This window comes from Aulostomus chinensis, chromosome 24 (genome assembly GCF_037954235.1).
Source record: "Aulostomus chinensis isolate RoL2024-O1b breed Wild chromosome 24, RoL_Achi_v1.0, whole genome shotgun sequence".
NCBI lineage: Eukaryota > Metazoa > Chordata > Actinopteri > Syngnathiformes > Aulostomidae > Aulostomus > Aulostomus chinensis.
Genome location: NC_141343.1, coordinates 2,373,015 through 2,444,065, shown reverse-complemented (window position 1 = coordinate 2,444,065; position 71,051 = coordinate 2,373,015). Strand labels below are relative to the sequence as shown.

General features: G+C 45.4%; 3 protein-coding genes and 1 long non-coding RNA gene across 4 annotated transcripts; 1 reads left to right on the top strand and 3 right to left on the bottom strand.

Annotated features, from left to right (window-relative positions):
• Positions 1 to 7,020: 7,020 nt before the first annotated feature.
• On the bottom strand, positions 7,021 to 10,536 carry LOC147238374 (homeodomain-interacting protein kinase 2-like). The gene is made up of 9 exons (XM_086197332.1): positions 10,059 to 10,536; positions 9,735 to 9,923; positions 9,448 to 9,629; positions 9,054 to 9,177; positions 8,785 to 8,895; positions 8,611 to 8,697; positions 8,335 to 8,522; positions 7,918 to 8,213; positions 7,021 to 7,813 (listed from the first exon to the last, which is right to left on the bottom strand). Exons 1-9 carry the CDS (start codon positions 10,248 to 10,250, stop codon positions 7,392 to 7,394), a joined length of 1,791 nt encoding a protein of 596 aa, XP_086053458.1. The 5' UTR covers positions 10,251 to 10,536; the 3' UTR covers positions 7,021 to 7,391.
• A 14,233-nt stretch (positions 10,537 to 24,769) lies between these two features.
• On the bottom strand, positions 24,770 to 26,901 carry LOC147238373 (uncharacterized). Its single transcript, XR_015111837.1, has 4 exons — positions 26,629 to 26,901; positions 26,252 to 26,359; positions 25,629 to 26,141; positions 24,770 to 25,518 (listed from the first exon to the last, which is right to left on the bottom strand). It is a non-coding gene; the product is annotated as an uncharacterized LOC147238373 (long non-coding RNA).
• An 11,534-nt stretch (positions 26,902 to 38,435) lies between these two features.
• LOC147238372 (uncharacterized) lies at positions 38,436 to 39,668 on the top strand. The gene is made up of 5 exons (XM_086198237.1): positions 38,436 to 38,546; positions 38,636 to 38,908; positions 39,050 to 39,143; positions 39,392 to 39,459; positions 39,594 to 39,668. Exons 1-5 carry the CDS (start codon positions 38,436 to 38,438, stop codon positions 39,666 to 39,668), a joined length of 621 nt encoding a protein of 206 aa, XP_086054363.1.
• A 3,437-nt stretch (positions 39,669 to 43,105) lies between these two features.
• LOC147238371 (homeodomain-interacting protein kinase 2-like) lies at positions 43,106 to 46,741 on the bottom strand. Its single transcript, XM_086197672.1, has 9 exons — positions 46,381 to 46,741; positions 46,057 to 46,245; positions 45,769 to 45,950; positions 45,375 to 45,498; positions 45,106 to 45,216; positions 44,932 to 45,018; positions 44,656 to 44,843; positions 44,239 to 44,534; positions 43,106 to 44,134 (listed from the first exon to the last, which is right to left on the bottom strand). The coding sequence occupies exons 1-9, from the start codon at positions 46,570 to 46,572 to the stop codon at positions 43,713 to 43,715; spliced, it is 1,791 nt and encodes a 596-aa protein (XP_086053798.1). The 5' UTR covers positions 46,573 to 46,741; the 3' UTR covers positions 43,106 to 43,712.
• Positions 46,742 to 71,051: the final 24,310 nt, after the last annotated feature.

The window sequence follows — 71,051 nt, the reverse complement described above, 5'->3', positions numbered from 1 at the left end:
TGTTTTGGAGAATGAAACCTTAGTCACTGACAGAGGGATTAAAAGGATTTTGAAATACATGTCCCAGTGTCTAGATTTTAAAATTAATGCAGAATATTTAATTTATTAATTCTACAGTCTTTGCTTCTGCAATGGTTCTCATTCGTCCATTTACTGTGCTTTGTTATTCTATAAAAAGCAGTGCAATGAGGAATAAATGATATTGAATAATTAACTCGAAATTCCGTAAAAAAACTCTATAAAATATTTGTTTATATATTTTTTTGTTTGTGTAAACTTCTGACTTGGGGAGAAACAGAATTTTCATTTCATTTCCAGATATTTGTTTAAACGTATACTTCCTGCCATATTTCTGGCCCCGCCCCCTGGAGGTAAGCCCCGCCCAAACCACCGGATGCTGCCGGGGATTCTTGATACCGATTGGCTATGACATTAGTTGTTTGTCTATGAACTCAGCTGCTACATATAAGCTGGGGAAGTGTCCTACTTCTTTGCTTCAACCTTGGTTGAACAGGATTGAGAGAGACAGAGACATTCTTTGCTATTTCTTCCTGTCCTCACCACCAAACTCTTTCTGAACAAGGTAAGTGGCTAACAAATTGACAAGCTTGTGCGAATCTTGGATCTCGTCCAATGTGTAGAGCTCCCTAAATGTTTGTGTGAAGAATTATTAGCATAGTGAAGCCATTCAAAGTATTTTTGAAGAGAAATATATATTTATTCTCTCTCCTACCAGCAAACAAGGAGACATATACCCAGAGACACCTGCTAAAGTCTCTTAGCTGTCGGTTAGCTTAGCACTGTGAATGCCAGTGCTGTTGTCGCGCCTTCAACAACAGTGGAAAAACAGCTTCTTCTCAAACGATTTTTTCTTCCATTTATTAGGATTCCATTTTAGTGTCGTGTTCATGCATTTTATCATCAGACACAATGAGAGCTGTTTTACTGTGTGATTGGCCGAGCACCTTCAAACTAAAAAAGCGCCCAGGAAAGCAAAACTTTGATCCTTTTCAAGAGGCTGAAAAGATTTAAGAAATGTAGGTATTGGAACTCTCTCCAACAACAGAGGCACCGACTGGTTTTGGAACAACTTCCATTGTGCTAACTCCAGCGCTAACGCTAACCTGCGCTAAGCTAACTAGCTAGTCTCTGCAGTTCCAGCTTCCTAAAGCGCTCACGGAGGGAGAAGCGCTTCTCTCTTGTTGGCTGGCAGCGGGAGGACAGATGCGAACTTCTGTAGAGTCCAATAATGGACAACACTGCTTGACTTCGTCTATCAACGGAGTCAATAACAGAGAAGAATGTATCGAGAACGCAAATATTAATGCAAGTTCATGCTGCTTGGGGTTCGTTCTGACTTTGGTGAGTGTGTTTGCTCTCCAATGTACCCCAGTGTTTGACGGTGTTCATATTATTGAATGAATACAAAGGGAATTCACCAAAATGGACAAGCATGTTGTGCCAGCAGGATGTTCTTTTTAAGCCTTCTAAATGCTATCAAACCCTACTTGGTCTCAGTAGATTACCAGGCCTACATTGCGCTGCCTTTGCGATGATGAGCCTCTTTTTTGCCGTTGGTTTGCTGGTGTGTGGCTCCCGGTGAAGCTCTGCAGGTTTCTTTAAATCAACCGTCTGTAATCGGGGATATTTTTTGCACAGACATGCAGGAGTGAGACTTGTTGATAGCATGTAGTCATTTGTGAATGAAGCAGCACTACAAGGTGATGATGAAGAATTTCAGAAGGAATGATATTAAAATGCAGGTTCATGAACATTGATTTGATTGAGGCGATTGTAACGTAGCTTCTTGTGGCTACTTGGTTTGGATCGAGTATGTGAACGCATCAACAAGTTTTTTATGATTGCTTGAGTTATTTCATGCCTGGGCTTCTTTTTCTAGATGCCTCGTGGCCGTGGCCATCGCTCTCGGGCTACAACCTGGTCAACTGTGACCTGGGAGCCACAGGAGCCCCGCTTCCACCATGATGCACGTATGTACCAGCGACTCCATGTAACATTGCTTTTATTGAAGGTGCCTCTTATACTCCCTGTTTGTAGAAGGCCTGGTTTACCAAGAATGTCTACTAGTTAAATCTGTGTGTTTCCACTGGTTCATGATAGGCTACGGTACTGGCTTCCGGCACGCTGTCCAGAAATGGCCAGTTTCAGAGCTGACTGGGAAAAGCCACAAGCTGATCCTTCCAGTGGAGTCTCCACACCAGAAGGTAGCAGTGATGTGGAATTGAACTGAAATTCGTCCAAGTCAACATGATTTTGTATTTATTCTTCCAAGCAACTGGTTGTTTTGTTTCAGTTTGGACTGATCGTTGGAGACTCCCACCTGCGAGGAGTCGTGGACGGTTTCGTTAGGATGCCTGAGGGAAGACTGGCCTTCGGTGTGATGTCAACACCAGGGGCCAGCGCCGCTGAGCTGAGGACTGAGGTCCTCCACGCTGTGGTGCCCCGTTCACCCGAGGTCGTCTGCCTCCTGGCTCCTAGCAACAACTTGACGAGGAGCAGGACCATCAGCCTGGCAGGAGCAGACTTCGGCTTGCTCCTGACCTCCGTCTGCAGGCGCTGGAGGAATGTACGTAGATGGTTTTAACGTTTGTTTGTTTGTAGTCATTTCTTCTAGGGTGAAATGTGCTCGGTTGTACACTTTCAGACATACATAGAAAATATTTAAATGTGTATGATGAGCGGTTTGATTTCATCTGTTGTTTTGTAGGTCTTTGTTCTTGACTTCCCTCCACGTCTCAACACTGACGTGGCTCACCAGGAAGCTCTGCGCCAGGAGTTTCAGCACGTGGCTGCACGAATGGGTGAGTACGTTTGTAACAGTTGATGTGTTTATCCAAAAACACCTGCACGTTTCTAGAAAATCCGATTTACTGGTAGTTGATAGTTCACCGCCTTTTGCTGGTTACAGTTTGTGAAAGTTACATTTACACAGTTGCATTGTTTTTTGAAGCATCTAACAAAAACACGTGATCAGCTTTTGCAGAACCAAAAGTGTCTCTAGGATCTGTCCAGGCATTTTAATAATTCATGATTGTGATGTTTATTTAAGGTGTGAAGTACGTGCCTGTTGCTGAGCACTTCCCCCTGCAACGCCGTGAGCTGTGGTGCAGAGATGGCGTAAGTAAACCCCATGTGGTGGCGGCAGCAGGAAATGTGTGACATGCATCTCTTTGTAGTAGAAAGGAAAAGTTGATGTATTCAAAGTCCAGTGTTGATTTTGTGCATCAACGTTGAATGTGTTGTTTGTGAAGGTTCACCTGAGTGACAGCGATGGAATGAAGATCCTGATGAAGCTGCTGGTCTCAGCTGCTCACCGGCAGCTGTAGACATCAAGCCAGCAGGATCCAGTCCCTCACAGACCCAGAGGTGATGGGTACAGCCCACCTCTGGGTGGAGAGAGGAGCACAGGAGGAGGCAGACTGGGACGGGACACGGAGAGTCCACGACCTCGGAGACCCAGAGGTCACTGGTGTTGGTGTGGCTGATGACGGGGACAGAGGAAGTCGGGACAGAGGACCTCCAGGTAGGAACTCCTAACTGAAGTGTGGATTTGATCGATGGACCGAGTGTCGGTTGTTTCCAATGATGTTTTTAATGAGATGAGGATGCTGGATGATGAGGGAATAAACTCAACCCTGTGTTGTCTTTCTCCTCCCTCGTCAAGCGTGAGAGCCCCCCACCTCCTCATCCCTCTCTTCTCCTCGGGTGGCAGCAAGATCTTGCGCGGGGGTGTGGTCAGGCAACGCCAGGGTCCTTCTGCCGATCCTCAACCCTTTTCACTCATGAGACCGATGCAAGGAGACCAAGGTAGACCAGCCTTTATATCTGGGTGTAGCCTTGGTGGAGCAGGTCTCTTCAGGTAAGTAATGTTTAGCATGTTACTATGGCAACAAGCTAAACACACACATTCATATCACATGGTGACATTTTAGAAAATACACTTTATGGCCCTTCATCAAAAGAGCAGGACAAGAAGACAGACACATTTGTGTTCTGCATGAGAGACCAGCTCACTGCTAGTTAGCTTAGCACAATCAGGAGCAGATGCTGATAAATAGAACCTTTGACTTTTATTTCATCTTTTTACATGAAACCAGAAATGTTTCAACCACATTAAACCTTCAATAACTTAGTCCTCTAAAATCTTGTCCTTTAGCACTCCAGGGGTTCTTTTTTCCTTCATTGCAACAGCATATTTACATCCATGTTAATGACATTCAACAACAACACACACACCGTTCTAGGTAGCTTGAACACACTTGGGAGTTCCTCCTGTACCACAGTAGACATTTGCATATAAACACCAAATGCTGTTGCTAATGAAGGTTTTCTTTCCCCAAATGTCATAAAAAAGCAAAAGACACTGGTAGAGGTGCTTCCATACAAGTGGAATGGGGTTCAACTCCCTGCGGTGTCCATGCTTACAAACATGGCATTATTTCCTCCATGCAGTAGTAAGATTTGTAACAAGCATTCATGTAGTTTTCATGTAACTTTAGAAATATGCCCATCTTATATAATTCGATGCTGCAAATACCTCCTGAAGCTTGGATTGCTTGGGTCTATTGGGTTCATACCTTTTATTTCTAGTCATCAACAAATGCTTTGTTTGGGATTTTTCTGGTACCAAATCACCGCCCAGTCAAGGAAGCAGTTTCAGCTCAGTGCCTGATTGGGAAGTTGAAATATTTCAGAGTTAGGACCCGAACACTGGGCAGTGTGGGGGCCCTACTGAAATCCAGGAAAGTATTCCTTTTTTCTTCAAAACAAATCTGATTTTTGGGGGCTTCAACAAAATAAAAAAACTCATGAAATGTTGCGCCTCCAGGTGGTCTGGCAGTTACTTTACTAACTTTATACTTTAAAAGTCTTTCCCAGGGGCTTCATCCAATTCTCCTTCACTTTATTTGATCTTTATTTTAATTTCCTCTTCTATATAGTCATGCCATATTCAGATTTGAAGAGGTTTTATGTCACGAGACCTTGAGACTGCAATTCAATTCTAGATATCATCACTAAATAAGTCGACGACCAACCTCTTCTTTCACAATTTCATTATCCCTTTATTTTAAAGGAAATTTGAATGCTAAATAAATTGATTTCCCAAGTAGCTCCCATGTCGTGTGACCGACTGACTCTGAATCAGCACATCCATACACACACACTCACACATATAGATATATATGGATATATATAAAAAGGAGGAGAAGGGAGCTGTCAAAATCCCATATTAAATAAAGAAAACAACATCTGAAGGTGGTTTCACTCTGAACGTGTGGGAGGAAGGTATTCTCCCTGTTCCTGTGTGGGTTCTCTCTGGTACTCCAGCTTCCTCCCTCAGTCCAAAGACATCAAGAGGGGACGAGGCTGATTGATTCTCTAAATTGACCGTCGGTGTGACTGTGGGGCTATGGGGGCTGCAGTTGTGTGGGGAATAGTGACCTGAAAACTTTAATAAAAATCACCCAAAACCAATTCAAAACTATAACAACCACCTTGGCTGATTTGCAACAAATGCTGGTTGAAGAATGGGATGCCGTCCTGGAGCAGTGTGTGAGCAGGCTGGCGACCAGCATGGGGAGGAGGTGCCAGGCTGTTGTGGTTGTGTTTGGTTCTTCCACACGCGACCGAGGCTCCTGTTCATGAAATGGATAAATTGTTCAAGTGCCAGTGCGTCTTGTTTCTTCAAACTTCAATCATCCAATCCACCAAACACCAAACAAGAGTCAGTGGCAAAATCAGCTGTTTGGCATCGGCACAATAGATTTGGTAACATTTTCATGAGGTGCAACCCACATCCTCAGCTCTGCTGCTCATCCCACAAATGCACGCTCCTTACAAATGTGGCACCATTTAAAATGGAAATAAACAGGCTTTCCAACGGTAAAGGACCGATTGCCAAGAAGCACTGTTACAACAAGGAAATAATCTACCAAACACAAATTTCCTTACTTTTTTGTGCTTAGTTGATTCAGTTTGAACCTAACAATGGCTAACAGCTCATGTCGTCCCATCACTGACCCACGGTAACAGGAACTAATAAATCAATAATAGATATTAAATAAGGAGAAAAAAGGAGAATAAATGAAATGACTGAAATATTCTTTAATAAGGCAGACTCCATGACAGACTTTATATTGAAAAATAAAAACCATAGAAAAAAATAAAGGCAAAAGACGACCTCAAAACCTGTTTTCTTATATATTTTTAAAGAATAAAAGAGAAAAAGTTCTGTCAGTCAATAGGACCAAATTTTGGAGCTACATGGAGAAAAATGAATCGTGTTGAATGAGATATCTGCTCCAAAAACTATTTGTTATGGAATAATCTTTGCATCGTGTCAAGACCAGGTTGGACACAGGACACGTGTGCAGGGTTCAGATGTATCCGCACCTGCTATCAGGGGGCTGGCTAGCTCTAGCGGCTAATTGTTTAGATCCATGGGTGTGGAGCTGCCGCAGGTCCAGTTCAACCTCGCTAAGCCTCACCTCCAGCGCTACAAAAAACTACATTTAACGCACTTATCAGTATCACGAAGGAGGCAGAGGAGTAACTAAACATGTCGCAAACTGAACAGGAGAAAGGAGAGGGAGAGGGAGTAGCCATCGTTAGCTTAGCATTCAGTATATCAGTTTTAAGTGAACATTTAATATCCAGGAATTCATTTTCCAGACACAAAGACACATTTTCAAACCCTGATCGTCACAGTCCAGACAGATTTCAAGTTCACATTGATTTAATTTGAGATACACAAAAATCCCAAACGCCCTCCTTCAAAGTTCCAGCGCAGAGTAATGAGTGCTCCTGGAGTGGGAGGTGGAGGCCGCTTCTGTTATGACCCATGGGCGGGTCTGCTTCTCTCATTCTCCCCCTGTAGGTGTGGTGGAGTGAGTGATTCATTACAGGTGCGGCGTCGGTTGCTGATTGGTCCGGTGGCTCTTGATGAGGAGGAAGATCTGGGCCAGCCGCGTCTCCTCTTCTCCGTTCCAAACTCCCCGTGCATTTGCGTTCTGTGTTAAGTTCGACACGCAGCAGTAGGGGTGGGCTGCCATTTTCTTGATCACTGTTCCTCCTGTTTTGTCCCTAGGGAGGTAGGAGAGTTTCCTGTGTTTTGGTTTCCCTTTTTCTTTTGCAGGTCAATTCCCTTCCAGCTGAGTTGAGGTTTTGTTTATTATTTTGGCCTGGGCCCACCCCGAAGTCCATGTGGTTTTCTGGGTTAATTTGTGTCCATTCATTATTTTTAAATAAACCTTGTTGTTCATGGTAGAGCCGTATCCTTCAGTTTGTCAGGCTTGGGAATGGAGGAAGGTGTCCATTCATGTTGTGTTCTCCGTTCCCCCTTGACAGGATGTAACACTTCCAGTCGATGTCTATCTCTGAGCTGGTTCTGGGAGGGCGGCAGAGGGTGGAAGAGGTGGGGCAGCAATGGCGTTGACGGGGCGAGGCATTAAGTGATGAGGGGGACAAATAAATTGGACGTTTCCTCGAGGTGCCATAAGGTGTTGAAGGGCAGGTTGTTGTGGTGGATACCCAAAGTGGGGATTGTTAGGAGGGGGCACAACATTAAAATATGGGGCCCAGTGTGGAGGATGGATGTAGCCGAAGTTGGCTACATATAGAGGGTGAACCTGAGGAGGTGGTGGTGGAACACGATGAAGAGGAGGGTTGATGGGAGGAAGGGCGGTGGAGAATAAGGGCAGGGACTCGTTGACGGGGTGACCCTGGTTAAACGCGGGGGTCCTTGCCTCGGGTGGCGTCCCTGGTGTGTCCCTGGTGTTCGCCTGAGGAGGCCCTGGAAGTCAACAGTCACATATTAGACACAAGCACGTCTCTGTGCAGTTAAAGAGAAATACTGTCTGTGGAATTCATGTCTAGACACAGGACACGTCCACTCACCTGTCCTCTCTCCGTCAGCTTCTTTATGAGCTGCCATCTTCTTCTTCTTGGCAGCTTTTCCTGAACCCACATCACCATTGGGCCTTTTCCTCTTGTGCCCACGTTTAGGCTCAGCCTCAGTCTGGGTGCAGGATGTAGGTGGGCGGGAAGTTGTTGTCCTCTTCCTCTTCTGACCCTTTCCTTCCAGCACATCCTCACATGGCCTCTTCCTCTTTCGTGTAGATTGAGGCTGAACCTCAGAGGTGCAGCCTGTCGGGACCCCGAACCCAGACATCAATCGAAGGGATGTCATTGGACTGCAAGACAGGCAAAGACTGAGTCAGTTGCATGGTTATAACATACAAACAGTAACTTCAGATGAGTGAGAGAACATGGACGAATGAGACGTTAAAGAATAAAATCCAGGTCTTGACTTACTAAACACTGATGTAATTATAGGGCTCCAGGTGGCACATAGAAATGAAAGGGTGCTCCAGCACCTCCCGTGGAGTGATCCTTGAGGCGGGGTTCTGCTGGAGCATCCGCTTCAGAAGATCGAAGAACATCAGGCGATCAGCCGTTTCTGCAGCCTGATCGCCAGGACGCTGGAACCTGATAGGGTTGAGCTGGAAGAAAAAACAATCAAGGTCAGGTGTGTCCTCAACCACCTCCAGAATCTTTGAGCCGCACCTCAGAAATACACTCAATACTTACAAAGCGCAGTTGATCGAGGGAGCTGAGCCGGTACATCCTGGTCTCCAGCGGTTGAGTCCCTGTGTCTGCCTGGTACATATATGGTTCCTGAGGAGAAAATTAACACACAAATGCTTAGCAACTCTTTTTACCTCACAAAGTAGCTCAGTTAGATATCTGCTGTCAAAGTCCTACCTTTAATTTCCAGATCCCGTCACAGTCTTTGAAAAAGAAGTAGTGTGTAAGCAGGCCAGACTCCAGCATATCTTGGGGGAAAGGACCCTGCATGTCCATCATGTACCTGAGCTGAAGGTGCAACACAAGGTGAAGTCACAATGACAGTTCACACGGAGGACTTTAAACCCAATCCCTAACGACAGTTTCTCCATGAACCAAATATTTCTACTTGAAACTACAGGCAACAAAAAGAGTACCCACACTAGTAGAACTTAGGTGGAACCTACCAAGTCATAGGGATTCGTTGCTGGGTACAGCAGGTCCTTGCTGAATAAAGCAGCAGCGATGCAGCCCACGGCCCACATATCGATGGCTTCGTTACAAGGAAGCCCCAGCAGCATCTCAGGTGAACTGACGGAGGATGAAAATGGAAGGTCACTTTAGCCAAGAAACTACCTGCATGATTGGGTTATGATCATTTCCTGTTACAATGAAGTCTTGGTAAAACAGATTATTCATCCTGACCCCAGTGAGCCACCACCTGGGCTCTGGGCTCAAATGTTTTCTGTTCTGTTGAGCATTGTCGTTCCAGTTGTTGCTTTATTTGTTCCAGTTCTGATGGATAAGACTGAGACCACCATTATGAGCCACTCAGACATGGATATGGTTGCAGTTACTCACTAGTACGGGAGGGTCCCAAACATGGAGCCCAGCTCCACAGCGGCGACTTTTTTGGCCAGACCAAAGTCAATGATCTTAAGCTTAAATGGCTGCTGCTGGTGGTTGACCAGCATGACATTTTCCAATTTAAGGTCGGCGTGTACGATCCCCGCCGCCTTCAGATGCAGCAGTCCAGTAGCAAGCTGCAAGGGTCACAACCAAAAAAACATTAGTTTGATGACAATGTCAACGGTAGTCCTTTGGTGCCCATTTTCTATGAGTGCAGACAGGAACGAGGTAGAACGTACCTGTTTGATGATGGGCCTGATCTCTAGGAGACTGAGAGGTCGGCCTCTCGTCTCCTCCAAGAGGTCAAACAGGGTTTTCTCCAAGAACTCAAACTCAAGACAGAAATGTCCTCTGTGAGTAAAGGACTGCTCCCAGTGGACAAAGAGGTCGGTATTGGCCAGCTTCTTCATCTTCTTTAGCAAGGCCACCTGGAGAAAGAGGAAAGTAAGATTTTATTGTCTTGAGATTGTCACAGTGGATTTTGTAAATTGAGACAGTAGAATGTGCAGCAGTACTATCACAATGGAAGTACCACTCAAATAACGCAGTATCAACTATCCTACCTCCACCTTGCCATCCTCTTTTTTCATGGTTTTGACAGCCACGACTCTCTCGTTACCGCTCTTGTCAGTCCTCTTACATTTGAGGACTTTCCCGAAGCCACCCTCACCAAGGACGGACAGCACCTCATAGTTTGTGGATTTGGAAACAAAACTGCTTCCAGGGAGGAAAGATTTGGCTTTCCTGGTGGCCATTTATCTCACCTATTTACCACACAATTAGGCTCTTTATTTGGAATCAAGTGTGAATGTGTTGAGGGTCACGGTGCCCAATTGAATTCACTGATTGTTTCAGTGTCTTTCAAAAGTCCTGAGGTTGTCCTTGTGATGAGGGGTTTGGCTAAAGCTCAGCAAGGGTGTCTTTAAACATTTGATGGACTTCATGTGTCATTCTGACATCATCGTATTGGATCACACTGAGATGGCAGGACTGGAAGATCACTGTCAGGGTTTGAAGATCACAGTCAAGATTTCAAGATGACTGCCAGGACTGGAAGATCACTGTCAGGGTTTGAAGATCACAGTCAAGATTTCAAGATGACTGCCAGGACTGGAAGATCACTGTCAGGACAGGAAGATCACAGTCAAGATTTCAAGATGACTGCCAGGACTGGAAGATCACAGTCAGGACAGGAAGATCACAGTCAGGATTCAGAGGTGACAGCCAGATGAGTTTTAGATTTATTTTGTAGAGCAACAGCTTTTGTGAGATTAATGAGAGACAAAAGAACAAATGGGTTTCTTCACATTTTGTGTGCACATCTCCATAAAGACAATGGCCCCCGCTCCCTAAACGCAGAACATGAGCTGTGTAGGGCCTCATCTTCCATGGGGGGACCCATGCGCTACAGTGAGGCACACGTACAGCACCAAATCACCCCGAGGAAGGAGAGAAGAGACCTGTAATGTGACCCCGCATGCGTCAATGCAATGATTGACAGCACTCAGCATCTGACCAGTCAGAGAGGTGGGCACTTCCAGAGCTGCAGGTAGCAGATGAGGAGTGGTAGCCTTTCGAGGTGTCCAAAAGACATCATGAGTTAGGAGCAAGCCAGAGGAAGGAAAAGACAAAACAAGAGGAAGCTCTTGCTTCACTTGAAGGTGGGTTTGTTGTTGAAATAAAACTTTGTGGCACAAACACCTGAGCTGCTGCTCATGAGGTGGGAGGCCCCGTCTCCAGTCTCTGTCTAGACAGGAGAATTATTTTTTTCCAGCGGCCCTGTTTCATTTTTATTGAATGTCTTGTAACGCCCTATGCATTCACCTCTGACAAAAAAGAGTAGTAAAACGACCTTTTGGAGGTTGTATATTGAGAGGCTATCAACTTTAGCCAAGTCTATAGCCTATCAGCATCAGTTTTGGACTTTTATATGGGGGTACATTGTCAAATAAACGTGGTGTTCTTCAGTTGAAAATGATGGCTGGAGCCACAGACGGCTGTTTAGCGGTGCATTTATTTACAGGGGACAGGACAAATATAACAATAACGATAAAGAGGGAAAAAACCCTGTTTAAACTGCACTTCCACTCTGTGCAGATGCATGCAAGCATTACTCTCTCTTACTCCCTCGAGAGTGGAGTTGGTTGGGGCCTTATATAGCTGACGCTCCTCCCCAGCTCAACCAACTACCAGTTAACACATAAACTGACCTTAATTCTCAATACATATTTTTGTAAAAGGCCCCACAAAACAAATACATTGAATTAAATAAAATCCCCCATCAAACACTTCACAATCAATGATAACCACACAGAAATACTCAGCAATGTCAACCCCCAATGGCACGACCCTGCCCAACCAGAAGCTGCCGCCACTATAAAAGACGACCCACTTCAGCTGCGCTGGTTTGCCCTCGGAGCAGAGAGGGAGAGAACCACAAACCTAACCAAACATGGGTAAACTGAATAAACATTCTTGCTGACTAGTGATGGGTAGATGAGGCGTCATGAAGCGTCTCCACACATTGGCAAACTCTGCTGATACTGTGTTGATCCTGTGTCACTGAATACTGACACCTGCTGGACCTTAAAAATCCCTACAGGCAACCAAGCTGACAGACTCAACTGACACTGATTTGATGACCTCGTATATTCAATAATATAATTTAAGTCATTGTATTTTATATTGTCTTATTTCATGTCTTCATTCAAATATCTTTGATATTTTTAGATACGGTCAATAAATCATGTGAATATGTATCATAACGTGAAAATCTCAGTCAACGTGTTGTGAATGAGGATGCTTGTGGACTGGGATTTTTTTTTTTTTACAAATTTTATGAAAAAAATAAACTTTTTCCAAAATTTTGAAATTGAGTCTGTTAGGCTTTTTTGATCCAACCTCTCCAGCTGTAGAAAACACCTGCTCACACGGCACAGATGAGGCTGGAGGGCAGAGAAATTGTCAGGAAAGCTGGTAGAGGTTTGGATAGATTGTCTTTTGGTTGTCCCAGAATCTCAGGATCCTGGGACCTGGCAATATCGCCCTCTGCCAGGTATCTCTGCACCTCCTGGATGGCATCAGCTGCGGCACTTTTGGTCTGCCTGCCCACTTCGATGACCCAATGTTGCCAAAGGTTATCTAAAAAACAAGTTGGCATTTTAGTACAAGATTTCCAAACAACAACAAACAAATAATGCTCAATAACATGCCTGAAGTGGGTGCAGACAGCTGTTGTGAAGACAGTCCCGGCTGGGGCTCATTTGTGCGTCCGATTAGACGCACATTCTGACCGCAGTCTCCTGACGGCCTCATTGCACTTGGAGGAACTGAGGAACCTGAGTGATTTAAATCTGGGGTCTAGAAGTGTTGCTAGGGGCAACACTCTTAATGACTCCAGACTGGAAGCAGTGGCTGTGACTCCACGCTTCAGGTGTTCATGAAGGTGTGTGGCTGCCTGTGTGTGCAAGGTTGAAGCATTACGCTCTAGTGCAGGATAGAGCATTTTCATCATCGGGATGACCTTTGACCCCGACACTCTCCTCTCTTCAGACAACTCCACTGTAGCTTGATGGAAAGGAGCAAGCACAAGAAGTGTTTCTCCCATGATGGTACACTCATCAGCTGTAAGTGGAGTCCAGTCTGTTTGTAGAGAGGCCACAGACACCCCCACTGGTTCCCTCTCATCATGCAGCCTTGACAGCATTTCATACGTGCTGTTCCAGCGTGTTGGCACCTCATTGATGAGTTTCAGGGTCGGTCGTCCCATCTGTTGCTGCACTTGAGCGAGCTCGTCCTTGGCTGTAGTGCTTGATCTGGAGGAGGTGACAATGTGCCTCGCTTTGTGTCTGATGGATGCAAGTGTGGGGATGTTACGCACCAGTCTAGGGGTTTGGTGAGTGTAACATAAATGAGCCGACAACCGGTTTAGATGCAGGCAAAAGGTGAGTTTTGTTTATTATTATTCACCTCACAATAATACACAAGCACAGATTTAAAACAGCAGGACTTCAGGGTGAACCCAGGCCAACACAACAAACTCTCTCCCCAAAAGAAATCTAACTAAAACCTAAGCGAACAAAAAGAAACAGAAATGCAATCAACTAAACCCAACCCTCTACTAAAAGGGAAAAAAAAAAAAACAGACCACAAATGGCAGTTCACCCCTACGCGTCGCTGTAACGTGCTGTGTAAAGTGAAGTGGTAGGCTAATATGTACAAGTGCTTGTTCACGTGACAAAGTGAAAGGCCGTCGGCCACCGATCAAAGACCAAACCGCACCAGTGGCTGCCGATCACACCACACGAAGCCTCACAACCATGTCAGACACCAAAGGCTCACCACTCTCCAACCTGAAACAAATGAAAAGGCAGGGATACAGAGCGCACAGGCAGGTCAGGCGACGGAGCGATGGGACACGTCTGCTGTCAAAAAGAGTCCCTGACAGACTGACAGTTCCAGGTTTAAAAGAAGACCACACCCCGCAGCAGCCAATCCGCCTCGACCACTCAGGAAACCACCAATGAGCGGAGAGCAGCACCTGACAAAGATTCTCAGAGAGAGGTCGTACTCTCACATAAGAAAAAAACAGTACAGTTTAAGAGAAGCTCCCAATATATACAGATTACGGCCGCAGCCGTAACAGGGGATCTGATCACATGATTTTCCAACAATAAATGGAGACTATGTGCAATACAAATTGAGAGCTGAATTTGGAGCTGTCTAGTGGATGCAATCAGGTTTGGTGCTGCTTCAGTCACAAGACACTTTACTTGATTGGTTATGGCCCAGTCCTCCATCATGCCCCTTTTGACTTGGGCCAAATTGTCAGCAGTGTGACTTTGTGGAAAGTATTGCACTCCCAACACAGATGTACACAACTGCTAATTCTCATTGACGCAGTGACAGGTCAGAGCCCAGGAAGCCTCCATGTTCACGGATGTCCACATGTCAGCTGTTATACTCACTGCCACAGATTGCTGGACTTCCATTTTCACTCCTTCCCGTTCCTCCTCATCCTTTTTGGCCACCATTTGTTTGACGGTCTGAAAATTACACCAAGTCAAACCAAAAGCAAATCAATATATTTAAAATTAAAGATTAAATCAACAGGATATATCAACTGCTACTTTCCACAGAAAACCTTTCTGGTTGGCAAAACATGAGGGCTCAGGGACCTGAAGCAGTTCCCTGAACCCTTCACTCTCAACAGTGCTGAGGGGCTGGCAGTCCTTCAGGATGAAATTCAGCAGAGCCTCATCCAGCATCTGCTTCCTGGAAGCTTGATGGTTGAAAATGAAGAATCAATTCATAGGAATTAATTATCAATAAAGCCACTGTGAGTGAGTTGTAGAGTGGCTGTAGACCTGAGTTGATCCTGGGTGGATCTGGGCCTTCATTCTCATGCCTGGCCCTATCATGCCGCAGCATTGAAGAGGTGCTCCTGTTTAAATAGGAGAGTTCTGTCGAACAAATGCGACACTGAACCTGGAGAAAACAACATGAACAGTAAACTAAGAGTCCATTTGAATATAGATCAAGTGGAAACTCTGAGAGGAACAGGATGAAACAACAAGGATATTAAAACAAACACCTTATTTTTTGATGTGAGATCAAAATGGTCCCACACGGCGGAAACCTCTCTCTTGGCTTGAGGCTGCGCCATCATTCTTGGTGAATTGAACGATGATCAGATCAGAGATTCTTTTGGCCGATACATCCCATTGACAGATGCGCTTCCTTATAAACAGTTTGGTGCCTCAGTATCAGTTCCAAACAGTGCCAGCATCGGTCACGTGACTTTCTTAAAGCGATACGCGCACCGACACGTGGTTTTGCTCTATGAGCTCAACGCATGCGCCGACGCATCGGTGTTTCCGGTCCCATCACTATTGCTGACTCATGTGTGTGTGTGTTATATTATTGTAGGGAAAGGATATGAAATATGTAGAAATGTCCAGCGGGGTGCGAGCACTCACCACGTAAGTGGAGGGGAAGCATGTATTTGTGAGTGAACCGCTTCAATGTGACCAGGCCTTTGTCACATAAATGTCGCCATCCGCTGGTGAATTTAATTCATAACAGTCAGTTCTTGAGGAGATGGAGAAATACTGAGGAAGTCTATGACATGCTTTTGTTTGTGTTGAAAGTTTCAAATATCAGTCTGTTCCATCCTGAAAGGAGTGTGTTTTCTTCGGACTGTAGACCCGACATCATGACAAGTTTGGATTGAGTTTACTTTGTTTGGCCAAAGCCAAAATACCGCATCTACAGGAGGCCGACATTTGTTTTTGCCAGTAAAGGTCAAGTTAAATGACATGTATGGTCATTTTGTACCTATAATAAATTTAGATGGGGAGAAGGGTGTGTGTGTGTGTGTGTGTGTTGGGGGGGGGGGGGCAGTCTTCCAAATAAAATTTCACGTTTGGCCCCAATTTGGTCCGGGGCGGCCCTGACGTTGACAAATCAAAGATTCCATGTCATGATTATAGATTAATATGCATCACTCATTACATCATCACTGCCCTGAGTTGCCTCATCAAGTTGTGATGACGGCTGCCAGGACGTGATGTTCATGTGTTGTTGAGCTCCATTCCTATCAAAGTCCATTGAGGAATCTGGTTCATAATAAACTCTCGAGTCCACCTGGTCACTGAGAACATAAACATCCTGACAGTGCGCTCTGCAGCGGGGCGTCAGGGCCTCCACCAGCAAGGTGTCCTGAGTCCCTTGTGGAAGGTGGAGCCCAGGTGTTGGAGGATGACTGCGAGATGATCAAGAGGAAGAGTGGCACTTTTGAATGTGAGGAGATGGGACAGAAGGGCAGCTGGCAAGCAGTGGTTGGATGAATGAGACGCACTGGGAGGCCAAAGGACAGAAAAGAGGCCTGACTGAAGGGAGGGACTGTGATTGGACCGGCTCAGTCTCAACGTTGAACTACAGGAAACTTCAGTTCCTCAATCGTTTTTACATCTGTGAAATGACATTGACTGGTGATAAGATCAGATCTGATGCCAGGAGTTTTTGAATGGAGTCAGAACAATCAGAGCTGGTGTGGCACCATTTGAAAAGGGAAATAAACAGGCTTTCCAACAGTATTGGACTTGTTGCCAAGAAGCACTGTTACAACAAGGAAATAATCTACCAAACACAAATGTCCATACTTCTTTGTGCTGAGTTGATTTAGTTTGAAGCTAACAATGGCTAACAGCTCATGTCGTCCCATCACTGACCCACGGTAACAGGGTGATTTCCAGATAGGGACAGGGTCAGGGGAATAGTTTGGTGAGTTCCTCAGGTTAATGGCTCACCATCAAGGGCGAACACATCCTTCGGCTCAGACCGTTCTATGACAGGAATGTTAGCTTGTGTCACAACATTGGCGTCAATAAAATTGTCCTCGGCCCCGCAGTCAATAAGAACTTGGAGAGGTAGAGTGTCATGTGACCATTGTAGCATACCTTGAATCTGGATGCATTTGAAAGGATCTGGAGGATTGGAAGTCTGGCTCACCAGCGCCCTCCTGTCAGCTGATGAGCCTGTCCTTTTGGCAAGGCAGGACACTTGGCGAGAAAATGGCCCTCCTGGTCACAATAGATGCACAACCCCAGTCTGAGACAACTTTGACACTCCGCAGCAGTAAGCTTCATTCGTCCTATCTGCATGGGCTCCCCCTGGTTTGAGGACAAAGGTGGAGAGGAAACAGCTGTACGGTCGCCAGTGGGATCCAGAAGAGACGAGTGGCGAGCCATGATTGTTCTCTGGTGGAGGGAAAAGGAATTTGGGCTCTCTGCCTACCGACTCTCTCCCTCTGCCTTCCCCGTAACGGTTATCCAGGCGAACAGCTCAGCCAATCAACTCCTCTGAACAGGTAGTTTTGTCTCTGGCTGCTACTTCATCCTTAATCTCGTCAGATAACCCTTTCAAAAATACTCCCTGCAAGGCCACTTGATCCCAGCCATACAGCGGCTAAAATGAGAGTTCTTTCCCTGAAGGAGAGAGAAGAGCTGGCTACTGGCCTCTTTACCTCAGACTGGGGGTCAAAAACCTTGTACATTTGAGGAGGAACAAGCCTGAAAATCTGAACACAGAGGGATTATTTACAGAGACAACTAAAGCCCAGGTGGAAGCTTCTCTCTCATCAAACTCATGACAAATGCTGCTTTAGCTTGATCAGTAGCATACGTGTGAGACTGCTGTCTAAACACCAATGAACACTGGTGTAAAAATTGTCTGCATGTCCCTAAATCACCTGAGTACCTAGCAGGAGTAGGGATGAAAGGTTCCCGGGCCGATGGAGGAGGAGCCGCAGGTGGTGTGGCAGCTGTAGGAGGAGACGTGAGAAAGCTGAGTCATCACGTTCACCATGCGGCTGTTGAGCTGCGTCACACTGGTAGACAGTTGCTGAAGAGACTCCATCAGCTTCCGAAGAGACGACTCATGCTGGCCAATTAAGGCACCTTGAGTAGACAATGCTTGTTTAAAATGTTCCGTCTCCGCTGGGTCCATTTTGTGGCCAGATAATTCTGTTAAGGTTTGTTTCAAAACGAATATCTGGACCAGCAATTAAATGAAGGAGATGTCTTTTACATGACATTGTTCTCTTTTGTCTGTAAATATGTACATATGTGAACACGTATATTCATGAGCTTGTGGTGGTGTGGCCCGGATTGAGGTGATCGTCCAGTGGAGCAGTGACCAGACAGGAGGCCTAGGAACTCAAATACCAAAGCTTACATTCTCGTTTATTCATGCATGAGAGAGAAGTTCCAACCCACTCATGGAGCATCAGACGTCCTCTGTTGTTCTGAGAAACTGTCAGGTATTTATACATCTCTTCACATTCACTGGGGAGGGGGCATGCAGACTGGGGTCAAACACAGGTGAGGACCAAAAGTTGAAAAGAGTCCCTGGCCACTTGTGAGGTGGTTAGACAGGTTGGAGCCAAATGGTTCCTGTCACTCCGCGGTGAGGTTGTGGGTGTTTGTCTCTTCACTTCCTGTTTTATTGTGAAAGATTGACTCTCCTCTCGTTTCAGGTCACTTGCCCTTCCTCCTGTGCCAGTCTGATTGTCTGCCCCGCCCTGATTGTTTCCACCTGTGTCTCCTTACCTTGTGTTGAAATGGTCTTTGGTTGCGTCCGAATTGCCAAGCAGCAACCTACATCCTACTGCTACAACCTACTTCCATCGTCATCTTCCACTTATTCCTTACTAGTAAGGGTCGCGGGGGGGCTGGAGCCTATCCCGGCATCTACGGGTGAGAGGCGGGGTTCACCCTGGACAGGTCACCAGTCCATCGCAGGGCCAACATCCAGAGACGAACAACCATTCATACTTACGATCAATTTAGAGTATCAATCAGCCCCGTCCCCAAAATGATGTCTTTGGACGGTGGAAGGAAGCCGGAGTACCAGAGAGAACGCATGCAGGAACAGGGAGAACATGGAGACTCCACACAGGAAGATCCCGTGCCCGAGCAGGGACTCGAACCTGGAACCTTCTTGCTGTGAGGCCACAATGCTGACCACTGCCCTCTCTAGCCTTCTTCTACAACCTAAACACGGCGGCACCATTCAGACACCCTAAGATTGGTGGTGAAGCACGACCTCTGCTGGCAGAGCACTGACACCGCAATTAGGTAGACAGCACCAACGAAAGCCCCACCTGCTGGCCTGATTTTGTACTGCACTCCACTCTGAACACCCCTTTAACTCATTCTCTATTATTAAGCACATTAATGCACCTGTAAAGGTGTGTTCACACCGCGTCACGTTTGGTGTGAACACACCTTTAGTCATCACCAATGACTATAAATGTTCGTGTTGCATGAGAATGGGAGACTGTTGGTGGCGTAAACTTGGCTTGCGGGTCCACAAGTTTTTAGGGGACGAAGAAGAAGTCCACGGTGCATTGTGGGCCCTAGGTTGCTCCGTAGGATGCACCTGAACCGACCTACAATATGGGTGTGTTTAGGCTACAATTCAGGTTGCGAAGTAGGTCGCTACTTGCGCCAGTTGTGGTTTCAGACAGCCTACGACCGACTCTGAGACCTACGATCAGACCGACTCTGCAATTCGGACTCAGCCTTTGTCTCCCTTTGTCCTGTGCCAGAGTGTTTCATCCTTGTGCGTTCACTCCAGTCCGTTGATCCACAGTTCTTGCCACAGCCTCTGCCTTGTTGACGCAGCTGTGCCTGTTGTTTTGTGTTCATCTGCCCCTGAGAGAGTTTTTGGTTGTAAGATCTGTACGTTAGTCTAGATTTTGTTGATAAGTTTGCAGCCCTTTGTTCTCCTCTGCTTGGAGTGATTTTTTTTGTTGGTTAACTTTCATAGTTTTAGGCCTCCAGTTTTCAAGAGTGTTCTTGTTATTAGTGAGTTTCCTTTATTCTGTTTTTTTTCCTCTGCAGCTGGAGAGATTTTCATTTATTGGTAATATTTAATAGCCTTTGTGTTTTCCTCCTTGATTGGAGGGATTTTCATTTTGTCTAAGTTTTATAGCTCTGAGTAGATTAGTTAAGTTCTCATAGCCCATTGATTTCTCTGCTTGGAGCACAAGACAATAAATATCCCCTTGCCGTGAACTCTGTGTCCGAGCCTGGTCCTGTCAGTTCCAGTCTCTAGAACCAGCAGAGACAACCATCAATCTGTCACCCAGAAGCCACAGAATAAGTTTTCTTAGACTTTCACAACCAGACCATAAGGTAGACATGTTGGCACCTGGTTGGTCCTTCCACATACATTTATAAAGCCAGCATATGAACATCCTTCCTGACCTTTTATGGAAAAGCACAGAGACTAACAGGTCTAAAATAGTTCAAGCAGGTTATATATTTCTTAGGAACTCCACAGTTCATAGGCGTTATACGTTAGCAGTCGCTCATTACTTGGTAACTCACATCTAATAAAAAAAGAATACATCAACATAATGAAGGAAATGCATGACCAAATCAAGGAAAAAGCAAGCTTCTACAAGGTGTTGGTACGTACATTTAACTCCATCCGGTCACTTGTGAATGTGTGTACAGACAGGACATTGACATCAACAGATGATTGTTCATCACTGAGAGAGAAGGGGAGGATTAAACAAGCATCTGCTTCTTCCTAGTCCTTTTCAAACAGGTGACGTTAACATTGGTTTTGTTGTCTTGACCATTTTGATTTGTTTTTGTTTTTCTCATGTTTGAAATAAAGCCTTCATTGATTCATTCAAAATGACACATAGAATTTATCGAGCTAAAAAAAAAACACGAGAGATTTAAAACTGAAATTGAATCCTCTTGTCATTTCTGTGGCTTGTGTGAAGAATCCATTGAACACTTAATTTATCACTGCCTGTATCGTCACCATCCTGTCTTGTTCCTGTGTGGTCATGTCCTGTCCTCCTGTGATGACCTCATGTGTCCCACCTGTTTGACTGCACCACCTGTGTCTCGTTTGCCCCGAGTGTTTCAGGCATAAGCAACTTAAAAGTTGTATTCAGTTGTTGGATTTCCATTTATTTGATTCAGAAACAAGTAGAAAATTAACAGGAAAAGTCTACAAAATTTGACAAGAATCCTATCAGGTAGACGCTCTGCTGCAATCCAGAATACGTCTGGAACCAGGAGCTGAAGAGACATGACATGAATTTAAGATGGAGGCAAAGTTGGACCTCAACAAGAGATATTACAGCCAAAGACAATTTACCTTTCATTCAAATTAAAATAATGTATACGGAGCTTATTGCACGAGAGATGAAGTTAATAAATATGAGACAAACATGTCATGGAATTGTCCTCATTGTGGAACGACAGATTCCTTAATTCATGCGTTTTGGGATTGTTCACAAGATTGCACGTACACAACACACACGATTGGGTTAGATATGGAACACTGGCTGTCGGAAGTGTTGGGGGCAACATTTTATTTGAATCCCTCACGTTGTCTGTTTCAAGATACGTTCCATGTTACCGGTCGGTACCCATACAGATGGATTCTAGTTTTTTCATCAGTTATACTGAAGACTCTGACACTCAGAGAGCCGGGCTCCTGTTTGAACACAGAAAAGGTAAAAGCCACTGAAAAGAACGAATCAGTTCAATCTGAAGTTGTGTGGGGAAGGTGTGAGGAACCTGGATGAGTCAAAGGAAAAGGTGAGCTTGAAGAAGAACCTTGGTGGGGGGCTACTGTTTGTCATGTTTGGTTCGTGTAGTAAGATGCTGCCCTGAAGTTGGACTGATACGATGGACGTATGCGTTCATTTCTGGTTTTCTATTCGAGCTGATCAGATCCACAGATGTTGAGCGAGTCTGTTGGTGGGGTAAATGTGTGTTTTTGTGATTGCGTTGGTTTTTGGATTTTATCCTTTATGTTTTTGTGTTGTGTTTCTTTTGTTTGTAAACTTTAAGAGTGTGGGTCCTTTGTTTGCGGATGTGAAAATGTCAAAATGAAATTGTAGAAAAAAGGAATTGTCAGCAGTTTAAAGGAAGAAAAACACAATGACGTTGAAAGATTGTGCAGTTTTGACTGTAGGCTTTTACATTGTATCAAATTTTAGATTTTTTTTAAGGTTTTTTTGAGTTCAGAGTGGTGGGGAAAAGTCTGTGACTAAATTTCTTTTGGTGCTCTTTACCGTCTCACTGTTGCCTGATGGACCTTCATGATGAAGGAAGGCCTCGCCGGTGAGCTTCTACATCAGACCAAGGAGAGTTGAGTTCATTTGTCTCTCCATCAATCACTTAAACTTCATTTGTAGACATTTTCACGCATATAAACATGCAGCAAAAAGTGAATCACTTCATTGAAAAAAACCCACTCCTCCCACCTCCCACATGTATTCGGTGTGTAACAATTCATCGACTACATCAATGTATCGTTCTACATTCCTATGATCCCACTACATCGATCTGTGCTCGTCTAGTTGGCCTTCCCGATGACATCTTGATTGTTACGACCGGCTCTAGGCCAAAACTTAGTAGCGGCAAATCACATTCACTAAAGTAACCAATCAACCGTATGAGGAGTGGAAGTCAGTATCAGGAGTGTAGGCCAGTGGATGGATGTGATGGTCAACATGTGGTGCATGGTGTTGGTGTGAAACAAGGAGAAACAAAAAAACAGCGCGCAAAAGGGAGACAGCAATGCAGAGCAGGCGTCTGGGAAGGCGGGGTTAAATAGGCCTAACTGGGAAGACTGGTCAGGTGCTCCCAGTCAACCTCATGACCTGGCTGCTTCAGACCTGCAAAGACAGAAACACACCCGCCAACGCTACCCTGCACTCAGGACACTACATAGGACCCAGGCCTGGGGCCGTCACAGGATCCAAATGATTTTAAAATGTAATCAATCGATTGTATCGATGCCAGGAAATGAAGACACGAGATTGAAGCACAGCAGAATTTGTATCAATCTGTTTTTTAGTGCTTTACTGACAAGGACATTAAACATGACTTGATTTACTCTGCCTGTCGGTGACATCATGGCCATGCACCAGCAGCAGCGTGAATTTCAGAACAACCAAGCGTAGCACGGCGGATGACAGAGGAGAAGCTGGCGAGCGAGAAATGATCGAGTCACACTTGCGGTCCGGTGTGGAAACACTTTGACTTTTGCAAAGACGGAGCTTTTCTAAATAAGTCGCTTGCTGTTAAGAGGATATGTCAAAGAAAAAGTAGCAGGTAAACCTGCTGTTGAAATGTTGGTTGGACTTTGTGTTTTTTGATTGAAAACGAGAGCAGAAAAGGAAAACCTTGTTGATTTGGCCTTAAGTGTTGGATGAACTTGTATATTTGTCATTCTGGTTGCTCCCCTCTTGTTTCATGTTATTTTTAGTAACTGAGTTTCTTATTCTATGCCCACAATCTGTCAGACGGCTGAGCCAACAGACATCAATGTCACGTTCCGAGCAAGGGGTGAAGATGCAGCGTTCAAAAGGACGACAATGTTTATTGAGGCAGGAAACAACAGAAGACCACCGTAAAGGGAACAAAGTAACAAAAATATCCCAGCAGCCTTCAGGGGAGAAGCGGGGTTCACCCTGGACAGGTCACCAGTCCATGGAAGGGCCAACACATAGAGACAGACAACCATTGGCTCTCCCAGTCACACCTACGGTCAATTTAGAGTCTGGATTAACCTGGTCCCCTCTTGATGTCTTTGGACTGTGTTGGCCATTTTGAAACTCAGCCATTACACATTTGTCTTGCTTGTGTTCACATGACTATGGCGTGTGCACTCCTGGCAACTTCATCAGACTAAACCTGACTTTTAAAATGTTGTTGACTCTAAGAAAGCTGCTGATATTGAGGCGGTAGTGGGTGTTGGTACAAGGAGCATCATATTGAGGTGTCTGATCGTTTGTCAGCCCAACTCACAAGCATCCGATGGTCCAAATATTCAGAACACCTGTCACTGCACTGCTCTCCACACCAACAGCAACACCCACTATCATCTCAGGAAGCATCAAGAAGGTTCTCTGGCAGTGTCAACATTTACAAAGGAATACATTTATTGAAGCAGAACTCATGGTAGGGCTGTTCTTGGTGAGCATTACAGGGAGTCAGATCCTTCAGCTATCAGGCTCCCCTCCTGTGGAACCGTCTCCCAGTTTCGGTCCAGGATTGCAGACACCCTCTCTACCTTTTAAGAGCAGACTTAAGACCTTCCTTTTTGATCAGGCTTATAGTTGGGCTGCTTAGGCTGGCCCTTAGATGTGCTGCTATCGGCTTCGACTGCCAGGGGATCTCCCATGGTGCACTGGGCTTCTCTCTCCTCCTCCTGTACTCATACGTGTTACGAACTCTTCTTCTTCTACGGAGCCTTCAGGCTCCCCTCATCCCAGATCCCGGGTGCTGCTGGAGGAGGCTACAGACCTGAAGAGGCTCAAGCTGCCACCCGTAGCTCCACCTGCTCACGTCCCCGTCTGTCCATCAGTCTCTCCTCCTTTCTCTCTCTCTTTATCTCTGTCACAGCATTCAGCACGCCTCCGTGTTTGCTGCGCCGCTTCACAGGAACGGGCGTCCACTCAGGCACGCAGGTCTCCATCACTCCAACCTCCAACCTCACCTGTCACTTCACCTGTCGCACCCAACTCACCTGTCTCTTCACCTGTCTCACCGAAAACACTTTTCATCTCACCTGTCGCACCCAGATCACCTGTCTCCTCCACCACCTCACCTACCTCATTACCCTCCCTCTCACCAGACATCTCCACTACCTAACCTGTCTCCCCCACTACCTCACCCGTGTCACCTATCTTCCCAGTCTCACTCCCCCCCTCCTCACTCACCTCCCTGTGCTCGCTCCACTCCACCTGCCTCTCTCTTTCTGCTCCGTTTCGCTGTGCCGTGGCGGTAGTCCGACGCTGTGCCGCAGGTACAGGTTTGTCAGCGGCTGCCACCGCCACCGCCCCCGGCTCCAAGCCCTGCGGGGTGGGCCCCGCCTCAACCGAGGCGGCCCGATTCAGACAGGCTCTGACAAGGTTTCCCTCCTCCCCACAGCTGAAGCATTTTAACAGGGAGGAGGTGGCGAATAGTGGGTAGTCCACCGGCACCGTCCACCGGCACCATGAATCGATAGTTAAAGTCCTCGGCTCTGTTGTTTAATATCATGAACACCTGTCTGCGATGAGACATGACTAGTTTAGAAAATGGTGACTTGCACCCAGAAAGCACCTTTCTCATGGGAGACACCACCTTCCTATGGCGGGAAAGCTCACTGATCAGAAAACTATCGCTTATGAACGGCGGCACGTTGAACAGGGTGATCCGGGTCGCAGGCTGCGTCAGCGGCAGCACCGGTTCGAAAAGCCCATTCACTGTGATCCCCGTTTCCACCAACCTGTTCGCCTGCTCCACCTTCTAGGAACGTCGTAGTAAGAAGTACCACCACTTTGTTCATCCGTGCAGTGGACTTTACGGTGTTGTGCCCGAACAGCTCCCCCAAAGCCAACGCCAACTCCTGCAGCAGCTGACAGCGGGATATGAGCAGGAACGTCCTCGTCTCCACCGGCTGAATCCTTGTCTGCGTCAGACACATATCGGCTTCCTGCAGACACATTTAACACACACGCTAATCGACTCTTTTAATTGTCTGCGGTTGAACAAAGCCCACAGGGTTGTGGAGCTAAGTTATATTTCTGCAGAGGCGGTCGTTACCTTTCAGTTCCAGATTCAGTCAAAGTCTTTTCCTAAGAAAGACTGGGTATGGAGGCCAAGCACCAGTAGATTTTGGGCAACAGGACTTTGCAGGTCCATCATAAACCTGATCTGAAGATACAAACAGAGGTTAAGTCACAGTGACTCTTCACATGGAGGATTTTTGACCCATGACTTCAAGATTCACTTCCATCAATAAATTTGAGACCTCAACAAGAGCTTCTCTACAATTCTACAATTCGAAATTTTCATTTAGCAGACGCTTTTGTCCAAAGCGACATACAACACAAGCAAGAAGTTAGACCTAATTAAGGAAAAGTCCATAGGAAGCGCAAAAGTGATTCAGTTGTGATTTGGTAACAAGTACTGGTGCATCCTCAACTTCCTCCAGAGTATCTGAGTTTCAGAAAACGACTGGATACTTAACAAGAGCAGCCGACAGCAGGAGCTGAGCAGGAACGTCCTCCTCTCCACCGTCTGAATCCTCGTCTGTATCAGACACATATCTGCTTCCTGCAGACACATTTAACACACACGCTAATCGACTCTTTTAATTGTCTGCGTTTGAACAAAGCCCACAGGGTTGTGGAGCTAAGTTATATTTCTGCAGAGGCGGTCGTTACCTTTCAGTCCAGATCCTTTCAGTGTTTTCCTAAGAAAGACTGGGTATGGAGGCCAAGCACCAGTAGATTTTGGGCAACCGGACTCTGCAGGTCCATCATGAACCTGATCTGAAGATACAAACAGAGGTTAAGTCACAGTGACTCTTCACATGGAGGACTTTTGACCCATGACTTCTACATTCACTTCCATCAATAAATTTGAGACCTCAACAAGAGCTTCTCCATCAGATAACTGTTCTAACTTGACATCCTCAGACTGGAGGACAATAAAGGCTTCTGTCAATTGAGTGACTATCACATCCATTAAGTAACTTCAGAAGAACTGGAGAACATTGACTAGCAGGATTTCATGATTTAACTTGTTAGTAGTGACTTACCAGGTGCTGGTGTTCTCAGGGGGCTCCAGGGGCTCAGAGAACTAAAGGGTGTTCAAGCACCTCACATGGAGTTCTTCTTGAAGTAGTTTCAGCTGGAGCATCCTCCTTAGGGCATTTAGTAAAAAAACATCCTGGCCACAAGCAAGCTGAAACAGCTGATCACCAGGATGCAGGAACCTGAGCTGAAACAAACAATAATCAAGGTCTGATGCATCCTCAACTTCCTCCAGAGTATGTGAGCTTCAGAAAAAGACTGGATACTTAACAAGAGAGGCCGACAACGGGAGCTGAGCAGGAACGTCCTCGTCTCCACCGGCTGAATCCTTTTCTGTATCAGACACATATCTGCTTCCTGCAGACACATTTAACACACACGCTAATCGACTCTTTTAATTGTCTGCGGTTGAACAAAGCCCACAGGGTTGTGGAGCTAAGTTATATTTCTGCAGAGGCGGTCGTTACCTTTCAGTTCCAGATTCAGTCAAAGTCTTTTCCTAAGAAAGACTGGGTATGGAGGCCAAGCACCAGTAGAATTTGGGCAACAGGACTCTGCAGGTCCATCATGAACCTGAGCTGAAGATACAACAAGAGGTTAAGTCACAGTGACTCTTCACATGGAGGACTTTTGACCCATGACTTCCAGATTCACTTTCATCAATAAATTTGAGACCTCAACAAGAGCTTCTCTGTCAGATAACTGTTCTAACTTGACATCCTCAGACTGGAGGACAATAAAGGATTCTCTCAATTGAGTTACTATCACATCCATAAAGTAACTTCAGATGAACTGGAGAACATTGACGAATAACAAGTTAAATCATGAAATCCTGCTAGTGACTTACCAGGTGCAAGTGTTCTCAGGGGGCTACAGGGGCTCAGAGAACTAAAAGGGTGATCAAGAACCTCACATGGAGTTCCTCTTGAGGCAGTTTCAGCTGGAGCATCCTCCTGAGGGCATCTAGAAAAGAAACATCCTGGCCACCAGCAAGCTGAAACAGCTGATCACCAGGATGCAGGAACCTGAGCTGAAACAAACAATAATCAAGGTCTGATGCATCCTCAACTACCTCCAGAGTATCTGACCTTCAGAGAAAGACTGGTTTCTTACAAAGAGCAGCCGACAGCGGGAGCCGAGCAAGAACGTCCTCGTCTCCACCGGCTGAATCCTTGTATGTATCAGACACATATCTGCTTCCTGCAGACACATTTAACACACACGCTAATCGACTCTTTTAATTGTCTGCGGTTGAACAAAGCCCACAGGGTTGTGGAGCCAAGTTATATTTCTGCAAAGGCAGTCGTTACCTTTCAGTTCCAGATTCAGTCAAAGTCTATTACTAAGAAAGACTGGGTATGGAGGCCAAGCACCAGTAGAATATGGGAAACAGGACTCTGCAGATCCATCATGAAGCTGATCTGAAGATACAACAAGAGGTTAAGTCACAGTGACTCTTCACGTGGAGGACTTTGGACCCATGACTTCTAGATTCACTTCCATCAATAAATTTGAGACCTCAACAAGAGCTTCTCTATCAGATAACTGTTCTAACTTGACATCCTCAGACTGGAAGACAGTAAAGGCTTCTGTCAATTGAGTGACTATCACCTCCATAAAGTAACTTCAGATGAACTGGAGATCATTGACTACTAACAAGTTAAATCATGAAATCCTGCTAGTGACTTACCAGGTGCTGGTGTTCTCAGGGGGCTCCAGGGGCTCAGAGAACTAAAGGGTGTTCAAGCACCTCACATGGAGTTCTTCTTGAGGCAGTTTCAGCTGGAGCATCCTCCTTAGGGCATTTAGTAAATAAACATCCTGGCCACAAGCAAGCTGAAACAGCTGATCACCAGGATGCAGGAACCTGACCTTATTGAGCTGAAACAAACAATAATCAAGGTCTGGTGCATCCTCAACTACCTCCAGAGTATCTGTGCTTCAGAAAAAGACTGGATACTTAACAAGAGCAGCCGACAACGAGAGCTGAGCAGGAACGTCCTCGTCTCCACCGGCTGAATCCTTGTCTGTATCAGACACATATCTGCTTCCTGCAGACACATTTAACACACACGCTAATCGACACTTTTAATTGTCTGCGGTGAAACAAAGCCCACAGGGTTGTGGAGCTAAGTTATATTTCTGCAGAGGCGGTCATTACCTTTTAGTTCCAGATTCAGTCAAAGTCTTTTCCTAAGAAAGACTGGGTATGGAGGCCAACACCAGTAGAATTTGGGCAACAGGACTCTGCAGGTCCATCATGAACCTGAGCTGAAGATACAACAAGAGGTTAAGTCACAGTGACTCTTCACATGGTGGACTTTTGACCCATGACTTCTAGATTCACTTCCATCAATAAATTTGAGACCTCAACAAGAGCTTCTCTATCAGATAACTGTTCTAACTTGACATCCTCAGACTGGAGGACAGTAAAGGATTCTCTCAATTGAGTGACTATCACATCCATAAAGTAACTTCAGATGAACTGGAGAACATTGATGAATAACAAGTTAAATCATGAAATCCTGCTAGTGACTTCCTAGGTGCCGGTATTCTCAGGGGGCTCCAGGGGCTCAGAGAACTAAAAGGGTGTTTAAGCAACTCACATGGAGTTCTTCTTGAGGCAGTTTCAGCTGGAGCATCCTCCTGAGGGCATCTAGAAAAGTCCTGGACACCAGCAAACTGAAACAGCTGATCACCAGGATGCAGGAACCTGAGCTGAAACAAACAATAATCAAGGTCTGATGCATCCTCAACTACCTCCAGAGTGTCTGAGTTTCAGAAAAAGACTGGATACTTAACAAGAGCAGCCGACAGCGGGAGCCGGGCAAGAACGTCCTTGTCTCCACCAGCTGAATCCTCGCCTGCGTCAGACAAATATCTGCTTCCTGCAGACACATTTAACACACACGCTAATTGACTCTTTTAATTGTCTGCGTTTGAACAAAGCCCACAGGGTTGTGAAGCTAAGTTATATTTCTGCAGAGGCGGTCGTTACCTTTCAGTTCCAGATTCAAAGTCTTTTACTAAAAAAGACTGGGTATGGAGGCCAAGGATGAGCAGAATTTGGGCAACAGGACTCTGCAGGTCCATCATGAACCTGATCTGAAGATACAACAAGAGGTTAAGTCACAGTGACTCTTCACATGGAGGACTTTTGACCCATGACTTCCAGATTCACTTCCATCAATAAATTTGAGACCTCAACAAGAGCTTCTCTATCAGATAACTGTTCTAACTTGACATCCTCAGACTGGAGGACAGTAAAGGCTTCTGTCAATTGTGTGACTATCACATCCATAAAGTAACTTCAGATGAACTGGAGATCTTTGACGAATAACAAGTTAATCATGAAATCCTGCTAGTGACTTCCTAGGTGCTGGTATTCTCAGGGGGCTCCAGGGGCTCAGAGAACTAAAGGGGTGTTTAAGCACCTCACATGGAGTTCTTCTTGAGGCAGTTTCAGCTGGAGAATCCTCCTTTGGGCATCTAGAAAAGAAACATCCTGGCAACCAGCAAGCTGGAACAGCTGTTCACCAGGATGCAGGAACCTGAGCTGAAACAAACAATACTCAAGGTCTAGTGCATCCTCAACTACCTCCAGAGTATGTGAGCTTCAGAAAAAGACTGGATACTAAAAAAGAGCAGCCGACAGCGGGAGCCGAGCAAGAACGTCCTCGTCTCCACCGGCTGAATCCTTGTCTGCGTCAGACACATATCTGCTTCCTGCAGACACATTTAACACACACACTAATCGACTCTTTTAATTGTCTGCGGTTGAACAAAGCCCACAGGGTTGTGGAGCTAAGTTATATTTCTGCAGAGGCGGTCGTTACCTTTCAGTTCCAGATTCAGTCAAAGTCTTTTCCTAAGAAAGACTGGGTATGGAGGCCAAGCACCAGTAGATTTTGGGCAACAGGACTTTGCAGGTCCATCATAAACCTGATCTGAAGATACAAAAGGAGGTTAAGTCACAGTGACTCTTCACATGGAGGATTTTTGACCCATGACTTCAAGATTCACTTCCATCAATAAATTTGAGACCTCAACAAGAGCTTCTCTACAATTCTACAATTCGAAATTTTCATTTAGCAGACGCTTTTGTCCAAAGCGACATACAACACAAGCAAGAAGTTAGACCTAATTAAGGAAAAGTCCATAGGAAGTGCAAAAGTGATTCAGTTGTGATTTGGTAACAAGTACTAGTGCACCCTCATCTTCCTCCAGAGTATCTGAGTTTCAGAAAAAGACTGGATACTTAACAAGAGCAGCCGACAGCGGGAGCTGAGCAGGAACGTCCTCGTCTCCACCGTCTGAATCCTTGTCTGCGTCAGACACATATCTGCTTCCTGCAGACACATTTACCACACACGCTAATCGACTCTTTTAATTGTCTGCGTTTGAACAAAGCCCACAGGGTTGTGAAGCTAAGTTATATTTCTGCAGAGGCGGTCGTTACCTTTCAGTTCCAGATTCAGTCAAAGTCTTTTCCTAAGAAAGACTGGGTATGGAGGCCAAGCACCAGTAGATTTTGGGCAACCGGACTCTGCAGGTCCATCATGAACCTGATCTGAAGATACAACAAGAGGTTAAGTCACAGTGACTCTTCACATGGTGGACTTTTGACCCATGACTTCTAGATTCACTTCCATCAATAAATTTGAGACCTCAACAAGAGCTTCTCTATCAGATAACTGTTCTAACTTGACATCCTCAGACTGGAGGACAATAAAGGCTTCTGTCAATTGAGTGACTATCACATCCATAAAGTAACTTCAGATGAACTGGAGAACATTGACTAGCAGGATTTCATGATTTAACTTGTTAGTAGTGACTTACCAGGTGCTGGTGTTCTCAGGGGGCTCCAGGGGCTCAGAGAACTAAAGGGTGTTCAAGCACCTCACATGGAGTTCTTCTTGAAGTAGTTTCAGCTGGAGCATCCTCCTTAGGGCATTTAGTAAAAAAACATCCTGGCCACAAGCAAGCTGAAACAGCTGATCACCAGGATGCAGGAACCTGAGCTGAAACAAACAATAATCAAGGTCTGATGCATCCTCAACTACCTCCAGAGTATGTGAGCTTCAGAAAAAGACTGGATACTTAACAAGAGAGGCCGACAACGGGAGCTGAGCAGGAACGTCCTCGTCTCCACCGGCTGAATCCTTGTCTGCGTCAGACACATATCTGCTTCCTGCAGACACATTTAACACACACGCTAATCGACTCTTTTAATTATCTGCGGTTGAACAAAGCCCACAGGGTTGTGAAGCTAAGTTATATTTCTGCAAAGGCGGTCGTTACCTTTCAGTTCCAGATTCAGTCAAAGTCTTTTCCTAAGAAAGACTGGGTATGGAGGCCAAGCACCAGTAGAATTTGGTCAACAGGACTCTGCAGGTCCATCATGAACCTGATCAGAAGATACAACAAGAGGTTAAGTCACAGTGACTCTTCACACGGAGGACTTTTGACCCATGACTTCTAGATTCACTTCCATCAATAAATTTGAGACCTCAACAAGAGCTTCTCTATCAGATAACTGTTCTAATAATCAAGGTCTGATGCATCCTCATAGTTAAATCATTCAATCCCGGTTGTGATTTACTAGGTACTGGCTTTCTCACAGGGTTCCAGGTCACTCATAGAATTATAAATAACTTAACTATATGTATTTTTTTGCACCACATTAATTTTCAACTATATATTAAAAAAAACGTGTGCCCATGACAAATAGTGGTCTTCAATTTTGTATCCTTGCCGATAGTTCCTTCTTTTCTTGTGTCATTCTTTCATTTTGCAAGATCATAGACAGGATTCTAAGATAACAGTGAGAATTTCTAGATTAAAGTCAGGATGGCAGCATCACAGCCGGGATTCAGAGCTGACAGCCAGTTTGACAGACAGGTGAATGTAAGAATTTTTGAATCTCTGATGCTGTGATACCACGTTGCTCTGCCCTTCAAACAACAGGGCTGTGAGTCTGATGGGAGTGGAGGCAAATGAAGTCAGTGGGTTTCTTAGCATTTTGTTCCTGAACCAGTGGTTTCTCGTCCATCATGTCAACTTGGACAAATCCATGATGACGTTTTGTGTTTGATTCCAATGAAACACACATGGTCATCAAGAACGTAGATATTTTTTTCACGTGTGATCACAAGAACCTTTATTTCCTCGAACGTTTATTTGTGAAAAATAATAACACTCTTAAACCCTTGTGACTAACAACTAAAAAATAGCATCTTAAGAAAAACATGAACTATCGTCTCACAGTTGAACCGATTTTAAAAGCGCCAACTGCTTTGTTCTCAGCTCTGCCAGTAGTTTGTATGCTGCAGGAAGGAGATCATGGACGTTCATGAGTAAATGATAGCGGTTTTACAGCAACATTGTCAATAACAACAAGCATCACGCACAGACAATCTAACGATACAGGTTCACGCCACAAACAGCCACCCAGTAGAAGCAGATACAAACATGGAGCTCCTCAAAAAACAACGTGACTAAGTTTGTATGCTGAGGTGACATCGGGACATGACGTCAGTTACGTCACAACGATGTTTTTCCCTCCTGCGTCACTCACGTTGACTGTGGAATGTAGGAAGACCCAGCCATGCATCGTTAGCTGGAAGCTAACTGCGGCTAACGGCAGTGGGACTGTGCTGGAATGTTCCGTTGTGCTTGCTCACGGTAGCGTCCCGCTGGTGGTTGGAGTCTGGTCCTCCTCTCATTGCTGGCTGACAGACTGAGGCTTCATTACCCCTCATGTTCCACCTCGCTCAGTGGGAAAGAACCCTGGAGGCCATTGTTGTGACGCTGCACTTCCCCAAGGAGCTCAAACTCCCCACCTCCTTTTATTGTCCTGGCTTCTTCTTCTCTGGTCGCCTCCACAGAATTACCAGAGCCAGCACCAACCTCTTATCCACAGGCAAATTCGCTCTGATGTGTCTGATACTACAACATTCTAGTGTGCTGTTGAAACTCAGAATGTAACAACTTCAATGGAACAAAAGTTCATCGGGTAATAACGGCTCATAATGTCATAAAATCATTAGCGCATAACATAATGACATCTTTGCTCATAATGTAACAATTTATTACATTATGAGCCCAACTATGTAGCCACTCATCATGTAAGAACGGCTCATAATGTAGCAATGGCTGCTACTGAGAGAAAAGTGCTGCATCATCACCATTTTTTACCACTGCCATTCCTGCAGGGTGAAAGGTCGCGCTTTCACCTCTCTGATTGTCTGTCTGGATGGAAGCAGAATCACAAAATGTCTGCAAAACCTGCTGGAGCATCAAGTCCATAACGACCACACCTGCGCACGGACTACTGAGAATTCACTGACAGGCAGAGGCCTGTGTTGGACTAGGATTTGGACATAGGTGGCGCTACAGTAACAGGCTGGATTAGGGAACAGGGAGGGGGACTGGAGTTCACTTTGTCACGACCCGGCTCATAAGCCATGACAAAAAGTGGAGATACAAAGTAGTGGATCAAAAAAGGAAATTAATTTATTGAAGAAGTGAGCAGCAACATAAATGTCTTCAAGGTATGAGGTGTGTCAGTCAGTATCATCAGTGTGTCTGTGGATGGATGAGTGGAGGACAGTGAGTGTGGAGTGTTGGATGGAGCAACCCTCACCTAGTAAGTAGGCCCAAGCCAACCAAACAGAAACATGTCAGGATCAAGAGAGAAGGACCAGAAGTGCTGAGAGGACGGTTCTTCAATACTCCACTGGGAGACGGGACAGGTGCTCCCAGTGGCACCAGTGGCCTACCAGCAGGATACCTGCAAGACAAACAAAACACACACACACACACACACACACACACGCCAGGCCCTGCTATACAAAAGGCCGTCACAATGTAGTTTGAGAGCATTTTACATTCATCCATCCATTTTCTTCCGCCGATCCTGTTAAGGGTCGTGGGGGGTGGAGCCTATCCCAGCAGCTTTCGGGTGAGAGGTGGGGTTCACCCTGGACAGGTCACCAGTCCATTGCACACTCGCAGCCACGCCTACGGTCAATTTAGAACATCCAATCAGCCTCGTCCACATTTGCATGTCTTTGAAACGGTGATACTGCAGCACTTTTCTCACAGTAGCAGCCATTGTTACATCATGAGCTGTTATGACATCACGAGTCGCTACATAGTTGGACTCATAATGTGATCAGTTGCTACATTATTACATCATGCGTAAAGACGTTATTACGTCATGCGCTCTTCATGAGCCGTGACTACATTATGAGTTGCTACCTGTGGTCCAACAGCAACCACATGCACATTCCAGCGGTGCTTCTCCAGCGCTGTGTGGCACCTGTGTCATACCTGTGCTGCAGCCTGCGACGACCACAGCACCACCTGCATCTATGGTAGGATCTGGTGTCCTGGATGAGTCCTGTGGGTGTCCTGTTACCAAAGGGGATTCCAACAGAGCTTCTGATGAGCCACTGGTTTCACATACGGCTCCACCGTGATGGATGAGGGCACTGATATTAAAGGCACCAGCCAGTTTCCTGTACGTGAATATATATTTAGAACATAATTTAGATAACAGCAGGGGTGAAAGTGAGCCGGAACGCAGTTCCAGTAAAATATTCATGCCCGGCACAGCGTTCCGTTAAAAAAAAGGAGGAGAAGGGAGCTGTCAAAATCCATATTAATTAAAGAAAACGACGTCTGAAGGCGGTTTCACTCTGAACTCTGAACGTTACCAGCATCGTTAGTTTTGATTGGTTCAAACCACACGTGTTCTGCTTTCACGGAACGAAAAAAAGAGAAAGAAAACAGAACGGAGGGCAAAATCAAAGACCTAGGCTGCTGGCTACCTGCTTTGGCACAATGCAACGTAAAATAAGTGACATGTTTAAGCGACAATGTGACAGAGTTGAAGAAGCAGGAGAAAAAGTGAGCAAAATTAGACCCCCGGAAGATTCAGACTCAGAGCCACTCCTTGATGAGAGTGAGTTCCAGGGAGAGACTGTCTCTGAGGAGTCTGCCAGTGAGGACCTACAGGAAGAAGAAATCATTGAGTGATACTGATGACCTGTTGTTTCATGTCTGCATGTCTGCCTGTTCCCTGCTGTCAGCGCTGTAGTGGGCAGTTACTGTCAAAAGAAGTTTTCAAAGCATTTCCAGGGGTGGTGTGGGAAGGGTGGGGCTATGGGGGCTGCAGTTGTGTGGGGAACAGACACCCGAAAACTGGAATCAAAATCACCCAAAACCAATTAAAAACCATAAAACTTCGGCGCGGCGGCCCGTTTTTTTTTTTTTTTAAACATGAGGGTACAGTTCCGGCAAGACTTTTAAGCTCCTTTCACCCCTGTGTGTGTGTGTATATATTAGGGATGCACCGATATGTAAATTTTGGCAGATACCAATATTAATATTGCTGTTATGACGATAACCGATGTTTATAAAAAATATTTTTTCATAAATCATTTTCTGTTACCGGGATTTTTAAGAGAAATTTTAATTTTTAATTTATTAATGCTATTTATTCATTAATGATCCTCATTCATTAATTTACTTTACTAAGTTATTCTATGACATGCAGTGAGATAAGGAATAGAAAATATTGAATGATTAACTCTTAAACCCTAAAAAATATACTTAAAAATTGACCTAAAAACTTATAAAATTTAACTTAAATTTCATGTTCACGTATCACTTATTTTGATGTGTGAACAGATGTTTTGGAGAATGAAACCTTAGTCACTGACAGAGGGATTAAAAGGATTTTGAAATACATGTCCCAGTGTCTAGATTTTAAAATTAATGCAGAATATTTAATTTATTAATTCTACAGTCTTTGCTTCTGCAATGGTTCTCATTCGTCCATTTACTGTGCTTTGTTATTCTATAAAAAGCAGTGCAATGAGGAATAAATGATATTGAATAATTAACTCGAAATTCCGTAAAAAAAACTCTATAAAATATTTGTTTATATATTTTTTTGTTTGTGTAAACTTCTGACTTGGGGAGAAACAGAATTTTCATTTCATTTCCAGATATTTGTTTAAACGTATACTTCCTGCCATGTTTCTGGCCCCGCCCCCTGGAGGTAAGCCCCGCCCAAACCACCGGATGCTGCCGGGGATTCTTGATACCGATTGGCTATGACATTAGTTGTTTGTCAATGAACTCAGCTGCTACATATAAGCTGGGGAAGTGTCCTACTTCTTTGCTTCAACCTTGGTTGAACACTGCTGAGAGAGACAGAGACATTCTTTGCTATTTCTTCCTGTCCTCACCACCAAACTCTTTCTGAACAAGGTAAGTGGCTAACAAATTGACAAGCTTGTGCGAATCTTGGATCTCGTCCAGTGTATAGAGCTCCCTAAATGTTTGTGTGAAGAATTATTAGCATAGTGAAGCCATTCAAAGTATTTTTGGAGAGAAATATATATTTATTCTCTCTCCTACCAGCAAACAAGGAGACATATACCCAGAGACACCTGCTAAAGTCTCTTAGCTGTCGGTTAGCTTAGCACTGTGAATGCCAGTGCCGTTGTCGCGCCTTCAACAACAGTGGAAAAACAGCTTCTTCTCAAACGATTTTTTCTTCCATTTATTAGGATTCCATTTTAGCGTCGTGTTCATGCATTTTATCATCAGACACAATGAGAGCTGTTTTACTGTGTGATTGGCCGAGCACCTTCAAACTAAAAAAGCGCCCAGGAAAGCAAAACTTTGATCCTTTTCAAGAGGCTGAAAAGATTTAAGAAATGTAGGTATTGGAACTCTCTCCAACAACAGAAGCACCGACTGGTTTTGGAACAACTTCCATTGTGCTAACTCCAGCGCTAACGCTAACCTGCGCTAAGCTAACTAGCTAGTCTCTGCAGTTCCAGCCTCCTAAAGCGCTCACGGAGGGAGAAGCGCTTCTCTCTTGTTGGCTGGCAGCGGGAGGACAGATGCGAAATTCTGTAGAGTTCAATAATGGACAACACTGCTTGACTTTGTCTATCAACGGAGTCAATAACAGAGAAGAATGTATCGAGAACGCAAATATTAATGCAAGTTCATGCTGCTTGGGGTTCGTTCTGACTTTGGTGAGTGTGTTTGCTCTCCAATGTACCCCAGTGTTTGACGGTGTTCATATTATTGAATGAATACAAGGGGAATTCACCAAAATGGACAAGCATGTTGTGCCAGCAGGATGTTCTTTTTAAGCCTTCTAAATGCTATCAAACCCTACTTGGTCTCAGTAGATTACCAGGCCTACATTGCGCTGCCTTTGCGATGATGAGCCTCTTTTTTGCCGTTGGTTTGCTGGTGTGTGGCTCCCGGTGAAGCTCTGCAGGTTTCTTTAAAACAACCGTCTGTAATCGGGGATATTTTTTGCACAGACATGCAGGAGTGAGACTTGTTGATAGCATGTAGTCATTTGTGAATGAAGCAGCACTACAAGGTGATGATGAAGAATTTCAGAAGGAATGATATTAAAATGCAGGTTCATGAACATTGATTTGATTGAGGCGATTGTAACGTAGCTTCTTGTGGCTACTTGGTTTGGATCGAGTATGTGAACGCATCAACAAGTTTTTTATGATTGCTTGAGTTATTTCATGCCTGGGCTTCTTTTTCTAGATGCCTCGTGGCCGTGGCCATCGCTCTCGGGCTACAACCTGGTCAACTGTGACCTGGGAGCCACAGGAGCCCCGCTTCCACCATGATGCACGTATGTACCAGCGACTCCATGTAACATTGCTTTTATTGAAGGTGCCTCTTATACTCCATGTTTGTAGAAGGCCTGGTTTACCAAGAATGTCTACTAGTTAAATCTGTGTGTTTCCACTGGTTCATGATAGGCTACGGTACTGGCTTCCGGCACGCTGTCCAGAAATGGCCAGTTTCAGAGCTGACTGGGAAAAGCCACAAGCTGATCCTTCCAGTGGAGTCTCCACACCAGAAGGTAGAAGTGATGTGGAATTGAAGTGAAATTCGTCCAAGTCAACATGATTTTGTATTTATTCTTCCAAGCAACTGGTTGTTTTGTTTCAGTTTGGACTGATCGTTGGAGACTCCCACCTGCGAGGAGTCGTGGACGGTTTTGTTAGGATGCCTGAGGGAAGACTGGCCTTCGGTGTGATGTCAACACCAGGGGCCAGCGCCGCTGAGCTGAGGACTGAGGTCCTCCACGCTGTGATGCCCCGTTCACCCGAGGTCGTCTGCCTCCTGGCTCCTAGCAACAACTTGACGAGGAGCAGGACCATCAGCCTGGCAGGAGCAGACTTCGGCTTGCTCCTGACCTCCGTCTGCAGGCGCTGGAGGAATGTACGTAGATGGTTTTAACGTTTGTTTGTTTGTAGTCATTTATTCTAGGGTGAAATGTGCTCGGTTGTACACTTTCAGACATACATAGAAAATATTTAAATGTGTATGATGAGCGGTTTGATTTCATCTGTTGTTTTGTAGGTCTTTGTTCTTGACTTCCCTCCATGTCTCAACACTGACGTGGCTCACCAGGAAGCTCTGCGCCAGGAGTTTCAGCACGTGGCTGCACGAATGGGTGAGTACGTTTGTAACAGTTGATGTGTTTATCCAAAAACACCTGCACGTTTCTAGAAAATCCGATTTACTGGTAGTTGATAGTTCACCGCCTTTTGCTGGTTACAGTTTGTGAAAGTTACATTTACGCAGTTGCATTGTTTTTTGAAGCATCTAACAAAAACACATGATCAGCTTTTGCAGAACCAAAAGTGTCTCTAGGATCTGTCCAGGCATTTTAATAATTCATGATTGTGATGTTTATTTAAGGTGTGAAGTACGTGCCTGTTGCTGAGCACTTCCCCCTGCAACGCCGTGAGCTGTGGTGCAGAGATGGCGTAAGTAAACCCCATGTGGTGGCGGCAGCAGGAAATGTGTGACATGCATCTCTTTGTAGTAGAAAGGAAAAGTTGATGTATTCAAAGTCCAGTGTTGATTTTGTGCATCAACGTAGAATGTGTTGTTTGTGAAGGTTCACCTGAGTGACAGCGATGGAATGAAGATCCTGATGAAGCTGCTGGTCTCAGCTGCTCACCGGCAGCTGTAGACATCAAGCCAGCAGGATCCAGTCCCTCACAGACCCAGAGGTGATGGGTACAGCCCTCCTCTGGGTGGAGAGAGGAGCACAGGAGGAGGCAGACTGGGACGGGACACGGAGAGTCCACGACCTCGGAGACCCAGAGGTCACTGGTGTTGGTGTGGCTGATGACGGGGACAGAGGAAGTCGGGACAGAGGACCTCCAGGTAGGAACTCCTAACTGAAGTGTGGATTTGATCGATGGACCGAGTGTCGGTTGTTTCCAATGATGTTTTTAATGAGATGAGGATGCTGGATGATGAGGGAATAAACTCAACCCTGTGTTGTCTTTCTCCTCCCTCGTCAAGCGTGAGAGCCCCCCACCTCCTCATCCCTCTCTTCTCCTCGGGTGGCAGCAAGATCTTGCGCGGGGGTGTGGTCAGGCAACGCCAGGGTCCTTCTGCCGATCCTCGACCCTTTTCACTCATGAGACCGATGCAAGGAGACCAAGGTAGACCAGCCTTTATATCTGGGTGTAGCCTTGGTGGAGCAGGTCTCTTCAGGTAAGTAATGTTTAGCATGTTACTATGGCAACAAGCTAAACACACACATTCATATCACATGGCGACATTTTAGAAAATACACTTTATGGCCCTTCATCAGAAGAGCAGGACAAGAAGACAGACACATTTGTGTTCTGCATGAGAGACCAGCTCACTGCTAGTTAGCTTAGCACAATCAGGAGCAGATGCTGATAAATAGAACCTTTGACTTTTATTTAATCTTTTTACATGAAACCAGAAATGTTTCAACCACATTAAACCTTCAATAACTTAGTCCTCTAAAAGCTTGTCCTTTAGCACTCCAGGGGTTCTTTTTTCCTTCATTGCAACAGCATATTTACATCCATGTTAATGACATCCAACAACAACACACACACCGTTCTATGTAGCTTGAACACACTTGGGAGTTCCTCCTGTACCACAGTAGACATTTGCATATTAACACCAAATGCTGTTGCTAATGAAGGTTTTCTTTCCCCAAATGTCATAAAAAAGCAAAAGACACTGGTAGAGGTGCTTCCATACAAGTGGAATGGGGTTCAACTCCCTGCGGTGTCCATGCTTACAAACATGGCATTATTTCCTCCATGCAGTAGTAAGATTTGTAACAAGCATTCATGTAGTTTTCATGTAACTTTAGAAATATGCCCATCTTATATAATTCGATGCTGCAAATACCTCCTGAAGCTTGGATTGCTTGGGTCTATTGGGTTCATACCTTTTATTTCTAGTCATCAACAAATGCTTTGTTTGGGATTTTTCTGGTACCAAATCACCGCCCAGTCAAGGAAGCAGTTTCAGCTCAGTGCCTGATTGGGAAGTTGAAATATTTCAGAGTTAGGACCCGAACACTGGGCAGTGTGGGGGCCCTACTGAAATCCAGGAAAGTATTCCTTTTTTCTTCAAAACAAATCTGATTTTTGGGGGCTTCAACAAAATAAAAAAACTCATGAAATGTTGCGCCTCCAGGTGGTCTGGCAGTTACTTTACTAACTTTATACTTTAAAAGTCTTTCCCAGGGGCTTCATCCGATTCTCCTTCACTTTATTTGATCTTTATTTTAATTTCCTCTTCTATATAGTCATGCCATATTCACAGATTTGAAGAGGTTTTATGTCACGAGACCTTGAGACTGCAATTCAATTCTAGATATCATCACTAAATAAGTCGACGACCAACCTCTTCTTTCACAATTTCATTATCCCTTTATTTTAAAGGAAATTTGAATGCTAAATAAATTGATTTCCCAAGTAGCTCCCATGTCGTGTGACCGACTGACTCTGAATCAGCACATCCATACACACACACTCACACATATAGATATATATGGATATATATATAAAAAGGAGGAGAAGGGAGCTGTCAAAATCCCATATTAAATAAAGAAAACAACATCTGAAGGTGGTTTCACTCTGAACGTGTGGGAGGAAGGTATTCTCCCTGTTCCTGTGTGGGTTCTCTCTGGTACTCCAGCTTCCTCCCTCAGTCCAAAGACATCAAGAGCGAGGCTGATTGATACTCTAAACTGACCGTAGGTGTGACTGTGGGGCTATGGGGGCTGCAGTTGTGTGGGGAATAGTGACCTGAAAACTTTAATAAAAATCACCCAAAACCAATTCAAAACTATAACAACCACCTTGGCTGATTTGCAACAAATGCTGGTTGAAGAATGGGATGCCGTCCTGGAGCAGTGTGTGAGCAGGCTGGCGACCAGCATGGGGAGGAGGTGCCAGGCTGTTGTGGTTGTGTTTGGTTCTTCCACACGCGACCGAGGCTCCTGTTCATGAAATGGATAAATTGTTCAAGTGCCAGTGCGTCTTGTTTCTTCAAACTTCAATCATCCAATCCACCAAACACCAAACAAGAGTCAGTGGCAAAATCAGCTGTTTGGCATCGGCACAATAGATTTGGTAACATTTTCATGAGGTGCAACCCACATCCTCAGCTCTGCTGCTCATCCCACAAATGCACGCTCCTTACAAATGTGGCACCATTTAAAATGGAAATAAACAGGCTTTCCAACGGTAAAGGACCGATTGCCAAGAAGCACTGTTACAACAAGGAAATAATCTACCAAACACAAATTTCCTTACTTTTTTGTGCTTAGTTGATTCAGTTTGAACCTAACAATGGCTAACAGCTCATGTCGTCCCATCACTGACCCACGGTAACAGGAACTAATAAATCAATAATAGATATTAAATAAGGAGAAAAAAGGAGAATAAATGAAATGACTGAAATATTCTTTAATAAGGCAGACTCCATGACAGACTTTATATTGAAAAATAAAAACCATAGAAAAAAATAAAGGCAAAAGACGACCTCAAAACCTGTTTTCTTATATATTTTTAAAGAATAAAAGAGAAAAAGTTCTGTCAGTCAATAGGACCAAATTTTGGAGCTACATGGAGAAAAATGAATCGTGTTGAATGAGATATCTGCTCCAAAAACTATTTGTTATGGAATAATCTTTGCATCGTGTCAAGACCAGGTTGGACACAGGACACGTGTGCAGGGTTCAGATGTATCCGCACCTGCTATCAGGGGGCTGGCTAGCTCTAGCGGCTAATTGTTTAGATCCATGGGTGTGGAGCTGCCGCAGGTCCAGTTCAACCTCGCTAAGCCTCACCTCCAGCGCTACAAAAAACTACATTTAACGCACTTATCAGTATCACGAAGGAGGCAGAGGAGTAACTAAACATGTCGCAAACTGAACAGGAGAAAGGAGAGGGAGAGGGAGTAGCCATCGTTAGCTTAGCATTCAGTATATCAGTTTTAAGTGAACATTTAATATCCAGGAATTCATTTTCCAGACACAAAGACACATTTTCAAACCCTGATCGTCACAGTCCAGACAGATTTCAAGGTCACATTGATTTTATTTGAGATACACAAAAATCCCAAACGCCCTCCTTCAAAGTTCCAGCGCAGAGTAATGAGTGCTCCTGGAGTGGGAGGTGGAGGCCGCTTCTGTTATGACCCATGGGCGGGTCTGCTTCTCTCATTCTCCCCCTGTAGGTGTGGTGGAGTGAGTGATTCATTACAGGTGCGGCGTTGGTTGCTGATTGGTCCGGTGGCTCTTGATGAGGAGGAAGATCTGGGCCAGCCGCATCTCCTCTCCTCCGTTCCAAACTCCCCGTGCATTTGCGTTCTGTGTTAATTTCGACACGCAGCAGTAGGGGCGGGCTGCCATTTTCTTGATCACTGTTCCTCCTGTTTTGTCCCTAGGGAGGTAGGAGAGTTTCCTGTGTTTTGGTTTCCCTTTTTCTTTTGCAGGTCAATTCCCTTCCAGCTTAGTTGAGGTTTTGTTTATTATTTTGGCCTGGGCCCACCCCGAAGTCCATGTGGTTTTCTGGGTTAATTTGTGTCCATTCATTATTTTTAAATAAACCTTGTTGTTCATGGTAGAGCCGTATCCTTCAGTTTGTCAGGCTTGGGAATGGAGGAAGGTGTCCATTCATGTTGTGTTCTCCGTTCCCCCTTGACAGGATGTAACACTTCCAGTCGATGTCTATCTCTGAGCTGGTTCTGGGAGGGCGGCAGAGGGTGGAAGAGGTGGGGCAGCAATGGCGTTGACGGGGCGAGGCATTAAGTGATGAGGGGGACAAATAAATTGGACGTTTCCTCGAGGTGCCATAAGGTGTTGAAGGGCGGGTTGTTGTGGTGGATACCCAAAGTGGGGATTGTTAGGAGGGGGCACAACATTAAAATATGGGGCCCAGTGTGGAGGATGGATGTAGCCGAAGTTGGCTACATATAGAGGGTGAACCTGAGGAGGTGGTGGTGGAACACGATGAAGAGGAGGGTTGATGGGAGGAAGGGCGGTGGAGAATAAGGGCAGGGACTCGTTGACGGGGTGACCCTGGTTAAACGCGGGGGTCCTTGCCTCGGGTGGCGTCCCTGGTGTGTCCCTGGTGTTCGCCTGAGGAGGCCCTGGAAGTCAACAGTCACATATTAGACACAAGCACGTCTCTGTGCAGTTAAAGAGAAATACTGTCTGTGGAATTCATGTCTAGACACAGGACACGTCCACTCACCTGTCCTCTCTCCGTCAGCTTCTTTATGAGCTGCCATCTTCTTCTTCTTGGCAGCTTTTCCTGAACCCACATCACCATTGGGCCTTTTCCTCTTGTGCCCACGTTTAGGCTCAGCCTCAGTCTGGGTGCAGGATGTAGGTGGGCGGGAAGTTGTTGTCCTCTTCCTCTTCTGACCCTTTCCTTCCAGCACATCCTCACATGGCCTCTTCCTCTTTCGTGTAGATTGAGGCTGAACCTCAGAGGTGCAGCCTGTCGGGACCCCGAACCCAGACATCAATCGAAGGGATGTCATTGGACTGCAAGACAGGCAAAGACTGAGTCAGTTGCATGGTTATAACATACAAACAGTAACTTCAGATGAGTGAGAGAACATGGACGAATGAGACGTTAAAGAATAAAATCCAGGTCTTGACTTACTAAACACTGATGTAATTATAGGGCTCCAGGTGGCACATAGAAATGAAAGGGTGCTCCAGCACCTCCCGTGGAGTGATCCTTGAGGCGGGGTTCTGCTGGAGCATCCGCTTCAGAAGATCGAAGAACATCAGGCGATCAGCCGTTTCTGCAGCCTGATCGCCAGGACGCTGGAACCTGATAGGGTTGAGCTGGAAGAAAAAACAATCAAGGTCAGGTGTGTCCTCAACCACCTCCAGAATCTTTGAGCCGCACCTCAGAAATACACTCAATACTTACAAAGCGCAGTTGATCGAGGGAGCTGAGCCGGTACATCCTGGTCTCCAGCGGTTGAGTCCCTGTGTCTGCCTGGTACATATATGGTTCCTGAGGAGAAAATTAACACACAAATGCTTAGCAACTCTTTTTACCTCACAAAGTAGCTCAGTTAGATATCTGCTGTCAAAGTCCTACCTTTAATTTCCAGATCCCGTCACAGTCTTTGAAAAAGAAGTAGTGTGTAAGCAGGCCAGACTCCAGCATATCTTGGGGGAAAGGACCCTGCATGTCCATCATGTACCTGAGCTGAAGGTGCAACACAAGGTGAAGTCACAATGACAGTTCACACGGAGGACTTTAAACCCAATCCCTAACGACAGTTTCTCCATGAACCAAAGATTTCTACTTGAAACTACAGGCAACAAAAAGAGTACCCACACTAGTTGAACTTAGGTGGAACCTACCAAGTCATAGGGATTCGTTGCTGGGTACAGCAGGTCCTTGCTGAATAAAGCAGCAGCGATGCAGCCCACGGCCCACATATCGATGGCTTCGTTACAAGGAAGCCCCAGCAGCATCTCAGGTGAACTGACGGAGGATGAAAATGGAAGGTCACTTTAGCCAAGAAACTACCTGCATGATTGGGTTATGATCATTTCCTGTTACAATGAAGTCTTGGTAAAACAGATTATTCATCCTGACCCCAGTGAGCCACCACCTGGGCTCTGGGCTCAAATGTTTTCTGTTCTGTTGAGCATTGTCGTTCCAGTTGTTGCTTTATTTGTTCCAGTTCTGATGGATAAGACTGAGACCACCATTATGAGCCACTCAGACATGGATATGGTTGCAGTTACTCACTAGTACGGGAGGGTCCCAAACATGGAGCCCAGCTCCACAGCGGCGACTTTTTTGGCCAGACCAAAGTCAATGATCTTAAGCTTAAATGGCTGCTGCTGGTGGTTGACCAGCATGACATTTTCCAATTTAAGGTCGGCGTGTACGATCCCCGCCGCCTTCAGATGCAGCAGTCCAGTAGCAAGCTGCAAGGGTCACAAACCAAAAAAACATTAGTTTGATGACAATGTCAACGGTAGTCCTTTGGTGCCCATTTTCTATGAGTGCAGACAGGAACGAGGTAGAACGTACCTGTTTGATGATGGGCCTGATCTCTAGGAGACTGAGAGGTCGGCCTCTCGTCTCCTCCAAGAGGTCAAACAGGGTTTTCTCCAAGAACTCAAACTCAAGACAGAAATGTCCTCTGTGAGTAAAGGACTGCTCCCAGTGGACAAAGAGGTCGGTATTGGCCAGCTTCTTCATCTTCTTTAGCAAGGCCACCTGGAGAAAGAGGAAAGTAAGATTTTATTGCCTTGAGATTGTCACAGTGGATTTTGTAAATTGAGACAGTAGAATGTGCAGCAGTACTATCACAATGGAAGTACCACTCAAATAACGCAGTATCAACTATCCTACCTCCACCTTGCCATCCTCTTTTTTCATGGTTTTGACAGCCACGACTCTCTCGTTACCGCTCTTGTCAGTCCTCTTACATTTGAGGACTTTCCCGAAGCCACCCTCACCAAGGACGGACAGCACCTCATAGTTTGTGGATTTGGAAACAAAACTGCTTCCAGGGAGGAAAGATTTGGCTTTCCTGGTGGCCATTTATCTCACCTATTTACCACACAATTAGGCTCTTTATTTGGAATCAAGTGTGAATGTGTTGAGGGTCACGGTGCCCAATTGAATTCACTGATTGTTTCAGTGTCTTTCAAAAGTCCTGAGGTTGTCCTTGTGATGAGGGGTTTGGCTAAAGCTCAGCAAGGGTGTCTTTAAACATTTGATGGACTTCATGTGTCATTCTGACATCATCGTATTGGATCACACTGAGATGGCAGGACTGGAAGATCACTGTCAGGGTTTGAAGATCACAGTCAAGATTTCAAGATGACTGCCAGGACTGGAAGATCACTGTCAGGGTTTGAAGATCACAGTCAAGATTTCAAGATGACTGCCAGGACTGGAAGATCACTGTCAGGACAGGAAGATCACAGTCAAGATTTCAAGATGACTGCCAGGACTGGAAGATCACAGTCAGGACAGGAAGATCACAGTCAGGATTCAGAGGTGACAGCCAGATGAGTTTTCGATTTATTTTGTAGAGCAACAGCTTTTGTGAGATTCATGAGAGACAAAAGAACAAATGGGTTTCTTCGCATTTTGTGTGCACATCTCCATAAAGACAATGGCCCCCGCTCCCTAAACGCAGAACACGAGCTGTGTAGGGCCTCATCTTCCATGGGGGGACCCATGCGCTACAGTGAGGCACACGTACAGCACCAAATCACCCCGAGGAAGGAGAGAAGAGACCTGTAATGTGACCCCGCATGCGTCAATGCAATGATTGACAGCACTCAGCATCTGACCAGTCAGAGAGGTGGGCACTTCCAGTGCTGCAGGTAGCAGATGAGGAGTGGTAGCCTTTCAACGTGTCCAAAAGACATCATGAGTTAGGAGCAAGCCAGAGGAAGGAAAAGACAAAACAAGAGGAAGCTCTTGCTTCACTTGAAGGTGGGTTTGTTGTTGAAATAAAACTTTGTGGCACAAACACCTGAGCTGCTGCTCATGAGGTGGGAGGCCCCGTCTCCAGTCTCTGTCTAGACAGGAGAATTATTTTTTTCCAGCGGCCCTGTTTCATTTTTATTGAATGTCTTGTAACGCCCTATGCATTCACCTCTGACAAAAAAGAGTAGTAAAACGACCTTTTGGAGGTTGTATATTGAGAGGCTATCAACTTTAGCCAAGTCTATAGCCTATCAGCATCAGTTTTGGACTTTTATATGGGGGTACATTGTCAAATAAACGTGGTGTTCTTCAGTTGAAAATGATGGCTGGAGCCACAGACGGCTGTTTAGCGGTGCATTTATTTACAGGGGACAGGACAAATATAACAATAACGATAAAGAGGGAAAAAACCCTGTTTAAACTGCACTTCCACTCTGTGCAGATGCATGCAAGCATTACTCTCTCTTACTCCCTCGAGAGTGGAGTTGGTTGGGGCCTTATATAGCTGACGCTCCTCCCCAGCTCAACGAACTACCAGTTAACACATAAATTGACCTTAATTCTCAATACATATTTTTGTAAAAGGCCCCACAAAACAAATACATTGAATTAAATAAAATCCCCCATCAAACACTTCACAATCAATGATAACCACACAGAAATACTCAGCAATGTCAACCCCCAATGGCACGACCCTGCCCAACCAGAAGCTGCCGCCACTATAAAAGACGACCCACTTCAGCTGCGCTGGTTTGCCCTCGGAGCAGAGAGGGAGAGAACCACAAACCTAACCAAACATGGGTAAACTGAATAAACATTCTTGCTGACTAGTGATGGGTAGATGAGGCGTCATGAAGCGTCTTCACACATTGGCAAACTCTGCTGATACTGTGTTGATCCTGTGTCACTGAATACTGACACCTGCTGGACCTTAAAAATCCCTACAGGCAACCAAGCTGACAGACTCAACTGACACTGATTTGATGACCTCGTACATTCAATAATATAATTTAAGTCATTGTATTTTATATTGTCTTATTTCATGTCTTCATTCAAATATCTTTGATATTTTTAGATACGGTCAATAAATCATGTGAATATGTATCATAACGTGAAAATCTCAGTCAACGTGTTGTGAATGAGGATGCTTGTGGACTGGGATTTTTTTTTTTTTACAAATTTTATGAAAAAAATAAACTTTTTCCAAAATTTTGAAATTGAGTCTGTTAGGCTTTTTTGATCCAACCTCTCCAGCTGTAGAAAACACCTGCTCACACGGCACAGATGAGGCTGGAGGGCAGAGAAATTGTCAGGAAAGCTGGTAGAGGTTTGGATAGATTGTCTTTTGGTTGTCCCAGAATCTCAGGATCCTGGGACCTGGCAATATCGCCCTCTGCCAGGTATCTCTGCACCTCCTGGATGGCATCAGCTGCGGCACTTTTGGTCTGCCTGCCCACTTCGATGTCCCAATGTTGCCAAAGGTTATCTAAAAAACAAGTTGGCATTTTAGTACAAGATTTCCAAACAACAACAAACAAATAATGCTCAATAACATGCCTGAAGTGGGTGCAGACAGCTGTTGGGAAGACAGTCCCGGCTGGGGCTCATTTGTGCGTCCGATTAGACGCACATTCTGACCGCAGTCTCCTGACGGCCTCATTGCACTTGGAGGAACTGAGGAACCTGAGTGATTTAAATCTGGGGTCTAGAAGTGTTGCTCGGGGCAACACTCTTAATGACTCCAGACTGGAAGCAGTGGCTGTGACTCCAGGCTTCAGGTGTTCATGAAGGTGTGTGGCTGCCTGTGTGTGCAAGGTTGAAGCATTACGCTCTAGTGCAGGATAGAGCATTTTCATCATCGGGATGACCTTTGACCCCGACACTCGCCTCTCTTCAGACAACTCCACTGTAGCTTGATGGAAAGGAGCAAGCACAAGAAGTGTTTCTCCCATGATGGTACACTCATCAGCTGTAAGTGGAGTCCAGTCTGTTTGTAGAGAGGCCACAGACACCCCCACTGGTTCCCTCTCATCATGCAGCCTTGACAGCATTTCATACGTGCTGTTCCAGCGTGTTGGCACCTCATTGATGAGTTTCAGGGTCGGTCGTCCCATCTGTTGCTGCACTTGAGCGAGCTCGTCCTTGGCTGTAGTGCTTGATCTGGAGGAGGTGACAATGTGCCTCGCTTTGTGTCTGATGGATGCAAGTGTGGGGATGTTACGCACCAGTCTAGGGGTTTGGTGAGTGTAACATAAATGAGCCGACAACCGGTTTAGATGCAGGCAAAAGGTGAGTTTTGTTTATTATTATTCACCTCACAATAATACACAAGCACAGATTTAAAACAGCAGGACTTCAGGGTGAACCCAGGCCAACACAACAAACTCTCTCCCCAAAAGAAATCTAACTAAAACCTAAGCGAACAAAAAGAAACAGAAATACAATCAACTAAACCCAACCCTCTTCTAAAAGAAAAAAAAAAAAAAAACAGACCACAAATGGCAGTTCACCCCTACGCGTCGCTGTAACGTGCTGTGTAAAGTGAAGTGGTAGGCTAATATGTACAAGTGCTTGTTCACGTGACAAAGTGAAAGGCCGTCGGCCACCGATCAAAGACCAAACCGCACCAGTGGCTGCCGATCACACCACACGAAGCCTCACAACCATGTCAGACACCAAAGGCTCACCACTCTCCAACCTGAAACAAATGAAAAGGCAGGGATACAGAGCGCACAGGCAGGTCAGGCGACGGAGCGATGGGACACGTCTGCTGTCAAAAAGAGTCCCTGACAGACTGACAGTTCCAGGTTTAAAAGAAGACCACACCCCGCAGCAGCCAATCCGCCTCGACCACTCAGGAAACCACCAATGAGCGGAGAGCAGCACCTGACAAAGATTCTCAGAGAGAGGTCGTACTCTCACATAAGAAAAAAACAGTACAGTTTAAGAGAAGCTCCCAATATATACAGATTACGGCCGCAGCCGTAACAGGGGATCTGATCACATGATTTTCTAACAATAAATGGAGACTATGTGCAATACAAATTGAGAGCTGAATTTGGAGCTGTCTAGTGGATGCAATCAGGTTTGGTGCTGCTTCAGTCACAAGACACTTTACTTGATTGGTTATGGCCCAGTCCTCCATCATGCCCCTTTTGACTTGGGCCAAATTGTCAGCAGTGTGACTTTGTGGAAAGTATTGCACTCCCAACACAGATGTACACAACTGCTAATTCTCATTAACGCAGTGACAGGTCAGAGCCCAGGAAGCCTCCATGTTCACGGATGTCCACATGTCAGCTGTTATACTCACTGCCACAGATTGCTGGACTTCCATTTTCACTCCTTCCCGTTCCTCCTCATCCTTTTTGGCCACCATTTGTTTGACGGTCTGAAAATTACACCAAGTCAAACCAAAAGCAAATCAATATATTTAAAATTAAAGATTAAATCAACAGGATATATCAACTGCTACTTTCCACAGAAAACCTTTCTGGTTGGCAAAACATGAGGGCTCAGGGACCTGAAGCAGTTCCCTGAACCCTTCACTCTCAACAGTGCTGAGGGGCTGGCAGTCCTTCAGGATGAAATTCAGCAGAGCCTCATCCAGCATCTGCTTCCTGGAAGCTTGATGGTTCAAAATGAAGAATCAATTCATAGGAATTAATTATCAATAAAGCAACTGTGAGTGAGTTGTAGAGTGGCTGTAGACCTGAGTTGATCCTGGGTGGATCTGGGCCTTCATTCTCATGCCTGGCCCTATCATGCCTCAGCATTGAAGAGGTGCTCCTGTTTAAATAGGAGAGTTCTGTCGAACAAATGCGACATTGAACCTGCAGAAAACAACATGAACAGTAAACTAAGAGTCCATTTGAATATAGATCAAGTGGAAACTCTGAGAGGAACAGGATGAAACAACAAGGATATTAAAACAAACACCTTATTTTTTGACGTGAGATCAAAATGGTCCCACACGGCAGAAACCTCTCTCTTGGCTTGGGGCTGCGCCATCATTCTTGGTGAATTGAACGATGATCAGATCAGAGATTCTTTTGGCCGATACATCCCATTGACAGATGCGCTTCCTTATAAACAGTTTGGTGCCTCAGTATCAGTTCCAAACAGTGCCAGCATCGGTCACGTGACTTTCTTAAAGCAATACGCGCACCGACACGTGGTTTTGCTCTATGAGCTCAACGCATGCGCCGACGCATCGGTGTTGCCGGTCCCATCACTATTGCTGACTCATGTGTGTGTGTGTTATATTATTGTAGGGAAAGGATATGAAATATGTAGAAATGTCCAGCGGGGTGCGAGCACTCACCACATAAGTGGAGGGGAAGCATGTATTTGTGAGTGAACCACTTCAATGTGACCAGGCCTTTGTCACATACATGTCGCCATCCGCTGGTGAATTGAATTCATAACAGTCAGTTCTTGAGGAGATGGAGAAATACTGAGGAAGTCTATGACATGCTTTTGTTTGTGTTGAAAGTTTCAAATATCAGTCTGTTCCATCCTGAAAGGAGTGTGTTTTCTTAGGACTGTAGACCCGACATCATGACAAGTTTGGATTGAGTTTACTTTGTTTGGCCAAAGCCAAAATACCGCATCTACAGGAGGCCGACATTTGTTTTTGCCAGTAAAGGTCAAGTTAAATGACATGTATGGTCATTTTGTACCTATAATAAATTTAGATGGGGAGAAGGGTGTGTGTGTGTGTGTGTGTGTTGGGGGGGGGGGGGCAGTCTTCCAAATAAAATTTCACGTTTGGCCCCAATTTGGTCCGGGGCGGCCCTGACGTTGACAAATCAAAGATTCCATGTCATGATTATAGATTAATATGCATCACTCATTACATCATCACTGCCCTGAGTTGCCTCATCAAGTTGTGATGACGGCTGCCAGGACGTGATGTTCATGTGTTGTTGTGCTCCATTCCTATCAAAGTCCATTGAGGAATCTGGTTCATAATAAACTCTCGAGTCCACCTGGTCACTGAGAACATAAACATCCTGACAGTGCGCTCTGCAGCGGGGCGTCAGGGCCTCCACCAGCAAGGTGTCCTGAGTCCCTTGTGGAAGGTGGAGCCCAGGTGTTGGAGGATGACTGCGAGATGATCAAGAGGAAGAGTGGCACTTTTGAATGTGAGGAGATGGGACAGAAGGGCAGCTGGCAAGCAGTGGTTGGATGAATGAGACGCACTGGGAGGCCAAAGGACAGAAAAGAGGCCTGACTGAAGGGAGGGACTGTGATTGGACCGGCTCAGTCTCAACGTTGAACTACAGGAAACTTCAGTTCCTCAATCGTTTTTACGTCTGTGAAATGACATTGACTGGTGATAAGATCAGATCTGATGCCAGGAGTTTTTGAATGGAGTCAGAACAATCAGAGCTGGTGTGGCACCATTTGAAAAGGGAAATAAACAGGCTTTCCAACAGTATTGGACTTGTTGCCAAGAAGCACTGTTACAACAAGGAAATAATCTACCAAACACAAATGTCCATACTTCTTTGTGCTGAGTTGATTTAGTTTGAAGCTAACAATGGCTAACAGCTCATGTCGTCCCATCACTGACCCACGGTAACAGGGTCAGATAGGGACAGGGTCAGGGGAATAGTTTGGTGAGTTACTCAGGTTAATGGCTCACCATCAAGGGCGAACACATCCTTCGGCTCAGACCGTTCTATGACAGGAATGTTAGCTTGTGTCACAACATTGGCGTCAATAAAATTGTCCTCGGCCCCGCAGTCAATAAGAACTTGGAGAGGTAGAGTGTCATGTGACCATTGTAGCATACCTTGAATCTGGATGCATTTGAAAGGATCTGGAGGATTGGAAGTCTGGCTCACCAGCGCCCTCCTGTCAGCTGATGAGCCTGTCCTTTTGGCAAGGCAGGACACTTGGCGAGAAAATGGCCCTCCTGGTCACAATAGATGCACAACCCCAGTCTGAGACAACTTTGACACTCCGCAGCAGTAAGCTTCATTCGTCCTATCTGCATGGGTTCCCCCTGGTTTGAGGACGAAGGTGGAGAGGAAACAGCTGTACGGTCGCCAGTGGGATCCAGAAGAGACGAGTGGCGAGCCATGATTGTTCTCTGGTGGAGGGAAAAGGAATTTGGGCTCTCTGCCTACCGACTCTCTCCCTCTGCCTTCCCCGTAACAGTTATCCAGGCGAACAGCTCAGCCAATCAACTCCTCTGAACAGGTAGTTTTGTCTCTGGCTGCTACTTCATCCTTAATCTCGTCAGATAACCCTTTCAAAAATACTCCTTGCAAGGCCACTTAATCCCAGCCATACAGCGGCTAAAATGAGAGTTCTTTCCCTGAAGGAGAGAGAAGAGCTGGCTACTGGCCTCTTTACCTCAGACTGGGGGTCAAAAACCTTGTACATTTGAGGAGGAACAAGCCTGAAAATCTGAACACAGAGGGATTATTTACAGAGACAACTAAAGCCCAGGTGGAAGCTTCTCTCTCATCAAACTCATGACAAATGCTGCTTTAGCTTGATCAGTAGCATACGTGTGAGACTGCTGTCTAAACACCAATGAACACTGGTGTAAAAATTGTCTGCATGTCCCTAAATCACCTGAGTACCTAGCAGGAGTAGGGATGAAAGGTTCCCGGGCCGATGGAGGAGGAGCCGCAGGTGGTGTGGCAGCTGTAGGAGGAGACGTGAGAAAGCTGAGTCATCACGTTCACCATGCGGCTGTTGAGCTGCGTCACACTGGTAGACAGTTGCTGAAGAGACTCCATCAGCTTCCGAAGAGACGACTCATGCTGGCCAATTAAGGCACCTTGAGTAGACAATGCTTGTTTAAAATGTTCCGTCTCCGCTGGGTCCATTTTGTGGCCAGATAATTCTGTTAAGGTTTGTTTCAAAACGAATATCTGGACCAGCAATTAAATGAAGGAGATGTCTTTTACATGACATTGTTCTCTTTTGTCTGTAAATATGTACATATGTGAACACGTATATTCATGAGCTTGTGGTGGTGTGGCCCGGATTGAGGTGATCGTCCAGTGGAGCAGTGACCAGACAGGAGGCTTAGGAACTCAAATACCAAAGCTTACATTCTCGTTTATTCATGCATGAGAGAGAAGTTCCAACCCACTCATGGAGCATCAGACGTCCTCTGTTGTTCTGAGAAACTGTCAGGTATTTATACATCTCTTCACATTCACTGGGGAGGGGGCATGCAGACTGGGGTCAAACACAGGTGAGGACCAAAAGTTGAAAAGAGTCCCTGGCCACTTGTGAGGTGGTTAGACAGGTTGGAGCCAAATGGTTCCTGTCACTCCGCGGTGAGGTTGTGGGTGTTTGTCTCTTCACTTCCTGTTTTATTGTGAAAGATTGACTCTCCTCTCGTTTCAGGTCACTTGCCCTTCCTCCTGTGCCAGTCTGATTGTCTGCCCCGCCCTGATTGTTTCCACCTGTGTCTCCTTACCTTGTGTTGAAATGGTCTTTGGTTGCGTCCGAATTGCCAAGCAGCAACCTACATCCTACTGCTACAACCTACTTCCATCGTCATCTTCCACTTATTCCTTACTAGTAAGGGTTGCGGGGGGGCTGGAGCCTATCCGAGCATCTACGGGCGAGAGGCGGGGTTCACCCTGGACAGGTCACCAGTCCATCGCAGGGCCAACATCCAGAGACGAACAACCATTCACACTCACATTCATACTTACGGTCAATTTAGAGTATCAATCAGCCTCGTCCCCAAATTGATGTCTTTGGACGGTGGGAGGAAGCTGGAGTACCAGAGAGAACGCATGCAGGAACAGGGAGAACATGGAGACTCCACACAGAAAGATCCCGTGCCCGAGCAGGGACTCGAACCCGGAACCTTCTTGCTGTGAGGCCACAGTGCTGACCACTGCCTTCTCTAGCCTTCTTCTACAACCTAAACACGGCGGCACCATTCAGACACCCTAAGATTGGTGGTGAAGCACGACCTCTGCTGGCAGAGCACTGACACCGCAATTAGGTAGACAGCACCAACGAAAGCCCCACCTGCTGGCCTGATTTTGTACTGCACTCCACTCTGAACACCCCTTTAACTCATTCTCTATTATTAAGCACATGAACGCACCTGTAAAGGTGTGTTCACACCGCGTCACGTTTGGTGTGAACACACCTTTAGTCATCACCAATGACTATAAATGTTCGTGTTGCATGAGAATGGGAGACTGTTGGTGGCGTAAACTTGGCTTGCGGGTCCACAAGTTTTTAGGGGATGAAGAAGAAGTCCACGGTGCATTGTGGGCCATAGGTTGCTCCGTAGGATGCACCTGAACCGACCTACAATGTGGGCGTGTTTAGGCTGCAATTCCGGTTGCGAAGTAGGTCGCTACTTGCGCCAGTTGTGGTTTCAGACAGCCTACGACCGACTCTGAGACCTACGATCAGACCGACTCTGCAATTCGGACTCAGCCTTTGTCTCCCTTTGTCCTGTGCCAGAGTGTTTCGTCCTTGTGCGTTCACTCCAGCCCATTGATCCACAGTTCTTGCCACAGCCTCTGCCTTGTTGACGCAGCTGTGCCTGTTGTTTTGTGTTCATCTGCCCCTGAGAGAGTTTTTGGTTGTAAGATCTGTACGTTAGTCTAGATTTTGTTGATAAGTTTGCAGCCCTTTGCTTTCCTCTGCTTGGAGTGATTTTTTTTGTTGGTTAACTTTCATAGTTTTAGGCCTCCAGTTTTCAAGAGTGTTCTTGTTATTAGTGAGTTTCCTTTATTCTGGTTTTTTCCTCTGCAGCTGGAGAGATTTTCATTTATTGGTAATATTTAATAGCCTTTGTGTTTTCCTCCTTGATTGGAGGGATTTTCATTTTGTCTAAGTTTTATAGCTCTGAATAGATCAGTTAAGTTCTCATAGCCCATTGATTTCTCTGCTTGGAGTACAAGACAATAAATATCCCCTTGCCGTGAACTCTGTGTCCGAGCCTGGTCCTGTCAGTTCCAGTCTCTAGAACCAGCAGAGACAACCATCAATCTGTCACCCAGAAGCCACAGAATAAGTTTTCTTAGACTTTCACAACCAGACCATAAGGTAGACATGTTGGCACCTGGTTGGTCCTTCCACATACATTTATAAAGCCAGCATATGAACATCCTTCCTGACCTTTTATGGAAAAGCACAGAGACTAACAGGTCTAAAATAGTTCAAGCAGGTTATATATTTCTTAGGAACTCCACAGTTCATAGGCGTTATACGTTAGCAGTCGCTCATTACTTGGTAACTCACATCTAATAAAAAAAGAATACATCAACATAATGAAGGAAATGCATGACCAAATCAAGGAAAAAGCAAGCTTCTACAAGGTGTTGGTACGTACATTTAACTCCATCCGGTCACTTGTGAATGTGTGTACAGACAGGACATTGACATCAACAGATGATTGTTCATCACTGAGAGAGAAGGGGAGGATTAAACAAGCATCTGCTTCTTCCTAGTCCTGTTCAAACAGGTGACGTTAACATTGGTTTTGTTGTCTTGACCATTTTGATTTGTTTTTGTTTTTCTCATGTTTGAAATAAAGCCTTCATTGATTCATTCAAAATGACACATAGAATTTATCCAGCTAAAAAAAAAACACGAGAGATTTAAAACTGAAATTGAATCCTCTTGTCATTTCTGTGGCTTGTGTGAAGAATCCATTGAACACTTAATTTATCACTGCCTGTATCATCACCATCCTGTCTTGTTCCTGTGTGGTCATGTCCTGTCCTCCTGTGATGACCTCATGTGTCCCACCTGTTTCACTGCACCACCTGTGTCTCGTTTGCCCCGAGTGTTTAACCTCCGTGTTTCCCTTTGTGAGACATCTGCAAAATAAATCTAGATTTATTTGAAGAAATGAGGAAGAATTTTCAGGCACAAGCAACTTAAAAGTTGTATTCAGTTGTTGGATTTCCATTTATTTGATTCAGAAACAAGTAGAAAATTAACAGGAAAAGTCTACAAAATTTGACAAGAATCCTATCAGGTAGACGCTCTGCTGCAATCCAGAATACGTCTGGAACCAGGAGCTGAAGAGACATGACATGAATTTAAGATGGAGGCAAAGTTGGACCTCAACAAGAGATATTACAGCCAAAGACAATTTACCTTTCATTCAAATTAAAATAATGTATACGGAGCTTATTGCACGAGAGATGAAGTTCATAAATATGAGACAAACATGTCATGGAATTGTCCTCATTGTGGAACGACAGATTCCTTAATTCATGCGTTTTGGGATTGTTCACAAGATTGCACGTACACAACACACACGATTGGGTTAGATATGGAACACTGGCTGTCGGAAGTGTTGGGGGCAACATTTTATTTGAATCCCTCACGTTGTCTGTTTCAAGATACGTTCCATGTTACCGGTCGGTACCCATACAGATGGATTCTAGTTTTTTCATCAGTTATACTGAAGACTCTGACACTCAGAGAGCCGGGCTCCTGTTTGAACACAGAAAAGGTAAAAGCCACTGAAAAGAACGAATCAGTTCAATCTGAAGTTGTGTGGGGAAGGTGTGAGGAACCTGGATGAGTCAAAGGAAAAGGTGAGCTTGAAGAAGAACCTTGGTGGGGGGCTACTGTTTGTCATGTTTGGTTCGTGTAGTAAGATGCTGCCCTGAAGTTGGACTGATACGATGGACGTATGCGTTCATTTCTGGTTTTCTATTCGAGCTGATCAGATCCACAGATGTTGAGCGAGTCTGTTGGTGGGGTAAATGTGTGTTTTTGTGATTGCGTTGGTTTTTGGATTTTATCCTTTATGTTTTTGTGTTGTGTTTCTTTTGTTTGTACACTTTAAGAGTGTGGGTCCTTTGTTTGCGGATGTGAAAATGTCAAAATGAAATTGTAGAAAAAAGGAATTGTCAGCAGTTTAAAGGAAGAAAAACACAATGACGTTGAAAGATTGTGCAGTTTTGACTGTAGGCTTTTACCTTGTATCAAATTTTAGATTTTTTTTAAGGTTTTTTTGAGTTCAGAGTGGTGGGGAAAAGTCTGTGACTAAATTTCTTTTGGTGCTCTTTACCGTCTCACTGTTGCCTGATGGACCTTCATGATGAAGGAAGGCCTCGCCGGTGAGCTTCTACATCAGACCAAGGAGAGTTGAGTTCATTTGTCTCTCCATCAATCACTTAAACTTCATTTGTAGACATTTTCACGCAAATAAACATGCAGCAAAAAGTGAATCACTTCAGCTATTGAAAAAAACCCACTCCTCCCACCTCCCACATGTATTCGGTGTGTAACAATTCATCGACTACATCAATGTATCGTTCTACATTCCTGTGATCCCACTACATCGATCTGTGCTCGTCTAGTTGGCCTTCCCGATGACATCTTGATTGTTACGACCGGCTCTAGGCCAAAACTTAGTAGCGGCAAATCACATTTACTAAAGTAACCAATCAACCGTATGAGGAGTGGAAGTCAGTATCAGGAGTGTAGGCCAGTGGATGGATGTGATGGTCAACGTGTGGTGCATGGTGTTGGTGTGAAACAAGGAGAAACAAAACAACAGCGCGCAAAAGGGAGACAGCAATGCAGAGCAGGCGTCTGGGAAGGCGGGGTTAAATAGGCCTAACTGGGAAGACTGGTCAGGTGCTCCCAGTCAACCTCATGACCTGGCTGCTTCAGACCTGCAAAGACAGAAACACACCCGCCAACGCTACCCTGCACTCAGGACACTACATAGGACCCAGGCCTGGGGCCGTCACAGGATCCAAATGATTTTAATATGTAATCAATCGATTGTATCGATGCCAGGAAATGAAGACACGAGACTGAAGCACAGCAGAATTTGTATCAATCTGTTTTTAGTGCTTTACTGACAAGGACATTAAACATGACTTGATTTACTCTGTCTGTCGGTGACATCATGGCCATGCACCAGCAGCAGCGTGAATTTCAGAACAACCAAGCGTAGCACGGTGGATGACAGAGGAGAAGCTGGCGAGCGAGAAATGATCGAGTCACACTTGCGGTCCGGTGTGGAAACACTTTGACTTTTGCAAAGACGGAGCTTTTCTAAATAAGTCGCTTGCTGTTAAGAGGATATGTCAAAGAAAAAGTAGCAGGTAAACCTGCTGTTGAAATGTTGGTTGGACTTTGTGTTTTTTGATTGAAAACGAGAGCAGAAAAGGAAAACCTTGTTGATTTGGCCTTAAGTGTTGGATGAACTTGTATATTTGTCATTCTGGTTGCTCCCCTCTTGTTTCATGTTATTTTTAGGAACTGAGTTTCTTATTCTATGCCCACAATCTGTCAGACGGCTGAGCCAACAGACATCAATGTCACGTTCCGAGCAAGGGGTGAAGATGCAGCGTTCAAAAGGACGACAATGTTTATTGAGGCAGGAAACAACAGAAGACCACGTAAAGGGAACAAAGTAACAAAAATATCCCAGCAGCCTTCAGGGGAGAGGCGGGGTTCACCCTGGACAGGTCACCAGTCCATGGAAGGGCCAACACATAGAGACAGACAACCATTGGCTCTCCCAGTCACACCTACGGTCAATTTAGAGTCTGGATTAACCTGGTCCCCTCTTGATGTCTTTGGACTGTGTTGGCCATTTTGAAACTCAGCCATTACACATTTGTCTTGCTTGTGTTCACATGACTATGGCGTGTGCACTCCTGGCAACTTCATCAGACTAAACCTGACTTTTAAAATGTTGTTGACTCTAAGACAGCTGCTGATATTGAGGCGGTAGTGGGTGTTGGTACAAGGAGCATCATATTGAGGTGTCTGATCGTTTGTCAGCCCAACTCACAAGCATCCGATGGTCCAAATATTCAGAACACCTGTCACTGCACTGCTCTCCACACCAACAGCAACACCCACTATCATCTCAGGAAGCATCAAGAAGGTTCTCTGGCAGTGTCAACATTTACAAAGGAATACATTTATTGAAGCAGAACTCATGGTAGGGCTGTTCTTGGTGAGCATTACAGGGAGTCAGATCCTTCAGCTATCAGGCTCCCCTCCTGTGGAACCGTCTCCCAGTTTCGGTCCAGGATTGCAGACACCCTCTCCACCTTTTAAGAGCAGACTTAAGACCTTCCTTTTTGATCAGGCTTATAGTCAGGACTGCTTAGGCTGGCCCTTAGATGTGCTGCTATAGGCTTCGACTGCCAGGGGATCTCCCATGGTGCACTGGGCTTCTCTCTCCTCCTCCTGTACTCATACGTGTTACGAACTCTTCTTCTTCTACGGAGCCTTCAGGCTCCCCTCATCCCAGATCCCGGGTGCTGCTGTAGGAGGCTACAGACCTGAAGAGGCTCAAGCTGCCACCCGTAGCTCCACCTGCTCACGTCCCCGTCTGTCCATCAGTCTCTCCTCCTTACTCTCTCTCTTTATCTCTGTCACAGCATTCAGCACACCTCCGTGTTTGCTGCGCCGCTTCACAGGAACGGGCGTCCACTCAGGCACGCAGGTCTCCATCACTCCAACCTCCAAACTCACCTGTCACTTCACCTGTCGCACCCAACTCACCTGTCTCTTCACCTGTCTCACCGAAAACACTTTTCATCTCACCTGTCGCACCCAGATCACCTGTCTCCTCCACCACCTCACCTACCTCATTACCCTCCCTCTCACCTGACATCTCCACTACCTAACCTGTCTCCCCCACTACCTCACCCGTGTCACCTATCTTCCCAGTCTCACTCCCCCCCTCCTCACTCACCTCCCTGTGCTCGCTGCACTCCACCTGCCTCTCTCTTTCTGCTCCGTTTCGCTGTGCCGTGGCGGGAGTCCGACGCTGTGCCGCAGGTACAGGTTTGTCAGCGGCTGCCACCGCCACCGCCCCCGGCTCCAAGCCCTGCGGGGTGGGCCCCGCCTCAACCGAGGCGGCCCGATTCAGACAGGCTCTGACAAGGTTTCCCTCCTCCCCACAGCTGAAGCATTTTAACAGGGAGGAGGTGGCGAATAGTGGGTAGTCCACCGGCACCGTCCACCGGCACCATGAAGCGAAAGTTAAAGTCCTCGGCTCTGTTGTTTAATATCATGAACACCTGTCTGCGATGAGACATGACCAGTTTAGAAAATGGTGACTTGCACCCAGAAAGCACCTTTCTCATGGGAGACACCACCTTCCTATGGCGGGACAGCTCACTGATCAGAAAACTATCGCTTATGAACGGCGGCACGTTGAACAGGGTGATCTGGGTCGCAGGCTGCGTCAGCGGCAGCACCGGTTCGAAAAGCCCATTCACTGTGATCCCCGTTTCCACCAACCTGTTCGCCTGCTCCACCTTCTAGGAACGTCGTAGTAAGAAGTACCACCGCTTTGTTCATCCGTGCAGTGGACTTTACGGTGCTGTGCCCGAACAGCTCCTCCAAAGCCAACGCCAACTCCTGCAGCATTTGACAACGGGAGCTGAGCAGGAACGTCCTCGTCTCCACCGGCTGAATCCTTGTCTGCGTCAGACACATATCTGCTTCCTGCAGACACATTTAACACACACGCTAATCGACTCTTTTAATTGTCTGCGGTTGAACAAAGCCCACAGGGTTGTGGAGCTAAGTTATATTTCTGCAGAGGCGGTCGTTACCTTTCAGTTCCAGATTCAGTCAAAGTCTTTTCCGAAGAAAGACTGGGTATGGAGGCCAAGCACCAGTAGAATTTGGGCAACAGGACTCTGCAGGTCCATCATGAACCTGATCTGAAGATACAACAAGAGGTTAAGTCACAGTGACTCTTCACATGGAGGACTTTTGACCCATGACTTCTAGATTCACTTCCATCAATAAATTTGAGACCTCAACAAGAGCTTCTCTATCAGATAACTGTTCAAACTTGACATCCTCAGACTGGAGGACAGTAAAGGATTCTCTCAATTGAGTGACTATCACATCCATAAAGTAACCTCAGATGAACTGGAGAACATTGACTCAGAACAAGTTAAATCATGAAATTCTGCTAGTGACTTCCTAGGTGCCGGTATTCTCAGGGGGCTCCAGGGGCTCAGAGAACTAAAAGGGTGTTTAAGCACCTCACATGGAGTTCTTCTTGAGGCAGTTTCAGCTGGAGCATCCTTTTTAGGGCATCTAGAAAAGAAACATCTTGGCCACCAGCAAACTGAAACAGCTGATCAACAGGATGCAGGAACCTTAGCTGAAACAAACAATAATCAAGGTCTGATGCATCCTCAACTACCTCCAGAGTTTCTGAGCTTCAGAAAAAGACTGGATACTTAAAAAAGAGCAGCCGACAGCGGGAGCCGGGCAAGAATGTCCTTGTCTCCACCGGCTGAAACCTTGTCTGCGTCAGACACATATCTGCTTCCTGCAGACACATTTAACACACACGCTAATTGACTCTTTTAATTGTCTGCGTTTGAACAAAGCCCACAGGGTTGTGGAGCTGAGTTATATTTCTGCAGAGGCGGTCGTTACCTTTCAGTTCCGGATTCAAAGTCTTTTACTAAAAAAGACTGGGTATGGAGACCAAGGACGAGCAGAATTTGGGCAACAAGACTCTGAAGGTTCATCATGAACCTGATTTGAAAATACAAAGAGGTTAAGTCACAGTGACTCTTCACATGGAGGACTTTTGACCCATGACTTCAAGATTCACTTCCATCAATAAATTTGAGACCTCAACAAGAGCTTCTCTATCAGATAACTGTTCTAACTTGACATCCTCAGACTGGAGGACAGTAAAGGCTTCTGTCAATTGAGTGACTATCACATCCATAAAGTAACTTCAGATGAACTGGAGAACATTGACTAAGAACAAGTTATATCATGAAATACTGGTAGTGACTTACCAGGTGCTGGTGTTCTCAGGGGGCTCCAGGGGCTCAGAGAACTAAAAGGGTGTTCAAGCACCTCACATGGAGTTCTTCTTGAGGCAGTTTCAGCTGGAGCATCCTCCTTAGGGCATCTAGAAAAGAGACATCCTGGCAACCAGCAAGCTGAAACAGCTGATCACCAGGATGCAGGAACCTGAGCTGAAACAAACAATAATCAAGGTCTAGTGCATCCTCATCGTTAAATCATTCAATCCTGGTCGTGATTTACTAGGTACTGGCTTTCTCACAGGGTTCCAGGTCACTCATAGAATTATAAATAACTTAACTATGTGTATTTTTTTGCACCACATTAATTTTCAACTACATATTAAAAAAAACGTGTGTCCATGACAAATAGTGGTCTTCAATCTTGTATCCTTGCCGATAGTTCCTTCTTTTCTTGTGTCATTCTTTCATTTTGCAAGATCATAGACAGGATTCTAAGATAACAGTGAGAATTTCTAGATTAAAGTCAGGATGGCAGCATCACAGCCGGGATTCAGAGCTGACAGCCAGTTTGACAGACAGGTGAATGTAAGAATTTTTGAATCTCTGATGCTGTGATACCCCGTTGCTCTGCCCTTCAAACAACAGGGATGTGAGTCTGATGGGAGTGGAGGCAAATGAAGTCAGTGGGTTTCTTAGCATTTTGTTCCTGAACCAGTGGTTTCTCGTCCACCATGTCAACTTGGACAAATCCATGATGACATTTTGTGTTTGATTCCAATGCAACACACATGGTCATCAAGAACGTAGATATTTTTTTCACGTGTGATCACAAGAACCTTTATTTCCTCGAATGTTTATTTGTGAAAAATAATAACACTTGCAAACCCTTGTGACTAACAACTAAAAAATAGCATCATAAGAAAAACATGAACTATCGTCTCACAGTTGAACCTATTTTAAAAGCGCCAACTGATTTTTTCTCAGCTCTGCCAGTAGTTTGTATGCTGCAGGAAGGAGATCATGGACGTTCATGAGTAAATGATAGCGGTTTTACAGCAACATTGTCAATAACAACAAGCATCACGCACAGACAATCTAACGATACAGGTTCACGCCACAAACAGCCACCCAGTAGAAGCAGATACAAACATGGAGCTCCTCAAAAAACAAAGTGACTAAGTTTGTATGCTGAGGTGACATCGGGACATAACATCAGTTACGTCACAATGATGTTTTTCCCTCCTGCGTCACTCACGTTGACTGTGGAATGTAGGAAGACCCAGCCATGCATCGTTAGCTGGAAGCTAACTGCGGCTAACGGCAGTGGGACTGTGCTGGAATGTTCCGTTGTGCTTGCTCACGGTAGCGTCCCGCTGGTGGTTGGAGTCTGGTCCTCCTCTCATCGCTGGCTGACAGACTGAGGCTTCATTACCCCTCATGTTCCACCTCGCTCAGTGGGAAAGAACCCTGGAGGCCATTGTTGTGACGCTGCACTTCCCCAAGGAGCTCAAACTCCCCACCTCCTTTATTGTCCTGGCTTCTTCTTCTCTGGTCGCCTCCACAGAATTACCAGAGTCAGCACCAACCTCTTATCCACAGGCAAATTCGCTCTGATGTGTCTGATACTACAACATTCTAGTGTGCATTTGAAACTCAGAATGTAACAACTTCAATGGAACAAAAGTTCATCGTGTAATAACGGCTCATAATGTCATAAAATCATTAGCGCATAACATAATGACATCTTTGCTCATAATGTAACAATTTATTACATTATGAGCCCAACTATGTAGCCACTCATCGTGTAATAACGGCTCATAATGTAGCAATGGCTGCTACTGTGAGAAAAGTGCTGCATCATCACCATTTTTTACCACTGCCATTCCTGCAGGGTGAAACGTCGCACTTTCACCTCTCTGATTGTCTGTCTGGATGGAAGCAGAATCACAAAATGTCTGCAAAACCTGCTGGAGCATCAAGTCCATAACGACCACACCTGCGCACAGACTACTGAGAATTCACTGACAGGCAGAGGCCTGTGTTGGACTAGGATTTGGACATAGGTGGCGCTAAAGTAACAGGCTGGATTAGGGAACAGGGAGGGGGACTGGAGTTCACTTTGTCACGACCCGGCTCATAAGCCATGACAAAAAGTGGAGATACAAAGTAGTGGATCAAAAAAGGAAATTAATTTATTGAAGGAAATTAATTTATTGAAGAAGTGAGCAGCAACATAAATGTCTTCAAGGTATGAGGTGTGTCAGTCAGTATCATCAGTGTGTCTGTGGATGGATGAGTGGAGGACAGTGAGTGTGGAGTGTTGGATGGAGCAACCCTCACCTAGTAAGTAGGCCCAAGCCAACCAAACAGAAACATGTCAGGATCAAGAGAGAAGGACCAGAAGTGCTGAGAGGACGGTTCTTCAATACTCCACTGGGAGACGGGACAGGTGCTCCCAGTGGCACCAGTGGCCTACCAGCAGGATACCTGCAAGACAAACAAAACACACACACACACACACACACACACACACACATGCCAGGCCCTGCTATACAAAAGGCCGTCACAATGTAGTTTGAGAGCATTTTACATTCATCCATCCATTTTCTTCCGCCGATCCTGTTAAGGGTCGTGGGGGGTGGAGCCTATCCCAGCAGCTTTCGGGTGAGAGGTGGGGTTCACCCTGGACAGGTCACCAGTCCATTGCACACTCGCAGCCACGCCTACGGTCAATTTAGAACATCCAATCAGCCTCGTCCCCATTTGCATGTCTTTGAAACGGTGATACTGCAGCACTTTTCTCACAGTAGCAGCCATTGTTACATCATGAGCTGTTATGACATCACGAGTCGCTACATAGTTGGACTCATAATGTGATCAGTTGCTACATTATTACATCATGCGTAAAGACGTTATTACGTCATGCGCTCTTCATGAGCCGTGACTACATTATGAGTTGCTACCTGTGGTCCAACAGCAACCACATGCACATTCCAGCGGTGCTTCTCCAGCGCTGTGTGGCACCTGTGTCATACCTGTGCTGCAGCCTGCGACGACCACAGCACCACCTGCATCTATGGTAGGATCTGGTGTCCTGGATGAGTCCTGTGGGTGTCCTGTTACCAAAGGGGATTCCAACAGAGCTTCTGATGAGCCACTGGTTTCACATACGGCTCCACCGTGATGGATGAGGGCACTGATATTAAAGGCACCAGCCAGTTTCCTGTACGTGAATATATATTTAGAACATAATTTAGATAAGAGCAGGGGTGAAAGTGAGCCGGAACGCAGTTCCAGTAAAATATTCATGCCCGGCACGGCGATCCGTTAAAAAAAAGGAGGAGAAGGGAGCTGTCAAAATCCATATTAATTAAAGAAAACGACGTCTGAAGGCGGTTTCACTCTGAACTCTGAACGTTACCAGCATCGTTAGTTTTGATTGGTTCAAACCACACGTGTTCTGCTTTCACGGAACGAAAAAAAGAGAAAGAAAACAGAACGGAGGGCAAAATCAAAGACCTAGGCTGCTGGCTACCTGCTTTGGCACAATGCAACGTAAAATAAGTGACATGTTTAAGCGACAATGTGACAGAGTTGAAGAAGCAGGAGAAAAAGTGAGAAAAATTAGACCCCCGGAAGATTCAGACTCAGAGCCACTCCTTGATGAGAGTGAGTTCCAGGGAGAGACTGTCTGAGGAGTCTGCCAGTGAGGACCTACAGGAAGAAGAAATCATTGAGTGATACTGATGACCTATTGTTTCATGTCTGCATGTCTGCCTGTTCCCTGCTGTCAGCACTGTAGTGGGCAGTTACTGCAAAAAGAAGTTTTCAAAGCATTTCCAGGGGTGGTGTGGGAAGGGTGGGGCTATGGGGGCTGCAGTTGTGTGGGGAACAGACACCCGAAAAGTGGAATAAAAATCACCCAAAACCAATTAAAAACCATAAAACTTCAGCGCGGCGGCCCGTTTTTTTTTTTTTTTTTTTAAACATGAGGGTACAGTTCCGGCAAGACTTTTAAGCTCCTTTCACCCCTGTGTGTGTGTGTATATATTAGGGATGCACCGATATGTAAATTTTGGCAGATACCAATATTAATATTGCTGTTATGACGAGAACCGATGTTTATAAAAACTATTTTTTCATAAATCATTTTCTGTTACCAGGATTTTTAAGAGAAATTTTAATTTTTAATTTATTAATGCTATTTATTCATTAATGGTCCTCATTCATTAATTTACTTTACTAAGTTATTCTATGACATGCAGTGAGATAAGGAATAGAAAATATTGAATGATTAACTCTTAAACCCTAAAAAATATACTTAAAAATTGACCTAAAAACTTATAAAATTTAACTTTAATTTCATGTTCACGTATCACTTATTTTGATGTGTGAACAGATGTTTTGGAGAATGAAACCTTAGTCACTGACAGAGGGATTAAAAGGATTTTGAAATACATGTCCCAGTGTCTAGATTTTAAAATTAATGCAGAATATTTAATTTATTAATTCTACAGTCTTTGCTTCTGCAATGGTTCTCATTCGTCCATTTACTGTGCTTTGTTATTCTATAAAAAGCAGTGCAATGAGGAATAAATGATATTGAATAATTAACTCGAAATTCCTTAAAAAAACTCTCTATAAAATATTTGTTTATATATTTTTTTTGTTTGTGTAAACTTCTGACTTGGGGAGAAACAGAATTTTCATTTCATTTCCAGATATTTGTTTAAACGTATACTTCCTGCCATGTTTCTGGCCCCGCCCCCTGGAGGTAAGCCCCGCCCAAACCACCGGATGCTGCCGGGGATTCTTGATACCGATTGGCTATGACATTAGTTGTTTGTCTATGAACTCAGCTGCTACATATAAGCTGGGGAAGTGTCCTACTTCTTTGCTTCAACCTTGGTTGAACACTGCTGAGAGAGACAGAGACATTCTTTGCTATTTCTTCCTGTCCTCATCACCAAACTCTTCCTGAACAAGGTAAGTGGCTAACAAATTGACAAGCTTGTGCGAATCTTGGATCTCGTCCAATGTGTAGAGCTCCCTAAATGTTTGTGTGAAGAATTATTAGCATAGTGAAGCCATTCAAAGTATTTTTGGAGAGAAATATATATTTATTCTCTCTCCTACCAGCAAACAAGGAGACATATACCCAGAGACACCTGCTAAAGTCTCTTAGCTGTCGGTTAGCTCAGCACTGTGAATGCCAGTGCTGTTGTCGCGCCTTCAACAACAGTGGAAAAACAGCCTCTTCTTAAACGATGTTTTTCTTGCATTTATTAGGATTCCATTTTAGTGTCGTGTTCATGCATTTTATCATCAGACACAATGAGAGCTGTTTTACTGTGTGATTGGCCGAGCACCGTCAAACTGAAAAAGCGCCCAGGAAAGCAAAACTTTGATCCTTTTCAAGAGGCTGAAAAGATTTAAGAAATGTAGGTATTGGAACTCTCTCCAACAACAGAGGCACCGACTGGTTTTGGAACAACTTTCCATCACCCATTGTGCTAACGCCAGCGCTAACGCTAACCTGCGCTAAGCTAACTAGCTAGTCTCTGCAGTTCCAGCTTCCTAAAGCGCTCACGGAGGGAGAAGCGCTTCTCTCTTGTTGGCTGGCAGCGGGAGGACAGATGCGAACTTCTGTAGAGTTCAATAATGGACAACACTGCTTGACTTCGTCTATCAACGGAGTCAATAACAGAGAAGAATGTATCGAGAACGCAAATATTAATGCAAGTTCATGCTGCTTGGGGTTCGTTCTGACTTTGGTGAGTGTGTTTGCTCTCCAATGTACCCCAGTGTTTGACGGTGTTCATATTATTGAATGAATACAAAGGGAATTCACCAAAATGGACAAGCATGTTGTGCCAGCAGGATGTTCTTTTTAAGCCTTCTAAATGCTATCAAACCCTACTTGGTCTCAGTAGATTACCAGGCCTACATTGCGCTGCCTTTGCGATGATGTGCCTCTTTTTTGCCGTTGGTTTGCTGGTGTGTGGCTCCCGGTGAAGCTCTGCAGGTTTCTTTAAAACAACCGTCTGTAATCGGGGATATTTTTTGCACAGACATGCAGGAGTGTGACTTGTTGATAGCATGTAGTCATTTGTGAATGAAGCAGCACTACAAGGTGATGATGAAGAATTTCAGAAGGAATGATATTAAAATGCAGGTTCATGAACATTGATTTGATTGAGGCGATTGTAACGTAGCTTCTTGTGGCTACTTGGTTTGGATCGAGTATGTGAACTCATCAACAAGTTTTTTATGATTGCTTGAGTTATTTCATGTCTGGGCTTCTTTTTCTAGATGCCTCGTGGCCGTGGCCATCGCTCTCGGGCTACAACCTGGTCAACTGTGACCTGGGAGCCACAGGAGCCCCGCTTCCACCATGATGCACGTATGTACCAGTGACTCCATGTAACATTGCTTTTATTGAAGGTGCCTCTTATACTCCATGTTTGTAGAAGGCCTGGTTTACCAAGAATGTCTACTAGTTAAATGTGTGTGTTTCCACTGGTTCATGATAGGCTACGGTACTGGCTTCCGGCACGCTGTCCAGAAATGGCCAGTTTCAGAGCTGACTGGGAAAAGCCACAAGCTGATCCTTCCAGTGGAGTCTCCACACCAGAAGGTAGCAGTGATGTGGAATTGAACTGAAATTCGTCCAAGTCAACATGATTTTGTATTTATTCTTCCAAGCAACTGGTTGTTTTGTTTCAGTTTGGACTGATCGTTGGAGACTCCCACCTGCGAGGAGTCGTGGACGGTTTCGTTAGGATGCCTGAGGGAAGACTGGCCTTCGGTGTGATGTCAACACCAGGGGCCAGCGCCGCTGAGCTGAGGACTGAGGTCCTCCACGCTGTGGTGCCCCGTTCACCCGAGGTCGTCTGCCTCCTGGCTCCTAGCAACAACTTGACGAGGAGCAGGACCATCAGCCAGGCAGGAGCAGACTTCGGCTTGCTCCTGACCTCCGTCTGCAGGCGCTGGAGGAATGTACGTAGATGGTTTTAACGTTTGTTTGTTTGTAGTCATTTATTCTAGGGTGAAATGTGCTCGGTTGTACACTTTCAGACATACATAGAAAATATTTAAATGTGTATGATGAGCGGTTTGATTTCATCTGTTGTTTTGTAGGTCTTTGTTCTTGACTTCCCTCCACGTCTCAACACTGACGTGGCTCACCAGGAAGCTCTGCGCCAGGAGTTTCAGCACGTGGCTGCACGAATGGGTGAGTACGTTTGTAACAGTTGATGTGTTTATCCAAAAACACCTGCACGTTTCTAGAAAATCCGATTTACTGGTAGTTGATAGTTCACCGCCTTTTGCTGGTTACAGTTTGTGAAAGTTACATTTACACAGTTGCATTGTTTTTTGAAGCATCTCACAAAAACACATGATCAGCTTTTGCAGAACCAAAAGTGTCTCTAGGATCTGTCCAGGCATTTTAATAATTCGTGATTGTGATGTTTATTTAAGGTGTGAAGTACGTGCCTGTTGCTGAGCACTTCCCCCTGCAACGCCGTGAGCTGTGGTGCAGAGATGGCGTAAGTAAACTCCATGTGGTGGCGGCAGATGGAAATGTGTGACATGCATCTCTTTGTAGTAGAAAGGAAAAGTTGATGTATTCAAAGTCCAGTGTTGATTTTGTGCATCAACGTTGAATGTGTTGTTTGTGAAGGTTCACCTGAGTGACAGCGATGGGATGAAGATCCTGATGAAGCTGCTGGTCTCAGCTGCTCACCGGCAGCTGTAGACATCAAGCCAGCAGGATCCAGTCCCTCACAGACCCAGAGGTGATGGGTACAGCCCACCTCTGGGTGG

Coding starts and splice junctions, on each gene's coding strand:
- LOC147238374 (XM_086197332.1), bottom strand. CDS start 10,250: ATGGCCACCAGGAAAGCCAAATCTTTCCTCCCTGGAAGCAGTTTTGTT. Junction 8,523..8,610: donor CCCTCGATCAACTGCGCTTT/GTAAGTATTGAG, acceptor TTTTTCTTCCAG/CTCAACCCTATCAGGTTCCA. Junction 8,214..8,334: donor TATAATTACATCAGTGTTTA/GTAAGTCAAGAC, acceptor CCTGTCTTGCAG/TCCAATGACATCCCTTCGAT.
- LOC147238372 (XM_086198237.1), top strand. CDS start 38,436: ATGATAGGCTACGGTACTGGCTTCCGGCACGCTGTCCAGAAATGGCCA. Junction 39,144..39,391: donor GCACGTGGCTGCACGAATGG/GTGAGTACGTTT, acceptor TGTTTATTTAAG/GTGTGAAGTACGTGCCTGTT. Junction 39,460..39,593: donor AGCTGTGGTGCAGAGATGGC/GTAAGTAAACCC, acceptor TTGTTTGTGAAG/GTTCACCTGAGTGACAGCGA.
- LOC147238371 (XM_086197672.1), bottom strand. CDS start 46,572: ATGGCCACCAGGAAAGCCAAATCTTTCCTCCCTGGAAGCAGTTTTGTT. Junction 46,246..46,380: donor AAGAGGATGGCAAGGTGGAG/GTAGGATAGTTG, acceptor CTCTTTCTCCAG/GTGGCCTTGCTAAAGAAGAT. Junction 44,135..44,238: donor AGCTGACGGAGAGAGGACAG/GTGAGTGGACGT, acceptor GTTGACTTCCAG/GGCCTCCTCAGGCGAACACC.